At 43.8% G+C, this 72089-nt stretch overlaps 1 protein-coding gene and 1 pseudogene across 2 annotated transcripts; both read left to right on the forward strand.

Moving 5' to 3' along the window:
- The first annotated feature begins 16765 nt into the window (after positions 1-16765).
- Positions 16766-35233, forward strand: LOC148146006 (arylamine N-acetyltransferase, pineal gland isozyme NAT-10-like). Of its 2 annotated transcripts, none has more exons than XM_087999214.1 (3): positions 16766-17168; positions 19582-19634; positions 33308-35233. In XM_087999214.1, exons 2-3 carry the CDS (start codon positions 19610-19612, stop codon positions 34186-34188), a joined length of 906 nt encoding a protein of 301 aa, XP_087855340.1. In that variant the 5' UTR covers positions 16766-17168; positions 19582-19609; the 3' UTR covers positions 34189-35233. The 2 variants fall into 2 exon arrangements, with proteins under 2 accessions (XP_087855340.1, XP_087855341.1); XM_087999215.1 differs by lacking the exon at positions 16766-17168 and adding an exon at positions 18275-18359.
- LOC148146007 (uncharacterized) lies at positions 21460-30361 on the forward strand (annotated as a pseudogene).
- Positions 35234-72089: the final 36856 nt, after the last annotated feature.

Raw genomic sequence — 72089 nt, forward strand, 5'->3', positions numbered from 1 at the left:
CATGTACAGTAGGGTGTCTTCATATCCTATCCACAGATCCTCATGTATAGTGCCTATGTTTTCCTTTGAACATCCTTAGTCCCATTCTGTCATGCGTGGTTATTGGGAGCCCTAATACCATCCCCAATGCTTTCCCGGGAGTCCCTTTACAATCATCATTGACCCAGACCTTAGTCAGTCATCTCATTTGGCAATCTGATAATTTGGGGTGTTTCTTTGCCTTAAATAAATGTTCTATCTGTTCGTTGCTGATCCAGAATGGAACCTGTCCCTGTCTAACCTGATCCACATTTTCCCTCAACTATTCTATCATCCATTGTCCATATATTCCCAACAGGATTTGGTTCTGCTGTCTGCCGTCATTTTCCAATTTCCCTTTTATTAACTAACCACAATGTTAGCACCATGCTGGCTACCAAGTGTTTCCTTGCTGTATCCCTCAATCTCTCCCTGTGGATGGCTGTGTACGGTGGAGCTGAGTTTCTTTGCTAAGAGCTCCCCCTTTTTCCTTCATTCCTCCACACCGGGCCCTGGTTGGAGGTTCAGAAAGGAAGCATTTTCCCTCCTCTCTCTACCTTGCCTTCCTTCAATTGTTGGGCTTCTTTCTGTCACACCCGGGACATTCTCCTCAGAATCCATGCCTCATTGTGGCTTGGCTCTGCAGGATTGAAATTCACACAGGCCTTCCTGCTCTCCTCGGCGGCATGGAAAACTAGAGTCCTAGACCACTTAGCTGAGTCAGCTTCAGATAACTGACCCCAGTCTAAGTCTCTGTAGATTCCTATGAAGTGCACCCATAATGACTAGCAAAGATAGTCAAGTTCCCCCTTTTGCCTATACTTGTTTAACCCATCTACGCGGTCTCCCTTATTATAGCCAATTTCAGTCAGGATGGCTGTTTTCCTAACAGCGACAGTTCTGTCCCCTACATTTAGTGGTACTGCTATTGCGGCCTGTTGCATTTCAATGAATTCCATTTCCTCTCTCTCGTCCAGCCCATGTAAAACTTTCTGCTGCCTGACCCTCTCAAAAAATGTAAATGGATCAGCTGATGGTTCAAATTTGGGAATCTTTTTCACGATCTCTGCTAACTGTGTCATGGTAAATGGGCTGGTGTATGTGATTGCTGGGGCTTTGGTGTCCCCGACCCACCTTTCAGTTATTATCGGGTTCATTGCGACGGGGAGTGATCCTGGGCGCTGAAGGAGTTGACCCCAATCCTCCATGCTCCTGGCATATGCTGGACATCTTCCCTGACCTCAAAGCAGACTATCCCTTGTTCTGTTCCCTTTTTCTCGAACCTCTCCATATGTGCACATTATTCCATTTCGAACTGAGAGCTGAGCTTTTAATTTGTCAATCTACTGCAGGCACTTGGTGTGGTCTGCAGTGACCTGCTCCTTCTCCCTGTTTGTTTGGTGTCATACTTTGACTGCAACTTGCAAATTCGCACATTTGTTCTTCAATTGGCTTGCTTCCTTCTCAGCTGCCTCTTTCCCTAACACTGCGCGCTGACTATCCTGAGATGCTGATTCACAATAGGACTGGAATTGTCCCATGTGGAGCAGGTTAGTCTGATTGCTCTGGTCCTGAGCTGGGTTTGTTTCAATTTTAACTCTGCAATCTCCCTTTCTGCATCCTCTAATTCCTTACGGATGAATTTTAATTCCTGCCCTGTGTCTCGTAACTGCCCTAAACAGCACATTATCGTGGTAACGTTCTCAAGTTTGGAAACCTGCTTCCCTTGAATTCTCCAAAAATCCTCCCGTTACTTCTGCCCTAGGCATCCTGGTCCCATTTCACCATTGCAGCAAAGTCCTGCCCGGATGGTGCATTTTCCTTGTTGGTATTCTGCCTCAGTTTTGTTTCCCATACGGAACAATCCTCTACTCTGGCATCTTTCTCTGTCATATTCAACTAAACTACGGTGTATAGGGGTTGGATCAGTCTGAGGGTGCTCTATGTTCTGGTCCTAATACAACCGGGCGGTACCAACAGACACACACACATATACACACATACACACACGCACACAATTTGTTGGATAAGGAGTAAACGCCTGTTGGCTTTATCTTTTAAAGAACAGTTCAGTTTAGACCTTTCTATTTCAATCGATTTACTTGAATTCCTGGTCTTCGTGTAGGACAGCTGTCCTCTTAAAACCGGCTCAGGCAAAATCTCAAGGAATATTAGGTTCCACTGGATTCGAGCTCAGAGCAACAAAGTCACTTCTTATTGAGGTCCCATCTGGGTCGCTAATTTGTTGCATCTGGCCCTGGTGTGTTTGAACTCTTATCCGAGCAAAAGAACTGGAGTCGATTCTTAATAATAGCAAAACAATAATATTTGTTTATTTTACACATTAATATTAGAACAACAAATACACTATGAACTAACGGTAAGCACTACAAATCTATCTTATGCTTTAACTTAACTTTGGATGATCTTATACCACCACACTAGAACGTGGGTGGGCTCCACATGGTGATATCGTCTGGTCTTCTTCCGATTGTTTCAGAGGTGTCTTCTCTTCAGGTGGTTATTCGCAACTTACCGCCCTGAGTGTGGTTTTGCGGCGAATCTTATACTCCAAAGTCTTTGCGCCTTTTTTACGAAGGCCTTGGTAGTATCTTTCAATGGATTGATCAGGTTCGATTACCCTGATCGATCAGACCCAACAAAATGTTGGCAAGTTAAGGTGTTTGTTAGATGTCTATTACTGGAAGTGCTGGTGCACGTAGCCTCTTCCAGATAAGGGTGCAAGGCACCTCCATGTCAGGTGCACACCTTGATGTTTCCAAGTTTCCCAGGGACGATATTCCATTGTCCCATTCAAACCCAAATTTGGGTGTGTATTGTAGGGTCTGCAGCTACCTGGTTTGTTTGCAAATTACCTGCTGGTAGTTGCAGCCGTGTCTGTTGATTAGCACAGTTACTTTGGTCAAGGCTGGTTCCCATTTCTCAGCATGCTTTAATTATCATCCCTCTTTTGTAAGTCCATGATATGCTCATTATTTTCCATCATAAATTCATTATCTTGAGTGGCTCATCTGGCCACAGTAGGTCAGGTCAAGAGGGTGGTGGGGAGATATGGAAAGTTGTGAAGTCAGTGTTGGGATGGTGCCGGTGTAGCTGTGGAGGAGGGACTGTTCCACGTATCCAATGAAGAAGCAGGCATAGCTGGCTCCCACACACAAGTCTATAGCTACCTCTCTTGTCTGAAGGAAATGGGAGGATTTGAAGGAGCTGTTGTTGAGAGTGAGGACCAGTTCCGCCAATCAAATGAGAGTGTCAGTGGAGGGGGACTGGTTGGGTCAGCTGGAGAGGAAGAAATGGAGGGCTGTTAGGCCTTCCTCATGGTGGATGGAGGTATAATGGGACCGGATGTCCATGGTGAAGATGAGGTGTTGGGGCCGGAGAATCAAAACTCATGGAGGACTTGGAGGACATGGGTGGCATCTTGGATGTATGTGGGGAGTTCATGGACCAAGGGGGACGGAATGGAATCGAGATATGAGGAGATGAGTTCTGGGGGGCAGGAGCAGGCAGAGACAATCTGTCGATCGGGACAGTCAGGTTTGTGGATTTGGGGTAAGAGGTAAAACTGGGCTGCACAGGGTTGGGAAACTGTGAGGTTGGAGACTGTGGATGGGAGATCCTCTAAAGTGATGAGGTTGTGAATGGTTTGGGAGATGATGGCTTGGTATTGAGAGATGGTGTCATGGTTGAGAGTGCAGTAGGAGGAGACATTGGTGACTTGGTGTTTGGCTTCAGTGAGGTCGAGGCCAGTGCGCCAAATGACCACTGTACACCCCCTGTCAGCTGGTTTGGTGCTGAGGTTGGGGTTGGAGCGGAGGGAGTGGAGGGCTGCAAGTTGCGAGGGTGGGAGGTTGGAGGAGGTGAGAGGGGTAGACAGGTTGAGGCAGTCAATGTCACAATGGCAGCTGGAGATAAAGAGGTTGAAGGAGGATAAGAGGTGAACACGGTGTATCCAAGAGGATGGAGTAGATTGGAGGCAGGAGAATGGATCTGGATCTTTGGAGGATGGGTGGGAGTCGCAATCAAAAAGTAAGCATGAGGCGGAGGTGGCGGTAGAAAAGTTAAATATTGCAGTGCATACAGAATTCACTTACACGGGGGCATAGTGGGATAAAGGTAAGGCCTTTGCTGAGGACTGACTGTTCATCCTCAGTGAGGGGGAGGCCTTGGAGGGATACTGAATACCCAGTAGGGCTTGGGGCTGGGGCCTAGTGTGGAGCTGGAGTTGTGGAAGTGGAGACTGTCTCTGGAGAGGAGTCAGTCATGCGATCGTTGGTGACATTGTAAGTGACCTCATCGGAGGAAGTGATGGTGGTGGTCGTGGGAGTGGAAGTGGTGCATTCTGTAGCAACTGCGGGGACAGAAGTGACATTCTCGGTGGTGTATGTGGCAGTGGTGTTTTCACCGGCGGTGTATACGGAGGTGGCATCATCGGTAATATTCCAGTAAGCGACGTCAGCGGTGGCAGTCATAGGAGTGGAAGTGGTGTGTTTCTCAGCAACCGTGGGGGGCAGAAATGATGTGGCTGGCAGTGTTTGTGGAAGTGGTATATTCGGCAGCATTTGTGGAGGCGGTGGTTTCGGTGGTGTTAGCAGAGGGAGCATGGTTGGCGGTGGCCATGGAGGCAAAATGGATGGGGCTATCCCGGGAACTGACATCAGCGCGGTGGTCGCAGAGACAGAAGTAGCGTGTTCGGTGGCAACTGCGGGGGTGGAAGTGTCGACACAGCTGGTGGTGTTTGTGGAAGCGGTGGTTCCGGTGGTGTTCACAGAGGCCGCATGGTTGGTGGTGGCCGCGGTGTTCTCGGCAGCGGTTTCCGCGGTAGTTATGTCATTGTTTGCGGCAGTGGTGGCGATTGTAGTGACCGCATGGATAATGGCATCCAATCGGTTCCAGAGAGGGCCGGGGAAGGGGTTGGAGTGTTGAAGATTCCCAGGTTTGATTACACATCTTCCCACTCCCCTTCCTATAAAGATGTGGTCCCTTACTCCCAATTCTCTGCCTCCACCACATGTGCTCCCAGGAGAAGCAATTCCACTCCAGGATATCCCAGATTTCCTCCTATTGCAATTTCCTTTCCCACATGATCAATATTGCCCTCCATCGCATTTTCTCCACTTACTGCACCTCCGCCCTTGAACCCCACCCCCACCCAACTGCAACAAGGATAGAATCTCCCAGTCCTTACATTCCACCCCATGAATCTTCCAGCATTTTCTCCACCTACAAGTGAGACCCCATCAACAAGCATATGTTTTCCTCCTCTCCCTTGACTGCATTCCACAGTGACCATTCCCTCCACGACTCCCTCGTTGGGTCCACACTCCCCACCAACCCACCCTCTACACCTGGTACAATCCCTTGCTGCCGCACGAGGTGCAAAGCCTGTGCCCACACTTCCCCTCTCATCTCCGTGAGATCATTTCAAATCCGGCACAGATATTCCTGCACACCATCCCACCTCATTGCTCTTGGTCTACTCTACACTGGGGAGACTGAGCACCAACTCGCGGAGCGGTTCAGGGAACATCTCTGGTGTGCATGCACCAAACAATCCTATCGTCCCCAGCCAACCACTTCACCTCCACCCTCATACTCCTCAAAGGACATGCAAATCCTGGCACCCCCTCCACCACCAAATCAAAGCCACTCACCAACTGGAAGAAGAATGCCTCATCTTCTGCCCCGGGACCCTACAATCACATGGCATCAACATTGACTTCACGAGTGTCTGTATCATCCCACCCCTACATCATCCCAGATCCAACTCTCCAACTCAGCACCACCCTCTTGACCTGACCTACCTGTCCATCTTCCTTCCCACCTGTCCACTCCACCCTCCTCATCAATCTATTATAATCACTACCCACTTGCATCCACCTATCGCCATCCCACCTACCTTTCCCCCCAGCCCCACCCCCTCCTCATTATTTATCTCTCAGCCCCCTTCTCCCTCCACATTCCTGATGAAGGGCTTATGCCCAAAACGTCAACTCTCCTGCTTCTCGAATGCTGTGCTTTTCTCAGCGCCACAGTTTTCAACTTTTAAATTGATATTGTCTTAAAAGAAAGTCTTTTTAATCCTTTTCTAAGACCACCTTCAATAAAACAATGTGACGACATGGACAAACTATTTCTCATTCCAAATTCTGACTTCAAACGAGATGGCTCCCAAAACGTTTTATGTTTTGAGAAGCATTTCTTGCGAACCCACTTTTTTCCATAACATCATCTTTTATACAGCAGGTGAAAAATTGTTTTTAATCTTATCGATGTTCTTGTTCTGATTTCAGTTGAATGTAACTGTCAAGTGAGCTCTCTGTGAAGATAATCCCATTTTCACAGAATGCTTCTTTGACTTCTATGGGGGAAAAAGACTTGTTTAACTCTGCCTAATGGTCCTACTCTTTTGTCCACACTATCTGACTCCTGGGTGATAGTTTCACTGTATTCTAACAGATGAAAGGCTTAACAGACAATCAATTTTTCAATGTTTAATTTCAGTTATATCACACTGCAAATTTTTGCTATAAATTCTGTGTTAAGATCGAGCCCTCCACTATCACCTGGTGAAGGAGCGTCGCTCCGAAAGCTAGTGTGCTTCCAATTAAACCTGTTGAACTATAACCTGGTGTTGTGTGATTTGGGACTATAACCTGGTGGTGTGATTTTTAACCTTGTTCACCCCAGTCCAATAACACCAAATCAGGTTGTAGTTCAACAGATTTACTTGAAAGCTCGTGCTTCCAAATAAGCCTCCTTTGCATTGGTATAAAACAGTTGGGAAAACATTCTTACCGACATCCCAAGCTCATCTTTTCTTGTCTTGCAAGATAACAGTCCCAGCTGCTGTCTGTCCACAGATCTCTGTCTGGCACACTTGATATTTGCTAAACCTAGGGACAGGTTCATTTCATGATCAGTTTCAATGTCAATATCCAGTTAGTCCAGTCACAAGACTAGGTCAACCTGCAGCCTTTTCCTCAAATTACACATAATGGGTACATTGCTTACCTGTTAGAAATAATATTTACCCTGCAGTTCTTTTTACCAGTTTCCATGGATTTTTAAATCCATATCTAACTGTAAAGGACATAAATAGGTACCATAGGCTAACTTATTGCAGACTGTACCTAACTCAGTTGTTACTTTCATAACCTTTTTTAAAACCCTTGAAGGAAACACGCATAATTGCAATCACACATTTCCACAATTTCCTGTGGAGGTCCTGCTGCCAATGATGCTAATTGTTCCATTACACTATATTTAGCAATTTCATTTCAGAATATCCCAGTGACATGTTAATTTCAATGAAAGAATGCTGCTTCTCCCAGCCTCTCAAACGTAAAGCCAATTAAACCCTGACTCCTGTGATCCCATCATCCTTCCCAATTATCCATTTTAGGAGTTTGAGATCATGGTTACATTTGTAGTAATTTTCTGATAGCTTATTGAGTTTATTAGGGAGCAGTATCATAGAACCCCTACAGTATGGAAAGAGGCCATTCAGCCCATCGAGTTCACACAGACCCTCCCAAAAGCAAGCCAACTGCTCCCCCCTCCCCCCAACACCATCACCACCACCACCATCCCTGAAACCCGGCATTTCCATGGCTAATCCACCTAGTTTACACATCCCTGGTACTATGGGAAATTTAGCATGGCCAATCTACCCTAACATATACATCTTTAGGTTGTGGGAGGACATCCATGCAGACATGGGGAGAATGTGCAAACTCCACACAGTAGTTGAGTGGAGTCGAACCTGGGACCCTGGTGCTGTGAGGTAGCAGTGTTAACCACTGAGCCACTGTGCCACCTAGTAGCTTAGCTATGATACATTAGATAAAGAAGGTATACGGTGGAAAGAGGCCTTTTGGCCCATCGGGTCCACACAGACCCTCCCAAGAGCCTCTTATCTGTTCTCAAGAGGTTTTGGAGCCATGAGGTCACGCTGCAGCTGTACAAAACTCTGGTGCAGATGCACTTGGAGTATTGCGTAAGGTTCTGGTCGCCGCATTGTAGGAAGGATATGGAAACTTTGGAGATTTACTAGGATGTTGCCTAGGATGGAGGGAAGGTCTTATGAGGAAAGTCTGAGCGACTTGAAGCTGTTTTCATGAGAGAGAAGGTTGAGAGGTGACTTAATTGAGACATATAAGATAATCAGAGGGTTAGATAGGGTGGACATGGAGAGCCATTTTCCTCGAATGGTGATGGCTAGCACGAGGGGACATAGCTTTAAATTGAGGGGTGATAGATGTAGGACAGATGTCAGAAGTAATTTCTTTACGCAGAGATTAGTAGGGGCATGGAACGCACTGCTTGCAACAGTATTAGACTCGCCAACTTTCAGGGCACTTAAATGGTCATTGGATAAACATATGCATGATAATGGAATAGTGTAGGACAGATAGGTTTCACAGGTCAGTGCAACATAGAGGGTGAAAGACCTGTACTGCGCTATGTTCAATGTTCTCGCTACACACCGGTGACAATTGGGGATGGTTGACTGATACCAGAGGTCAGACAAGTTGTCAATATGGAACGTTTCGGTCTTATTAAAGTGGTTGGGAGAGCATCCTGCTCTCTACTGTGGGGGTGTTTGGGAACATTTCTCTCAGTCTTTCTCATCTACTTCTGATCTGTCTGCCACCTTCCTAGTGAAGACTGCTCAATGAAGATTGCTGGCGAAACTTACCTCTGTGCTGAAACTTGTCTATTCTTGGCCTCTGTGTGGATCCTCTGGTGCAGATTTGACCCAGCCCAAGGCAGTTACTCTCGCGTGGAATCTTGGCTTCTTAATTCCAAAGCGACTTCTTTGACCCCAGTGCGTAATGGTGGTATCTATGTCCACACTCTGACACGTCTTGCAGCGTCTACCGTGACAGGGTTGTATGGAGTTGTCCTGAGAGCCGAGCAGCTTGCTACGAACATCGATCTGTTTGAGGTTTGGCGGTTGTTTCAAGGCAAATAGCGGAGTTGTGGGGAAGATCTTGGTGAGGTGCTCATCCTCATTGATAATGTGTTGCAGGTCACGAAGAATATGGCGTAATTTTTCAGCTCCTGGGAAATACTGAACAATGAAGGGTACCCTGTCGGTTGCAGCACGTGTCTGTGTCCTGAGGAGGTCATTACGGTTCCTTGCTGTGGCACGTCGGAACTGGCGGTCGATGAGTTGGGCATCATATCTCGTTCTTGTCAGGGCATCCCTGAGTACTTCCAGGTGTCCGTCACATGCACACACATATTTTGTGGGGTGAATTTGTACTTGCAGGGTTACAGTGTACTTTGCTCAAAAACTGCATGGATTTATGTAAAACTCTGTTATCTCACTTTTTAGATTAGAATCAATTTAAACATCATGGCATAGACAGAGAACACAAGGGGCCAACACCTTCAACATATTGTCTAGCTATCACCATTGTTAACAGCTAACCTGAGAATGCAACTTTTTATATATAAAAAAGGTTTTGTGATTTACACATGAAAGAAGTGAAACTATCACTGTATTCTAACAGATGAAAGGCTTAACAGATGATCAATTTTTCAGTTACATCACACTGTAAATTTTTGCTATAAATTCTGTGTTAGGATTGAGCCCTCCACTACTACCTGATGAAGGAGTGTCGCTCCGAAAGCAAGTGTGCTTCCAATTGAACCTGTTGGACTATAACCTGGTGTTGTGTGATTTTTAACTTTGTACACCCCAGTCCAACACCGGCATCTCCGAATCCTGATAATAGAATACATCTGGTCCAGATGAATTTTTGATGTTATTTCAATGGGCATCGTGACCTCCGTTTTTTATAAATCCTCCTTTTGTCTTGTTTCAGGGAGGTGATGCCCGAGTAGTTTTATCATTGGAATGTTAATCCAGAAACCAGGGTAATGTTCTGGGATCCTGGGTTCAAATCCTGCACAGCAGGTGGTGGAATTTGATTTCAATAAAAATCTGGAATTAACAGGTAATTGTGACCATGTCAGTTGTTGGGGAAAAAAACCCATCTGGTTCACTAATGTCCTTTAGGGAAGGAAATTGTCATCCTAACTTGGTCTGGCCTATATGTGACTCCAGACCCCAATGTGGTCGACTCTGAATTGCCCTCTGGACAAGTAGAGATGGGCAACAAATGCTGGCCTAGCTGGCAAAACCCTCATCCTATGAATGAAAAAATGAAAATATTAGACTTTTGCAAAGTTAATTCATGCTGCAATAGCTGTTAAATAAAATCGCATGCTATATCGTAAACAGTAGGAAAATTCAGTTTTTAAGGGATCCCAACATGCAAACTTTACGACCCGTAGCCATATTTAAGATAGAGATGAGGAGGAATTTCTTCTGTTAGAGGTTAGTGAATTCAGTGGAATGTTTTGCAGCAGAGGTCTATTGAGGTTGGGTCATTAATTGTATTTCGGGCTGTGATATACAGATTTCGAGTCAGTGAGGGAATAACGCTTATGGGGAATAAGGCAGAAAAGCTGAGTTACCATCAGTTCTGATCTCACTGAAAAGAGAAGGAGACTATTTGGTCCAGATGGTCTACTAATAATTTTGTCTAATGGTCTTATACCCTGTGATGAAACGCATTTAAAATCGCCTAAAAATTTCACTTTCACCAGTTTGACCTGCCCCTGTTCTCGTCCCCACAGACTCACCTTAGAATAATTTCCAGAGTTGAAAGGTATGACGCTGGTAAAGCACAGTGGGTCAGGGAGCATCCGAGGAGTGGGAGAGTCAACGTTTCAGGCATAAACCCTTTATCCTAGTGCTGCCTGACCTGCTGTGCGTTTCCTGTGCCACACTCTTCCACTCTGATTCTGCAGCATCTGCAGTCAGAGTGTTAGAGATGCATAGTTAGGATATCTGGTTGGCATGGATGGCTTAGACCAAAGGGTCTGTTTCTGTGCTGTCACTTTCTCTGAGAATAGTATCCAGACAGGTTACCATTTGGAATTTAACAATCGCGATTGTGCTTGGTGATAACATCCAGGTCTCAGAATATGAGTTACTCTCCCAAGTGAATTGCTCTTCCAAATGAGTCCCCAGGGTGATGGTCCATCTGTATGAGTTATGTGAATTCTCAAAGGCCATTAAGCTTTCCTTCCTGAAGAACAGTGGGGGAGTTTGGAAATTGTCATATCAATCTTTCCCTCATCATTGTGTCTTGAAAACAGGAGAGTCTGATTTGTAAATCACCATCAAAATCAGTCACATTGATATTGGGATGATCACTGACGGAATGACTTTCCAGTTTTAAAACACAGCTACAGACCACTAGAACACTGTCTCGGTTCTTTTTATTTCCTGCCAAACAGCAGTAGTGCCTATTTCTCCTCAGCACTCATGTCGTGTGCGTGTAGGTGTAGGAGACAGTGAAGAAACATTGAGTGCAGAAAACTTTATTCGTATTCCACGACCAGGAAGAAAAACCATCAGAGTGGCCAGGGACAAGCAGTGCCCCATTCCTGATTGGCAAAGCCTGCATGAATGAAAGTGTGAAGGTGAGGATAGGGGTTAAATCAAAATGGACCTGTCTCAATTCTATGATGGTAAAACCCGATTAGGTTACAGATTGAACAATGAACTGAAAGATGCAGGAATGAGCACCAAGAGAAAGCTGATTTATTGACACAATGTAAGTATTAAAATGAATTTCCTGATTTTCAGCATGTCAGTAATCAGATGGTGATTTAATTTTTCTTGTTTCTTAAGAAGTGGTAATGTGTTTTCCTATTCCTTCCCTTTGTGAAATGACTGCAATGGCATTGTTGTAAAGTTAAACTAGAAGCAGGATTTATTTCACAACTCTGAACTGTCGGGTGGGTAGGGTGTGAAACAAGCATACATACAAGCAAATACTGAATTATTCAACTACCAGCAACTTGAGTACAAAATAATTGATTGATACCAGTTCATTAATGTTGTTGCTTTAAAAGTGCATTTCAAAAAGTCCATCGCTGGAGTCAGCAGCCTGGAATTCCCTCTTGCCATCTCCTGAGCTACATTTCATCTGCAATATAGTTACCTATTTGCACAATTTCCATATTATTTCCCTGTCAATGAGACACAGAGGGAGACAATGATACCAGCTTCTCTGACATTCCCCTAGCGATTGTCCATTGCAGCTCATTCCATTCAGATCCCTTGATTGGAGGTTGAAACGATAGGAGATTGGGACTGATTGGATTTGCTGAATTTTAGCATAAGGGAGGAGTTACTTTAACTGATCACTTGCAAGATACCTAGCAATCGTCATGTCAACTTGCATTTCAGTTCCCCAGTGTGGCCAATTGAGGAGGCTTGGCATCAGGGCCGAGGACCCTTGGTGAGTCCTCACTCTTGAAACACTGTACTTGGTAAAACAATGCTATTTCCTTTTGGCCTGATGCCTTTGTTGTGAAGTGTTTCAAGAAGCTGGTCTTTCAAAGTTATTTTACATTTATAGGTTACATGGTAAATTACAATAAAAGCAGGATATATTATAAGTACTCACCATTGATGTTGCCAGACCTGGTGAGTATTCCCAACATCATGTTTTTAGTTTCTGCAACATTTTGCTTTTGTAATGGCAATTTCTTTTTAAAAGAAAACAACTAATTTCAAATGAAATTAAAAAAACTGACAGTACAAACCAATTTTAATAGATGTTTCTGGGCTTGTTAGTGGGTAAACATTTTGGTGATGGTGACCACAATTCTGTGACTTTCACCTTGGTTATGGAGAGAGATAGGTGCATGCAACACGGTAGGTTTTACAATTGGGGGAAGGGTAAATATGATGCTGTAAGACAGGATCTGAGGAGCATAAGTTGGGAGCACAGGCTGTCAGGGAAGGATGTCATGGAAATATGGAACTTTTTCAAGGAACAGATACGACGTGTCCTTGATATGTATGTACCTGTCAGGCAGGAAAGAGATGGTCGTGTGAGGGAACCTTGGTTGACAAGGGAGGTTGAAAGTCTTGTTACTGGATAGCCAGAAGGGAGCTGAAGAAAGGGATTAGGGGAGCTAAGAGAGGGCATGAAAAATTTTTGGCGGATAGGATCAAGGATAACCCCAAAGCATTTTAGGCATATGTGAGAAACATGAGAATGACGAGAACGAGGGTAGGTCCGATCAAGGACAGTAGTGGGAGACTGTGTATTGAGTCGGAAGAGATAGGAGAGGTCTTGAATGAGTATTTTTCTTCAGTATTTACAAACGAGAGGGACCGTATTGTTGAAGAGGAGAGTGTGAAATTGACTGGTAAACTAGAAGAGATACTTGTTAGGAAGGAAGATGTGTTGGACGTTTTGAACAACTTGAGGATAGACAAGTCCCCCGGGCCTGACGGGATATATCCTAGGATTATGAGGGAAGCAAGAGAGGAAATTGCAGAGCGGTTGGCAATGATCTTTTCGTCTTCACTGTCAATGGGGGGTGGTACCAGGGGACTGGAGAATGGCGAATGTTGTGCCCCTGTTCAAAAAAGGGAATACGGATAAACTCGGGAATTACAGGCCAGTTAGTCTTACTTTGGTGGTAGGCAAAGTAATGGAAGGGGTACTGAGGGATAGGATTTATGAGTATCTGGAAAGACACTGCTTGATTAGGGACAGCCAGCACGGATTTGTGAAGGGTAGGTCTTGCCTTACAAGTCTTATTGAATTCTTTGAGGAGGTGACCAAGCATGTGGATGAGGGTAGAGCAGTGGACATGGATTTTAGTGAGGCATTTGATAAGGTTCCCCATGGTAGGCTTATGCGGAAAGTCAGGAGGCATGGGATAGAGGAAAATTTGGCCAGTTGGATAGAAAACTGGCTAACTGGTCGAAATCAGAGAGTGGTGGTAGATGGTAAATATTCAGCCTGGAGCCCAGTTACAAGTGGAGTTCCGCAGGGATCAGTTCTGGGTCCTCTGCTGTTTGTAATTTTTATTAATGACTTGGAAGAGGGAGTCGAAGGGTGGGTCAGTAAATTTGCAGATGATACGAAGATTGGTGGAGTTGTGGATAGTGAGGAGGGCTGTTGTCAGCTGCAAAGCGATTTACTTATGATGCAAAGCTGGGCTGAGGAGTGGCAGATGGAGTTCAACCCTGTCAAGTGTGAGGTTGTCCATTTTGGAAGGACAAATAAGAATGTGGAATACAGGGTTAACGGTAGGGTTCTCAGTATGGTGGAGGAGCAGAGGGATATTGGGGTCTATGTTCATAGATCTTTAAAAGTTGCCACTCAGGTGGATAGAGCATGTAAGAAGGCCTATGGTGTATTAGCATTCATTAGCAGATGGATTGAATTCAAGAGTCGTGAAGTGATGTTGCAGCTGTACAGGACCTTGGTTAGGCCACATTTGGAGTACTGTGTGCAGTTCTGGTCGCCTCACTTTAGGAAAGATGTGGAAGCTTTGGAGAGGGTACAAAGAAGATTTACCAGGATGTTGCCTGGAATAGAGAATAGGTCTTACGAGAGTGCTAGGCCTTTTCTCATTGGAACGGCGAAGGATGAGGGGTGACTTGATAGAGGTTTATAAGATGATCAGAGGAATAGATAGAGTAGACAGTCAGAAACTTTTTCCCCGGGTACAAGGGGACATAAATTTAAGGTGAAGGGTGGAAGGTATAGGGAGGATGTCAGGGGTAGGTTCTTTACCCAGAAAGTGGTGGGGGCATGGAATGCGCTGCCTGTGGGAGTGGCAGAGTCAGAGTCTTTGGTGACCTTTAAGCGGCAATTGGATAGGTACATGGATGGGTGCTTAAGCTCGGTCAAATGTTCGGCACAATATCGTGGGCTGAAGGGCCTGTTCTGTGCTGTATTGTTCTATGTTCTATGTTCTATGTTCTCTTTATACCAGTTATGTTGTAAATTGTCTCTTAAATACTTTGTCCTTTCAATGCAGCAATCATTGGTGTTGGTGTTGGTTTGAAATCAAAGTTTAGATATTTTTTTCAGATCAACCAGCTCAGACATGTTATTATACACCTCTGGAGTAGATGGGATTTGAATCCAGGCCTGCTGGCTCAGATGACTGCTATCCCCGCACCACAAGTGTCCTTAAAAACTGTATTTTATCTCTGGGTCCAGGATTCCAATCTAGTGCATGTTAATGAAGGGAGAGTGGCCTTGACACCTCTTAAAGATATTCAATGATAGAAACATAGAAACATAGAAAAAACACAGCGCAGTACAGGCCCTTTGGCCCTCGATGTTGCGCCGACCCAAGCCCACCTAACCTACACTAGCCCACTATCCTCCATATGCCTATCCAATGCCCGTTTAAATGCCCATAAAGAAGGAGAGTCCACCACTGCTACTGGCACAGCATTCCACGAACTCACGACTCGCTGAGTAAAGAATCTACCCCTAACATCTGTCCTATACCTACCACCCCTTAATTTAAAGCTATGCCCCCTCGTAATAGCTGACTCCATACGTGGATAAAGGTTCTCATGGTCAACCCTATCTAAACCCCTAATCATCTTGTACACCTCTATCAAGTCACCCCTAAACCTTCTTTTCTCCAATAAAACAGCCTTTCCTCATACGATCTTCCTACCATACCAGGCAACATCCTGGTAAACCTCCTCTGCACCTGTTCCAGTGCCTCCACATCCTTCCTAAAGTATGGCGACCAAAACTGCACACAATACTCCAGATGCGGTCGCACCAGAGTCTTATACAACTGCAACATGACCCCAGGGCTCCGGAACTCAATTCCTCTACCAATAAAAGCCACACTGTAAATTTTTGCTATAAATTCTGTGTTACGATCGAGCCCTCCACTATCACCTGATGAAGGAGCGTTGCTCCGAAAGATAGTGTGCTTCCAATTAAACCTGTTGGACGATAACCTGGTGTTGTGTGATTTTTAACTTTGTACACCCCAGTCCAACATCGGCATCTCCAAGTCATGACTACTGAAAGGAGACTTGGAAGAAACGTGGAAGGCTGTGATTGAGCAGTCAGATGGGAATAAACGAACGTGAGAGGAAAAGGAATCGGTGGTTTCAATTGTAGATTTAATTGAGAAAACATGGGAAGAAACTCCAGGGAATCATCAACACATTCATGGGAATGGTTGCCTCAAATGACCTCCTCTTGTGTTGTGGACCCGGTATATAGTCCGACATGGAGAAAGTGAGGACTGCAGATGCTGGAAATCAGAGCTGAAAAATGTGTTGCTGGCAGCATCCAAGGAGCAGGAGAATCGACGTTTCGGGCATAAGCCCTTCTTCAGGAATGAGAAGGATGTGCCAAGCAGGCTAAGATAAAAGGTAGGAGAAAGTGAGGTCTGCAGATGCTGGAGATCAGAGATGGAAATGTGTTGCTGGAAAAACGCAGCAGGTCAGGCAGCATCTAGGGAACAGGAGAATCGACGTTTCGGGCATTCCTGAAGAAGGGCTAATGCCCGAAACGTCGATTCTCCTGTTCCCTAGATGCTGCCTGACCTGCTGCGCTTTTCCAGCAACACATTTCCATCTAAGATAAAAGGTAGCCTGGAGGAAGAGCGCCTCATCTTCCCCCTAGGAACCCTCCAACCACAAGGGATGAATGCAGATTTCTCCAGCTTTCTCATTTCCCCATCCCCCACCTTTTCTCAGTCCCAACCCTCGGACTCAGCATCGCCTTCTTGACCTGCAATCTTCTTCCACCCCCACCCCCTCTAGGCCTATCACCCTCGCCTTAACCTCCTTCCACCTATCGCATTCCCAACGCCCCTCCCCCAAGGCCCCTCTCCCTACCTTTTATCTTAGCCTGCTGGGCACACCTCCCTCACTCCTGAAGAAGGGCTCATGCCCGAAACGTCGATTCTCCTGCTCCTTGGATGCTGCCTGACCTGCTGCGCTTTTCCAGCAACACATTTTTCAGATTTAGTCCGACATGTCATGTCTGGATCTTTGTGTAATTGCCTCGAGCCCCTTTAATTTGTTTCGTAATTTAGCCCGTGGACAGTTCGTCTCGTTTCTCTCCCTGTTTCCGATTCCTGAGTCAGTTTAGTCATTTGTTTGTGCAACTTATAGAGAGTTTGATTCCAGTTTGTGAGATATTCCTTCCGTGACAGTCGAATCAGGCAGAGCATACTCTGTTCAGATCGTTGGCTGGGTTGGAGCGAGGAGGGGATTGCTACACATTGGATTTGCTGACTTGGAGGTAAATATTTTCCAGTCCCATTTTATCAAAGTAAGTGATCCCGAATTCAGGTGTCGGATTTTGGGCTGGTTTAGTGTGCTGCTGTGTCCCTGTTCGCTCTCAGTCGGTGTCTCGAAAATGTTTAAGCTCTGGTCTCCAGCATCTGCAGTCCTCACTTTCTCCCTGTCTCAAAAATTCTGTTTGTGTCACTCGATGACACCGCGTATTGTATAGGACTTTATGTGAGATCAGCTTTAATATGTCGGTAAATCATCTGATGTCATCAAGTTGTCGGGCAGGTTTTGCTCCAACATTTTTTGTGCTTAGCAAACTTCCTTTTTAAATCGCAAAGCGAGTTAGTTGAAGGCCATTTAGCGAAACAGCACAGATCGATTAATTCAGGGAAGATCACATTGTTCTGGAGTTTGAAGGGTTCCTGTGTGCAATAAACTGGAGGTGCCTCTTATGAGAGTTCGATCAGATTCACATTATTAATGAAAATTAAACCAGAAGGTTCTGTTGACTATTAAAAGAAGTGGTGGAAAGATTGAATATTTTCGTGCGATGGGCTTTGCGGTTACTGTGAGCCTGCATCTTCTGCTTGTTTCTCACTTGGCCGAGAGTGTTCGACTTTAAGAGTCGTTAAATGTCTGGCTCATTTCTCATTCAGATTTCACAAACAAATGAAAACAGAATTCGGGTGCAGTATTTTAGCACTGTTTAATGCTCTATCTCTGGGTCCGTCTATTAATGCTTCAAAAGCTCTGTTTTCTATCTGGATAAGTTAAAGATCACACAATACCAGAGTCCAACACCTGATGAAGGAGCAACGCCCCGAAATCAACCACTTCCAACAAACCTGTTGGACAATAACTATAACCTGGTGTTGTGTAAATTCTAACTTGTCCAGCCCAGTGTCCAACAGCGACACCTCATTCTATCTGAATGAAAGTGAATTTCTGAATTGCAGATCTCACTGACGCTTTTACAGCGGCAACTGATGATCTCCCGGTGGTCTGTCCCAGAGACCAGGGGTGTGGCGGTAAGAGCAACCCCATTTCTGAGGACATCTCACTTTTTTATATTCAACGCGATTTGATAGCAAGGACTCAGTTTGAGAATATGGAATGAATCATTGAGATGAGATTTCTTCACTGATTTGTGAATCTTTGGAACCACAGTCTTAGAGAGCTATGGCTGTTCGACTATCAAGTAAATTCAGAGATTGCTCGCTTTTTGGGATTTGAGGGACATAGGGAGAGTGGAATTGGGGTGGTAGATTTTGAGTTATGATTTTGTTGAGTGGCAGAGCAGGATCAAAGAGCAGATCGTCAGACAGATGTACAGCAAGGAAACTAACTTCGGTCCAACTCGTCCTTATCGACCAGATATCTGACCCTAATCGAGTGCAATTTGTCAGCATTTGGCCCACATCCCCTTAAACCCTTCCTATTCATATTTAAAAGGCATCTGGATGTGTACGTTGTAATTGTATTAGCCTCCACCACTTCCTCCAGCAACTCATTCCATACGCGCACCACCCACTTTTTGTTTTAAAAAGTTACCCCTTAGGGCCCTTTTAAAATTTTCCCCTCTCACCCTAAAGCTATGTCCTCTAGTTCTGGACATCCCCCACCCCAGGGAAAAGACCTTGTCTCTTTATCCTGTCTATGCTATTCATGATTTTATAAACCTCTATAAGGTCACCCCTCTGATGTTCCAGGGAAAACAGCCCCAGCGTATTCAACCTCTCCCTGTAACTCAAATCCTCCAACCCTGGCAACATATTTGTAAATCTTTTCTGAACCCTTTCAAGTTTCAAAACATTCTTCCAATAGGAGGGAGACCAGAACTGCAGACATTATTCCAAAAGTGGCCTAACCAATGTCCTGGACAGCCGCAACATGATCTCCCAACTCCCATATGAGAAAGTGAGGGCTACAGATGCCACAGATCAGAATAGAGTGTGGTGCTGGAAAAGCACAGCAAATCTGGCAACATCCGAGGAGCAGGAAAATCCTCATTTCAGGCAAAGTCCTTCATCAGGAATGGGCCAGGGTACTGAGAGATAAATGGGAGGGGGGGTGGTGAGGCAGGGGAAGTGTAGCTGGGAATCTGATAGGCAGATGAAGGTGGGGATAGAAGGTGATATTTCAGCGATGAGGGTGGAGTGGATAGGAAGGAAGGAAGATGGACAGGCCTTCTTCCTGCACCTGCGTGCAGCTTTTTAGCTCCTGGTGCACAAGAACACCAAGGTCTCTGCATCTACCCCTTACCCACATTATACATCATCTGCTATGCATTTGTCTACTCAACGTATCCAAAGCACAGTGAAACTTGTGACGTTTGCTTCCATTTGCCCCATATCCCTTTCCTAAATTGATGGAATTGAATTTCTGAAATCCAGAACTCACTGGTGCTTTTACATCAACAGGTGAAGAAGTAACTGAAGTGCCGGAAGTATGTCGGAGACACCAGTGTGTGGTGGTAAGACCAATCCTGGTTCTGATGCTGTTTCTCTTTTGTGTCAAACTAGAATTGAGAGCATAGACTGTACATACCAAAGATACCATTTTCTAAGTTAAGATATACCAAAGAATGGGTGGTGTGTTCACCCTTTTTTTTCTTTAACAATGTTTTCTTTATTAATATTGCTATTCTATGGTGTGTTTACTCTTTTTCTGCTTGTGTTCATGGTGCAGCTCTAGCAAGAAAAAGAGAAAATGGGTGGGCTGGCTAGATGCCGACTTATGGGCAGGGGTGAATCCCCCTATTCTAAAGCACTATTGGTGCTTTATCTGTTGGTTTGGTTTTTGTTTTTAATAGTTTTGTAGGTTTGTTACATGTGGTTTTAGTTTGTGTAGTTTTTATGCTCGATGGATCATGCGACACTAAGGCTCAGTGACTTGCGGTTCAAGTTTCTCCTTTCTGGAATGTTACTGCAGAAGGTTATGCTAATGACTTGATTAAATGGTGTACCTGGAATATTGAGGGAAGTCACCCACCAATTAAGAGGAAGAAGGTACATTTGAACCTTAGAAAGAGAAGCTGGATATTGTTTTGTTACAGGAGACACACTTGGATGATAGGGAGCTTTTGAAATTACAGCAGAATGGTTTTGATTGAGTTTATCTTTCATCAATTAATACCAGAAGTAATGGAGTGGCTATATTGGTAAGGAAGAATCTCTCATTTAAGTTACTAGAGTGTGTTAAAGACACAGACGGGAGGTTTGTAATTCTTAAAGCTTTGATAAATGGGGAAGAATATGGTGTTTTAATGTTTATTGCCCCCAGCTCATTCCCTTAAATTTTTGGTAGAAGCTTTTTCTAAACTGATAAGTCTTGAGTCCCGGCACATCATTATAGGGGGAGATTTGAACTGTCTCGTGGATCCCACAGTAGGCAGGTTGCCCAAAGGTGTCTCTACTCTCTGTACAAACTAAACAATTAGTGGATGGTTATGTGGAGTTAGGGTGGAGATGCCTCCAGCCAACCCGACAGGCAAGGATTTTACATTTTTCTCCAATCCACACAGATGTTACACCAGGATTGTTTTTTTTTTCCTGACTTCTGTGGCAACACTGGACTTGGTGGCATCTTGTTTGATTATCATTGATCATTCTCCAATGTACCTGTTGGTTAGGATTAAGGATGTTACAGTGGGTTAGAGGCACTGGCAAATGGATCCCTTTATCCTCAAGGATAGTAAGTTTGTGGAGTATTTCTCTAGGGAATTTCAGGTGGGTTCCTAGACATTAACTCCGGCTCGGTTAAGATTAGATTAGATTAGATTACTTACGGTGTGGAAACAGGCCCTTCGGCCCAACAAGTCCACACCAACCTGCCGAAGCGTAACCCACCCATACCCCTATATTTACCCTTTACCTAACACTATGGGCAATTTAGCATGGCCAATTCACCTGACCTGCAGGTTTTGGACTGTGGGAGGAAACCAGAGCACCTGGAGGAAACCCACGCAGACACAGGGAGAATGTGCAAACTCCACACAGTCAGTCGCCTGAGGCGGGAACTGAACCCGGATCTGTGGCGCTGTGAGGCAGCAGTGCGAACCACTGTGCTACCGTGCTGCCCACTAATAGTCCATCCATCCTTTGGGAAACTGCCAAAGCCAATGCCGGGGGTTAGTTATTTCCTATTCCACCAGTAGAAAGGAGCAGAAGGTCGAGCAGCAACGTCTCCTTGAAGCACGGTTGAAGGCAGCCGAGAAAGCCTACTTTGACAGTCTCTTGTTGGTCAAACTGCAGAGGATTATGGCACTGTGGTCTGCATTGAATTCCATGCTCTCACAGATGGCAAAGAAGAAGCTTGCTTTTGCAAAGCAAAAGTTATATGAGCATAGTGACAGGCCAGGCAAATACTTAGCATATCTTGCTAGGAAAAGGAGTGCCCCACAAGCCATTATGGCGATTAGGGAAGGGTATGGGAAACTGACATATGACTCTAAATTAATGTGGTATTTTAGAGATTTTCTCTGTTATCACCATCTGAGGGTTGTGAGGAGAGGTGGGCCAAAATGGAATCTTTTTTTTAAGGATCTGAAGCTCCCGGGTGTGACCTCTGAACAAGAGTCCTTTCTCCATGCCCCCTTATCAAAGCAAGAGGTGGAGGAAGCTGTGAGGCAGCTTCAGAGTGGAAAGGCGCCTGGTCCTGATGGACCTCCCAGCAAATTCTCTAAGGATTTTATAAATATATTGTCAGGCCCGATGCTCAATATGTTTAATGATTCATACAGTCGTGATTGTCTTCCGTCATCTCTGAGAGAGGCCAATATTTCCCTTATTCTTACAAAAGGAAAGGTCCCAGAGGACTGTGCTTCATACAGGCCCATTTCACTCTGAGAGGATTTTAAAATCCATGTTTAAGAGTCTTGTGAAGGCTGGAGACTGTGTTACCTTCTATTGTTAGAGGATCAGACGGGCTTCATAAAGGGCTGCAGATCCTCCAATAATGATAGGAAGCTGCTTAATGTAATTCAAGCAGGTCAACAATAGTCAATACAGAGATTGGTGATTTCTCTAGATGTAGAGAAGGCATTTGACAGAGTTGAGTGGTTTGGTTTGGGTGAAATCTTTATAAAATGGGTAAAAGTTCTCTATAGTGGCCCTCTCACGGTGGTCGTCACCAACTGGGTACAAGCAAGCAATTTTGACATTTTCAGGGACAGCTGGCAGGGCTGTCCCCTTTTGCCATTGCTTTTTACATTGGTGATTGAACCATTGGCGGAGGCCTTTCATGGGGATCCCAGTATATTAGCTCCAGAAGTGGGGTCAAAGTTGCATAAGACTTCATTGTATGCAAATGATGTCCTAATTTTTTTTGTCAAGTCCCAGCAGTTTCAGTGCCTCGCCTGATACATTGCATCTGTGCATTTGGCACCTTTTAGGGGCATACCTACGTATAACTATGGGTGGTCTTACGAAGGAGCGAGCTCTTGAGGGCCAATATTGTTTCCCATTTAAGTAGTCTCTGGGGAGATTTTGTGTATTTGGGCATATTCATTACTCCAGTTCTGGACAGGTTGTTCTAAGTCAATTTTATTCAATTTGACAAAATCAAACAATCCCTTCAAAGATGGGAGGCACTTCTGATCTTGTAGTTGGCTCAGATAGTGCTTATTAAGGGGAATATTCTCCTCCATTTGCTATACCCTATACGGATGCTCCCCCTGACTTTGAATAAGCAAATATTCAGAAGACTGAATGGCTGGTTCAGCTCCTTTATTTGGCTTTGTAAGTGGCCCCTGATTACATTAGCTAAACTGCAACTGCCTCACAGGTGGGTGGGGGGGGGGGGGGGAGAACTTCCAGACATTAAAATTTACCAACTAATTCACTTTTGTCCTAAGCGAGTGATTGGGCCTGTGGGGATCCTCTTTCAATATGGTTAGATATCAAAGCCTCCCAGGCAAGGTGGCCCCTTACCAGTTTGCTGTTTTTGGACAAAATGAGGACAGTTAGGGAATATTGCCATAACCCAGTAGTCATCAATACTGTTAAAGCATGGAGGGCAATTTGACAGAGGGAAGGCAATATTGGCAAAACATCTTTTACACCTTTTAGTGAGTATGCTGGGTTTTCAACCAGGGTTGATAGATTCAGGATTTAAACGTTGGGCAGTGAGGGGTGTGTCTTGCATGGGGGATTTATTTGAGGGAGATGTAATGATGTCCTTCGAACAGTTAGTATGGAAATACAAGCTATCTAATAGGGACCTTTCGATTTTTTCCAAGTTAGGGATTTTTTTTTTTAAAACTACACTTTTGATTGATCTCTACAAATCCGACTTGGGGGGGATGTGCTCAGTGCTAAGACTATACTTTGTCAGTACTTTATATCATCAATTGGGGGGTGCCCCCTCAGATGAGTTCGATCCCCTCTGCAGGGTGTAGGAGAGAGAGCTAGGTGTGAAGTCTCCTCTAAGGCGTTGGAAGATATTTGGGAAAATGCAAGAAAGATATCAATTTGCAATAGGACCCATGCTTTACAGTTGACGATTCTCCACAGGGTCCACTTGGCTCCGGATTGTTTGTCAAAATTCAAACCAGGGCTATCTTCATATCCCAAATGCAAGGTCTGTATGGCACTCTTACCCATTGTCTCTGGCCTTGTGGTAGGCTTCAAACATATTGGAGTGCTGTGGCGGGTGCAATGGAGAGGAGTTTGGGTGTAAGGGTGGAAAAGGACCCTATCTCGCTCCTTCTGGATCTGTCCAGTGTGTTCTCTGCAGTCGTGCAGAAGAAACATCTTTTCAGTATCCTCACTTTCTGCGCAAAAAAAGAATATTTTGCTAGGTTGGCAGAAGATTGCTGTGGAGCATATTCCCCTGGATTTTCTCACAAATCTGGTACACCACAAAACTGAGAATTTTTATAAAGACATGGCAGTCCTTTTTGGAATACCTGGACGCAGACTTATAAGCCACACTAACAAGGGCTTTAATATAGCCGTAACAATTGTGTTTGTTGAGTCCAATATCCGGGGAGGAGGAACTGTGAACATAAGTGTCTTGTCTGGCTGAGTTGAGTTATTTTTATTTATTTATTTATTAGTTTGGCTATTATTTATTTAGCTAAATAGCTAGTTTGGTTTTTTTCTATAAATGTTTATATATTTGTACATGAGGGTGGGTTGGGTTTTTAAACTTTTTTTTGTACTGCTTTGAATTGTATTGTTTAGTATTTGTACTATTAAGAAGTCTGTTTCAGTAAAAATATATATTTTTTAAAAATATACTAATTGCCCCTACCTCCACTGTCTTCGGTAGGAGAGAAGCTCAAAGTTGCACAACCCTTAGACAGAAGACAAATTCTCTTTACCTCTATCCGAAAATGGCAACTCATACTTTTTAACAGTGGCCCCTTGACCTGGATTCACCTACAAGATGAAGTGTTCTTTCTATGACTACCTTATCAAAACTATTCACAATCTTGTACACTTTAAATAAGACATTGATTACTCATAGATTTATAGAGATGTACAGGATGGAAACAGACCCTTCAGTCCAACCCATCCATGCCTACCGGCTATCCCAACCCAATCTAATTCCACCTGCTAGCACCTGGCCCATATCCCTCCAAACCCTTCCTATTCATATACCCATCCAAATGCCTCTTAAATGTTGCAATTGCACCAGCCTCCACCACTTCCTCTGGCAGCTCATTCCATATACGTACCACCCTCTGTGTGAAAAAGTTGCCCCTTCGGTCTCTTTTATATCTTTCCCCTCTCACCCTAAACATGTGCCCTCTCGTTCTGGACTCCCCGACCCCAGGGAAAAGAATTTGTCTATTTATCCTATCCATGCCCCTCATGATTTTATAAACCTCTGTAAGGTCACCCTCAGCCTCCAATGCTCCAGGGAAAACAGCCCTACCCTGTTAAGCCTCTCCCTATAGATCAAATCCTCCAACCCTGACAACATCCCTGTAAATCTTTTCTGAACCCTTTCAAGTTTTACAACATCTTTCCAATAGGAAAGAGACCAGAATTGCACGCAATATTCAGTGGTTAGCACTGTTGCCTCAGTGCCAGGGCCCAGGTTCAATTACTGCCTCGGGCAACTGTCTGTGTGGAGTTTGCATATTCTCCCAGTGTCTGCGTGGGTTTCCTCCGGGTGCTCCGGTTTACTCCCATAGTCCAAAGATGTGCAGGTTAAGTAAGTTAGCCATGCCCATAGTGTTAGGTGTATTAGTCAGTCGTGAATGTAGGGGAATAGGTGTGGGTGGGTTGCTCTTCAGAGGGTCGGTGTGGACTTGTAGGCCGAAGGGCCTGTTTCCACATTGTAGGGAATCTACTTTAATATTCCAACAGTCGCAACATGACTTCCCCACTCCTGTACTCAATACTCTGGCAAATAAAGGAAAGCTTACCAAAAGCCGCCTTCACTAACCAATCTACCTTCAACTTCACTTTCAAGAAGCTATGAACCCGCACTCTAAGGTCTCTTTATTCAACAACACTCCCTAGGACCTTACCATTAAGTGGATAAGTCCTGCTAAGATTTGCTTTCCCAAAATGCAGCATCTCACATTTATTTAAATTAAACTCCATTTGCTATTTCTCAGCCCATTGGCCCATTTGGTTAAGATCCTATTGTAATCTGAGGTAACCCTATTTGCTGTCCACTACAGCTCAAATTTTGTTATCATCTGCAAACTTACTAACTGTACCTTTTTATGCTCGCATCCAAATCATTTATGTAAATGACAAAAAGTAGACGACCCAGCACTGATCCTTGTGGCACTCCACTGGTCACAGGCCTCCAGTCTGAAAACCAACCCTCCACCACCACCCTCTGTCTTCTACATTTGAGCCAGTTCTATATCCAAATGGCTAGTTCTCCTTGTATTCTGTGAGGTCTAACCTTGCTGATCAGTCTCCCATGGGGATCCTTGTCGAACACCTCACTGAAGTCCATATAGATCACATCTACTGCTCTGCCCTCATCAATCCTCTTTGTTACTTCCTCAAAAAACTCAATCAAGTTTGTGAGACATGGTTTTCCATGCACAAAGCCATGTTGACTATTCCTAATCAGTCCTTGCCTTTTCAAATAAATGTACATCCTGACCCTCAGGATTCCTTCCAACAACTTGCCCATCACCGAGGTCAGGCTCACTGGTCTATAGTTCCCTGGCTTGTCCTTACCATCCTTCTTAAACAATGGTACCACGTTAGCCAACCTCTAGTCTTCCGGCACCTCACCTGTGACAATCGGTGATACAAATATCTCAGCAAGAGGACCAGCAATCACTTCTCTAGCTTCCCACAGAGTTCTAGGGTACACCTGATCAGGTCCTGGGGATTTATCCACCTTTACCCGTTTCAAGACATCCAGCACTTCCTCCTCTGTAATATGGACATTTTGTAAGATGTCACCATCTATTTCCCTACATTCTCGACCTTCCATATTCTTTTCCACAGTAAATACTGATGCAAAATACTCATTTAGTATCTCCTCCATTTTCAGCGGCACCACACAAAAGCTGCCTTGCTGATCTTTAAGGGGCCCTATTCTCTCCCTAGTTACCCTTTTGTCCTTAATGTATTTGTAAAAACTCTTTGGATTCTCCTTAATTCTATTTGCCAAAGCTATCTCATGTCCCCTTTTTGCCCTCCTGATTTCCCTCTTAAGTATACTCCTACTTCCTTTAGACTCTTCTAAGGATTCACTCGATCTATCCTGTCTATACCTTACATATGCTTCCTTCTTTTTCTTCACCAAACCCTCAATTTCTTTAGTCATCCAGCATTTGCAATAGCTACCACCCTTTCCTTTCCTTTCACCCTGACAGGAATATACTTTCACTGGATTCTTGTTATCTCATTTCTGAAGGCTTCCCATTTTCCAGCCGTCCCTTTACCTGCAAACATCTGCCTCCCTTCAGCTTTCGAAAGTTCTTGCCTAATACCGTCAAAATTGGCCTTTCTCCAATTTAGAACTTCAACTTTTAGGTCTGGTCTATCCTTTTCCATCACAATTTTAAAACGAATAGAATTATGGTCACTGGCCCCAAAGTGCTCCCCCACTGACACTTCAGTCATCTGCCCTGCCTTATTTCCCAAGAATAGGTCAAGTTTTGCATCTTCTCTAGTCGGTACATCCACACACTGAATCAGAAAATTGTCTTGTACGCATGTAACACATTCTTCTCCATCTAAACCCTTAACACTATTGTGGGAGATTAGAAATGTAGTTTCTGCAGGTGGTGGTGGTTGAGATGTTGTTTTTGCAGATGGGTGAGGGGGTGTTGTGGGCGGAGGGGAAGGGGAACATTACACAAACGGTCGCGGGATTCTTGCAGCATACTTAAGGTTAAGATTTTAACGAATATAGAGGTTTTTGTTTAAGAAATAGTTTAAAAAGAAGAAACTTCGAGATGTTGTTCCTAAATCATGGCCGGACATACAAAAGAAATAACAGAAATTAGATGGATGGAGTGAAAGACGGATGCAAGAGCTGTTATGTGAGGCACAGAAAGTGTATGTGAAAAGGGAAGACGAGAAGCAGAAACAGAAAGCCAAAATGATGGTGGCGGCAGTAGAAGAAATAACAAAAAGGAGGCTGGGATCGGGGATAACAGGAAGGATAGGGGAGGACACGAAAGACAAAGGTCAGACATCCGGGGAAGGAGGCAACAGGCAGGATGTTACCATTGCGGAAAAGTGGGGCATTTTAAACGGGAATGCCTGGGATTAGCTCGAGAAAGGGAAACCGTTTCCCTAATGACCTTCGATGAGGAATAGGGGAGTCAGGGGTTCCTTCCTCCTGAAACCCACCAGGAACCCTTGATAAATCTGAAGGTGGGACCTGAAGGGGAGGAGGCAGTATTTTTGGTGGACAGGGGAGCGGCATGATCATCCCTAAGTTTTAGACCAACCGGTCTTAAATTGACTAACAAGAATCTGAGGGTTTCAGGAGTAAAATGCGAAGAATTCTTGGTTGAAAATGTATTGCTGGAAAAGCGCAGCAGGTCAGGCAGCATCCAAGGAACAGGAGAATCGACGTTTCGGGCATAAGCCCTTCTTCAGGAATGAGGAAAGTGTGTCCAGCAGGCTAAGATAAAAGGTAGGGAGAAGGGAGTTGGGGGAGGGGTTTTGGAAATGCGATAGGTGGAGGGAGGTCAAGGTGAGGGTGATAGGCCGGAGTGGGGTGGGGGCGGAGAGGTCAGGAAGAAGATTGCAGGTTAGGAAGGCGGTGCTGAGTTCGAGGGATTTGACTGAGACAAGGTGGGGGGAGGGGAAATGAGGAAACTGGAGAAATCTGAGTTCATTCCTTGTGGTTGGAGGGTTCCCAGGCAGAAGATGAGGTGCTCTTCCTCCAATCGTCGTGTTGCCATGGTCTGGCGATGGAGGAGTCCAAGGACCTTCATGTCCTTGGTGGAGTGGGAGGGGGAGTTGAAATGTTGAGCCATGGGGTGGTTGGGTTGGTTGGTCCAGTTGTCCCAGAGGTGTTCTCTGAAACATTCCGCAAGTAGGTGGCCTGTCTCTCTGAAACGTTCCTCATTCCTCATTCCTGAAGAAGGGCTTATGCCCGAAATGTCGATTCCCCTGTTCCTTGGATGCTGCCTGACCTGCTGTGCTTTTCCAGCAACACATTTTCAGCTCTGATCTCCAGCATCTGCAGCCCTCACTTTCTCCTGGAAGAATTCTTGGTGCCTATTTTTGAGCCAACCCTAATTAGAAGAAATGATGAGGAAGTGACAGGACAATTACCAACTGTAGAGTTTAATGATAAGTTTAAAAAAAACGATATTGTGGCGCTTGGTTCTTCTTTCTCTGTCCTTAGGAAGAAGGGTCTGTTGACCCAGACACTTCCACTTGAGTTTGCCGTACATTGGATACGACCGGGTGATTGGGTCCTGATCAAAACCTCGGAAGATACCAAACTGCACCCAAGCTGGGAGGGACCGTTCCTAACCCTACTGACTACTAAAACAGCCATCTGAACTGCTGAAAAAGGGTGGAGTCATCATACTCATGTTGAGGGCCTTGTGGACGCTCCTTCCCCTTTGGCAGAGTGGCAAGCTTATCCTACAGACAACCCTCTGAAAGTCAAGCTGAGCAAAAAGAATGGACTGAGATAAGAGACTATTAAGTATTGGTTAAAAAACTGTATCCCAAAACAATTGTAAGTGTTGCATGGACTCACTCCTCCCTGGCATACAGAGGGTTAGGGAATAGACAGATAGGGCTGTGTAATGAGTGGTCAGCTTTATATTGTCACGATAATATTGGCGTTAGCTGCCAAGGGGGGGTGGGAAAAATTGTTTTACCGCTTTGTCAGAATTATGCTAAACTAAAGGGGCATACCGACTGTTGGGAACGTGCGGAGATCCTACACCATGGGGAATCCGGAATTCCTCTCACGGTAATACCACTTACCAAAAGAGAAGTGTACGATGTACAACAATTTGACTCATGCTCAAACAATACAAAATGGAGATCTGACAGGGGTAATTATAACTTTGCGGGATGGTTCACTCGACCAGCCCCGAAAACTCTGGGTGCTATCCATGGCCTTAGAGTTTCCCCACCGAGAGGAGCAGTAATTACCACTTGTTTCTGTAATCAGAATGATACCGCACCCTTCCGATTAGGAAAATCATCTTGTGTCCACACCAGCCAAGCCACAGCCACGACCATTCCACGAATATTAAACGGAACATATTGGGAATGCGGCCTGAAGGCCTATCCATTTATTCCCGGGGAAAAATACATTCGCGTGACCGAATGTATAGGAATGCATGCATGTTATGATGTTGATCAAACACTGCCTCAAAACCAGAAAGTTTGGAGTGGCTGCTGCTATCTTGCCTACATAATTCCCCATATGAGGCTGTTAAAGAGAGCCCCAAAAATACCTCAAAATAAACAGGGAGGAAGGCGAGTAACCCGGAAAGTAACCGAAGGAGATCGCCTCCTCTGGACTTTGATACCTATGTATGGGACCGCTCGAGCAGGAGGAGAAATACAAATGTTGGCGACTTCCCTGGAAGAGCTGGCCAACAATACTGCTGCTGCATTGGCCAAAACCCAATCCCAAATAGCAGCCATAACGACCGAAATGATTGCCACGAGGCTAACGACTCTTCAGAACAGGATGGCTCTAGATTATATTCTGGCAGAGAAAGGGGAAGGTGCACTAATTGGGGAAGGTGGTTCGTCAATCTGGCTGTCTATGGATTATTGATATTGGTGGGTCTGGTGGTAGGGTTCAATGTCCTAAAATGGGTACTGAGCCGACTGATGACATCCCTTGGGGAAGGAACCCAAATACATCATCAGGTGCTTTTACAATCAACAGGTGATATGCAACAAAGGGAAAGTCAAAGAACGCTCCTAGAGTTCGAGAGACGAAAAACACAAATGTAAAATGATACTGTGTATAAGATTGTGAACCTCATCGCCAAAAGGTGTAAGAGGGCAGAACATAAGAAAATGAATTAAAGGAGACTCACGTGCAGAAACAACAGTTAGAGAAAAAGAAAAAGGGGGAATTGTGGGAGATTAGAAATGTAGTTTCTGCAGGTGGTGGTGGTTAGAGATGTTGTTTTTGCAGATAGGTGAGGGGGTGTTGTGGGGGGGGGAAGGGGAACATTACACAAACGGTCGCGGGATTCTTGCAGCATACTTAAAGTTAAGATTTTAACGAATACAGAGGTTTTTGTTTCAGAAATAGTTTTAAACTAAGAAATAACTTTAAAGTGTCGTAGCTGACACCAAAAGAAGCAGTAGGGACATTTCGCAATAAGCTATATTCGCATTTCGCAATATGAGAAGGGGAACAGGATAAAATAACAGGCAGGCTGTAACAAACAAGGACAAGGACTGCAGGGTAGTTAGATAAGGAAAATTAGAGAAAAACAAGTGAAGTAATCGGCTTATGATAGGATAAGACTAGACGAATGGGAAAAGGGAGGCATGATTCCGCAACTTGCAAACTGAATAAAGAATGCTTACATGCTTTGTAATTTGCGCTATTGCTAGCCTGATTGCTTGAACAAACGCCTGTTCTTGCATGGCCATAAGGAATAAAATCTTCTTGTTTCCAAGGCTGTCTCAGGCTGAATTGTGAGTGAGTTTTGTTCTCACACTATGGCAGTTCCGGTCTATCTTACAGATAGCTGAGATCTCCTTACAAGTTTGTTTCTCAATTTCCCTCTGACTATTAGGGAGTCTATAATACAATCCCAATAAGGTGATCATCCCTTTCTTATTTCTCAGTTCCACCCAAATAAATTCCCTGGATGTATTTCCGGGAATATCCTCCCTCAGCACAGCTGTAGTGCTATTCCTTATCAAACATTCCACTCCTCCTCCTCTCTTGCCTCCCTTTCTGTCCTACCTATAGCATTTGTATCCTGAAACATGAAGCTGCCAGTCCTGCTCATCCCGGAGCCATGTTTCTGTATTTGCTATGATATCCCAGTCCCATGTTCCTAACCATGCCCTGAATTCATCTGCCTTCCCTGTTAGGCCCCTTGCATTGAAATAAATGGAGTTTAATTTATTAGTCCTACATTGTTTTCTGCTTTGTCCCCACCTGCCCTGACTGTTTGACTCAACTTTGTTCTCAACTCTACCAGTGTTAGATTGAAAACTTTCCTCATTATCTCAAGATGTGGTGTCATCAGTGCCTGTAAAATTGCAGCTTAATATTTCTCATTTTTACATCCAATTCCTCTGATAATAAAAGATAGTATCTCACTAGATTTTGTGATTATATGCTGCACCTGCATTTTAACTTGTTGTGACTAATGCACCCAAGCACCTAGATCCTTTGAATTCTGCAGTCATTCTCAGTTTAAGTAATACCATGCTTTTTTCATCTGTGGTGTCAGATGTCACCAGACTGAAGGGGGGAATGGGAAGGAATATAACAGTGATAGGCAACAGTGTAGCCAGGGAGATAGATACTGTTCTCTGGGCTGAGACCAAGAGTTCTGAGTGTTGCCTATGTGATGCCAGATTTGAAGAGCATCCCCTTGTCTGGAGATGAACATTGGGGAAGAAGTTTCAGATTGGGTCATTGGGGTTCACATTTTTTTAAAAATTGTCATTAGAACTGAGAATTAGAACATTCACATGTTCTGCAATGTGAATTTGGGAAGTTGAAGATGAGATTTAAAAATCAGGACCTCAACATTGATAATGTATTGACTGCTTCCTGAGCCATGTGCCAATTAAGGTTTAAAAAAAGGCAATAGAGATTGCAATCAAATATATGGTTAACAGGTATGGGGGGTGGGCTCTGATTCATTGGCTACTGCAACCTGTATTCAGAAGGGAAGGAGCTGAACTGAAACTGGACTGGGATCAGCTTCGAGCAAAGTTGTGCTGTGGGATGTGCATCCAGCATCAAATGAAAAGCAGCACAATGGGAAGAAATGATCCAGATAAAGGGAGATTCAAAAACATTATATTAACTTTTTTCTTGATAAATTTCTGAAGAAAGATTCCTTTGCGTTGTCTTTTCTCCCAAAGTGAAATAAATATATGTTTAGAAGGAACCAATTTAAGTAGACTTTCTTGATTTAATGAGTGAGTTTATTAGTGAGTAAATGTGAGAAGTGAATACGCAACACGAATAGACAGATTAGAAAAGGGAAGCGAATTCAAATCAAGTTAAAAGATATACAGAAAGTCTCTGGGTTATTTATGAAGAATAGATTGCAAACTTTTGCTGGATGATACTGGTAGAATTGACACTGGTATTTAAGCAGCTGAGTTTGAGTTTTAGTTTTGCACAGTAGCTGAAACTCTTTTTATCCCACTTCATTTCAATAGTTACTGGTTTGTTGACTAGCTTCTAGCATTAAGCAACACATTTTCTTTTTTTTCTACCTACAGAGCAAGGATGTTTTCTTCAGTAATTGAAGAGTCAGCATTTCTGACATGTAATTTTGAAAAAGAACAGGTCTCTCTAGCATTATGGTTCAACAGAAGTTGTGTTAGTGATCCAGATCATGGCAGTAACAGGACCATGATTTGGATGGGCGGAAGACTCGCCATAAAGAAACTCGTAAAGAGTCAAAATATTGAAGAAGTAAATAAACCAAAAATTAGTAGCTAGCTTTTGACTGCATGCATATTGGACTTTACTACCCCTCTTTCTCACTTATTCTCTTTATCACAGAGAAGATGAAGCTTTCTGAGTATTTTGCACGAATCGGCTACACAGGATCTTCCGACAACACTGACCTGGAGACACTAAGCATAATACTTGAAAAACATGTCACATCTATTCCCTATGAAAATCTCAGTCCACACTGTGGAGAAACAATTGAGCTCAACATGGAAGCGATCTTTAATAAAATGGTGAGGAAGCATCGAGGTGGTTGCTGTGTGGAAAATAATGCATTATTCTGGTGGGTACTAAAGGAGATGGGGTACGAAGTGATGTTTATACCAGTAAGAATGTACAAACCAGCAAAGGATACTTATGAATCCTACCCATCTCATTGTGTCCTCATAATCACCATTGATTCCAAGCGTTACATGGCTGATGTGGGCTTTATTTCATCCAACCAAATGCGACAGCCCCTGGAGCTGGTATCAGGCAAAGAGCAGACTCAGTTTCCAGGTACATTCCGTCTGACTGAAGATAACAATATCTGGTATATGGATAAAACTGTCAGAAAAATTTACATTGAAGGTCAAAGCACTAACAGTGAGTCTCTGCAGAACCAACCTTCCTACCAAAAACTGTTTTGCTTTGACCTCAAACCTTGTAGAATTGAGGATTTTCAAGACAAATTAACCTACTTAATAACAACTCCTGGGGCCGTGTTTAAAGAATTATCCTTTGTTTGCTATCAAACCCCGAATGGCATAAAAACTCTGAAGGGTACAACCTACACTGAACAGATCTATAATGGGAAAGATGGAAAGGACCTGAGAACCTCCGTAACTCTGACTGAAGAGGAATTACAACATGCAATCAAGGAGACATTCAACTTGATTTTGGACAAGAAGATAACACCTGTGAATAATTTTACTTGTTTCCTGATTGAATAACATCAGATAATAATCTCCAGCATCATATTTCCTCTTCTGATAGTGAATGCATTATAGGAGTTCAGATCTGTCAGGTTTACCAATTTCATTGGGGAATAAATCAGTAATTTTATTAGGACATGTACAATAATATCACGCATGAAAAATCAATTTATAGATTTAAAGATTAATCATTTTATAGCTAAATGATGGCAATTTATAGATTTACCTTTTGTTTTATTGGGGTGAAGTGAAATCAGTTTACTGGTTTCAAAGGATGCTGCTCTCCATTGTATTGATGACATAAAATGCAAACTACTCATCTAAAACCTCATCAACTAATTAAAAGCCTTGGATTTTGTTTTCAGAGAAAAATAATTTAAAATAAGCTGGGACATTACAAAATGAAAATTTACTAAGGGATTTCTAAATAGCATTATCTAAAGCAGCTTGAAAAGGTTATCTCAGGGTAAATACCTGAACATGAATATTAATCCACTAGAAAGTATGGCCGACATTGAGATCTTCAAGTATCTCTGGTGATGAAGCTTTTCAAATACCTTTTGTTGCTGAAACAAAAGTTTAAATCTGTAATGTGTCCTCCAGGGGAGGATTTCTGTAGCAAAGAATAGCACGGGGATATCTGAGAATGAGCCATCAAAATTCTCTGGAAAAAATTGATTGTTGTTTTTGTGATCCAACAGCCAGGTACAAAAACCTCCTGTGAGAAGCTATCTTTATAAACCTGCTGGTATTGTTCCAGGGGGAAAAAGACAGCCAAAAGCTTGGAGTAGTATCCAGTAACATCAAGAAGAAGGAATTTCTGTGGTGACTGCATTCTGCAAAAAAAGTGATCATTCCTGAGAGAAAGTTGATGGCAAACCAAGAGATTTCCACATTTTTAAAAGCTGACATATAACTGTTTCCAAATGAACTACCAGTTCAGCATTTAATTCCTTCATTTAAAAAAAGTGCACTTTTTTCTCCGATTCAACCTTCACCCCACCTTGTGCAATTTGATACAGTTATACCTTTTGCTGAGGATCTTAACAAATAAATTAAATGTGACTAATTCAAGGAATTTTGTCTCGTTCTTTATAGCTTTGAGACATGTTTAAGTGCATGTTGAATTCAGAAGCATACCTGTTTGAAAATTCATCTGTTATAATCTGTTATTGACTGTTTGCCCCGGAACCGTGTGTTATGACCCATTTAGGAAAGTGTATTGAGTCTCAAATCCCATTACAAAAGTTAATCAAAGTGTAGAGTCCTACATTTAGCCATCTCTTGCACTCAAGTGAACCAATAATACTGATTGAGTTGCCATACTTTACAGGAATGGCTTTGTTACATATAACACACCAGATGGCCTCCTTCTTTAGAGACCTCAATTTCCCTTCCCACGTGGTTAAAGATGCCCTCCAACACATCTCGTCCACATCCCGCACCTCCACCCTCAGACCCCACCCCTCCAACCATAACAAGGACAGAACCACCTGGTGCTCACCTTCCACCCTACCAAACTTCGCATAAACCAAATCATCCGCCGACATTTCCACCACCTCCAAACAGACCCCACCACCAGGGATATATTTCCCTCCCGCCTTCCGCAATGACCGTTCCCTCTGTGACTACCTGGTCAGATCCACGCCCCCCCCCCCTACAACCCACCCTCCTGTCCTGGCACCTTCCCCTGCCACCACAGGAATTGCAAAACCTGTGCCCACACCTCCTCCCTCACCTCCATCTAAGGCACTCAAGGAGCCATCCACACCCATCAAAGTTTTACCTGCACATCCACCAATATAATTTATTGTATCCGTTGCTCCCGATGTGGTCTCCTCTACATTGGGGAGACTGGACGCCTCCTAGCAGAGCGCTTTAGAGAACATCTCCGGGACACCCGCACCAATCAACCACACCGCCCTGTGGCCCAACATTTCAACTCCCCCTCCCACTCTGCCGAGGACATGGAGGTCCTGGGCCTCCTTCACCGCCGCTCCCTCACCACCAGACGCCTGGAGGAAGAGCGCCTCATCTACCGCCTCAGAACACTTCAACCCCAGGGCATCAATGTGGACTTGACCAGTTTCCTCATTTCCCCTTCCCCCACCTCACTCCCCAGTTCCAAACTTCCAGCTCAGTCCGACATGTCCTATCTTCTTTTCCACCAATCCACTCCACCCTCCCCCCCCCCCCCCCCGACCTATCACCTTCATCCCTTCCCCCACTCACCTATTGTACTAATTATTCTACCATGTGGAACCCCTGCCATCACCAACCGTTTTGGTAACTTCCTCAAAAAGCTCAATTGAGTTTGTGATATTTCAGAACAGTTAATTAGTAATAGTTACTGTAACTATTTTTCTGGTAGGTTTTCCTGTCGAGTTACTTTATTCTAATATAGAGTCCCTAAAGTAAGGACCCAGGTTCAATTCCAGCCTTGGGCGTCTGGCTGTGTGGAGTTTGCATATTCTCTGGATGTTCCGGTTTCCTCCCACAATCCAAAAATGTGCAGATGAAGTGAATTGGCTATGCTAAGTTGCCCATAGTGTTCAGGGATGCGTTAGGTTAGGTGTATTAATCAGGGGTAAATATAGGATAATAGGGTAAGGGAATGGGTCTGGACGAGTTACTCTTTGGAGGGTCACTGTGGACTTGTTGGGCCAAAGGGTCTGTTTTCACACTATAGGGTGTCAATAATAATAATCAAAAATAGGATCCAGAATTGTTGGAAGCATTAGAATGGTGGCAGCAAACTTTAAATACCATGTTGAGGACTTATAGTCAAGACTATTCAGAGGTTTGGGATAAAGGAATTCTGTTTGTACTGTGTATCAAATTTGAGGGAAAGGTTAAATAGAATAGAAGAGTTGGCCAGACAGCATTTAGAAGTTGCACAGTATGTGATGCAATAGGAAACTGACAAGAAATCAAAAATTCACAATTTTGCTAGCAGAAGTAGTGTTAGGGTTACTTCCAGTGGAAGGTGAACCTTTAAAAACAAAGTTTTGTGTTGCAAATCCAAAGGAGTTAGAGTGAGTGAATTATTTGATAAGAACACCAGATAGAAAGAAATCTGTGTATGCCATGTGACTATGCTCAAAAGGTTTTTTTGATAGGGAAGGAAAGCAAAAGGTGAATGTGTTACTGGTTACAACACAGAGTGAAGTATAAAGTTCAGATGATTCAGAATTGGACATTCCTCAAATTAAATTTAATTAAATTAAATTAAGTTCTCAACTTAGGTTAAATTATTGTTACCTTCCAGATGAAAATCAAAATGACCTGAAAGAGTTATTACAATCAAATGGGAAGATATGTGGGGATAAGCTGGGAACTACTAATCTAATTATGCTTGATGTAGCTGTGGGAAATGCTGTTCCAATTAAGCAACATCCTTATAGACTTAAACTTTGAAAATTGGCACAGGTTCAAAAAGAGATTGAACGCATGCTCAAAGACAACAAAATCAAAGTGAATTGCAGTGACAGGAGCTCACCCATAGTAATGGTGTTAAAACTGGATGGTACCTGACAATTATGTGTGGGCTATCACAAAATCAATGCACTTACAAAATCTGATTTACATCCTATTCTGCGTTTGGAATGCTGTTGAGAAGATGAGACTAGCAACTTATATTTCTAAGTTGGACTTAACCAGGGGATACTGGTTTATCTGAAAGAGCGAAGACAATTTTGGCTTTTGTGACACTGAGTGAACTATACAATCTAAACTCATGTCATTCAATATGAAAAAATGTGCTTGCCACATTTCAAAGACTAATAAAGTCATTTTGGGATTTTCCAATTGTGTGGTGTATATCGACAACCTGGTGATTTTTAGTCACATGTGGAGGGAACATTTGCAGCATCTATTGGAATTGTTAGATCGACTTCCAAACATGGAAGCCATGGTATATTGGTGAGACCATGCAGATGCTATGAAAACGGATGAATGGACACTGCACAACAATTGCCAGATAGTAATGTTCCCTCCCAATCGGGGAATACTTCAGCAGTCAAGTACGTTCAGCTTCTGATCTTCAGGTAAGTACCCTCCAGGGCAGACTTCAAGATATATACTCACCGAACAGAAACTGAGCCAAGTTCCATACCCATGAAGTTAAAAATCACACAACACCAGGTTATAGTCCAACAAGTTTAATTGGAAGCACATTAGGTTTTGGAAGCTAGTGTACTTGCAATTAAACCTGTTGGACTATAACCTGGTGTGTGATTTTTTTTATATATAGATATTTTTATTAGAAATTTAACATTTTTACAAGTTTACAAAAATAAACAAAACTCTCAGATATAAACATTGATATACAATTAGCTCAAATATACAATAGCCAAAATTTAACAAAAAAAATGAAAAAAAGAAAAAAAAACAAACAAAACTCAACTATCTACTAATCTAACCTACAACTAACCAGAGTGTATATTTAAGTCTCTTACATGCTCGGAATGTGTTAGCATCAGATGTAATAAAACCCGTATTCGTGCGGGATTCCTCCACTGAGGGACCCCGGACCAGCCAGGTTTGTAATCTCAATTAAATAAAAGCCCTTGTTAGGATAGCCGAAATATCTGTATTTATGTAATTCAAGAAGGGCTGCCATATTTTATAAAATAATTCGGTCTTTCGGTGCACCATATTTGTAAGGAAGTCAAGGGGAATACATTCCATAATTAGTCTGTGCCAATTTGAAAGTCCAGGGGGGCCCTCAGCCGCCCAGTTCACCAAAATATTTTTCCTTGCACAGAAAGAAAGAATAGAAAATAGTCTCTTCCCGTACGTGTCCAGGGAGGGAAAGTTTGAAAAGCCCAAGAGGAGAGATACAGGGTCCACTTTAATTTCCGTTCCTAAAATTTCTGTCAGGGTACTTGCTACTTTAGTCCAATATCTACGGATCTTATGACAGGTCCATAAGCAATGTACAAGAGTGCCCACCTCTATTTTACATTTAGGACACATTGGAGATGCTCCTGCCTTAAATTTTGCCAATCGAACCGGCGCTATATGGGCCCTATGAACTATCTTCAGCTGGATAGCCTGGGTTCTGTTACAAATAGTAATTCTTCTAGCATTTTCCCAAATATCATTCCACGTTTCTGTAGAGATTTCTAGTCCTAAATCCTGATCCCATGTTTTAAGCAGATTATCCATATCTCCCGATACTTCATCATGTAGTAAATGATAAATAGTACTGACGGAAGATACCCCCACTGGTCGTAGGACACTACATTCTCTATCTTATTTATAAAGACTATCTATTAACGTAGTCTTCTTCTGTATATAATCTCTAATTTGGAAGTATCGAAAGAGGTCTCCATTGGGTAATCCGAATTTCTGATGCAGCTGTTCAAAAGACATCAGGACCCCGTCTTTAAATAGATCCCCTAGACATGAGATACCCCTGGATCTCCAGAGTTTAAAAGTGGCATCTGTTAACCCCGGTTGGAATCCCCATGCTCCCACTATCGGTGCATAGGGGGATGTTTTATGTGAATTGCCCTCATTTTGCCGCATTATATTCCAAGCCTTGATTGTATTTAGTATTATAGGGTTTTTACAGTGATCTGTAATGATTTTCCTCTTGTCTGAGAATAAAAGGTTAATAAGTGGGTATTTTACTTGAGAGGCCTCGATGTCCAACCAGATTGATTGTGGATCAGACAAGACCCAATCAGCTATGTAACTTAATAGGGAACTTAACTGATATTTCCTAAAGCCTGGGAAGTCCAATCCACCCCTTGCCTGTGGAAGCTGTAGCTTCTTCAGCTTAATGAGGGGCCGCCTATGATTCCAGATAAAGGAACCCAGCCAGCCATATAATTTACATAAAGTCATCCTCGGCAGCATCACCGGAAGCATTCTCATTGGAGAAAGGAGACGGGGCAGGACATTCATTTTGATTAGTGCTATTCTACCCAACCAGGAAATTGGAAGGTCTCCCCATCGCTAGAGGTCCTGCCTTATCCTTTCCAATAAATACACAAAATTAGCCTTATACAACTGACCAAATACTGGAGTAATAAAAATGCCTAAATATAAGAAGCCCTCCAGGGACCAGCGAAAGGGAAAAAGGGATCCATCCGCTAAGCGGGGTATCATAGCAAGGCCACCCATTGGCATAGCCTCCGATTTTGAAAAATTAATTTTATAGCCTGAGAATGCACTAAATTTATTGATAACTTGGATTAGGCGAGGTATGGACATCAGAGGGTTACTGAGGAATAGAAGAACATCATCTGCATAAAGGGTAATTTTATGTTTACCTGTACCAATCCTCAGGGCTGCTTTATTAGGATCAGCTCATATAGCTTCTGCAAGTGGTTCAATTATTAGCGTAAATAACAATGGCGAGAGGGGACATCCCTGACGGCAGCCCTTACCCACACTGAAGCTATCCAAACCTAATCCATTGGTAACCACAACTGCTTTGGGATCACTATACAATGTTGAGACCCATTTGGTAAACACCTGTCCAACGCCAAACCTCTCCAATGTGTAAAACAAATATGACCATTCGACCCTATCAAATGTCTTTTCCGCGTCTAATGAAACCACTACTCCTGGTATCTTTCCCTGATGACAGGTTTGAATCATATTCAGAGCCCTTCAAAATTATTGGATGATCTACGGCCCTTAATAAACCCCGTCTGATCCTCCTTTATAATATGTGGCAGTATCCTTTCTAGTCTCAGTGCTAACGTTTTAGAGAGGATTTTAAAATCTACATTTAGCAAGGATATTGGTCTGTATGATGTACAATCTTCTGGGTCCTTTTCTTTTTTAAGGATAAGAGAGATATTTGCCTCTTTCAGCGAAGGCGGGAGACAGCCCTGACTATATGCATAGTTATACATGTCCATAAGTGGACCAGATGTAATAGTCTGAGGGGCCTTTTTCTTCTTTGCAAGAAATGTTAAGTATCTACCCGGTTTGTCGCCATATTCATATAACCTTTGCTTTGCAAATAATATTTCCTTCTTAGCCGTTTGAGTAAGCGTAGTGTTTAGAGCTATCCTAAGAGCTGTAATCCTTTGCAAATTAATAATAGAAGGTCTAACAGTGTATGCTGTTTCAGCCGCTTTTAAGCGGGCTTCAAGCAGACGCTGTTGTTCTCCCTTTAATTTCTTCTGGGTCGCTGAGTAGGAGATGATCAAGCCTCGTGTGTAAGCTTTGATGGTCTCCCACATCATTGACGTGTTGCTAGCTGTACCTGAATTAATTTCTAAAAAAGTTTTAAATTCTTGAGAGAAGTACTTTACAAATTTATTATCTTTCATTAGGAAGGGGGTCCATACGCCAATGCCGAGGGGATGTCCCATTGTTCCTCGCCATAGTTTCCATATATACAGCAGCATGGTCAGAAATTGCTATACTACCTATTTTACAGGATGATATGGAATTTTAAAAAATCGAGGGGGCAAAAAACATATCAATTCTTGTATGACATTTATGTGGATTAGAATAGAAAGAAAAATCTCTGCCCTGTGGATGAAGACATCTCCATACATCTGCTAATTCTAATTCTTTGTTCAAATCCATCAATTGTCTAGATCTGGGAGATACTCCTGCAGTACTCTTGGGAATCCTATCTATTTCCGGATCCATAATACAAGTAAAGTCTCCCCTTTAAATTTATAACGGAAGCCATCAATTTTGAAAAGGCTTCCGTTATAAATTTAAAGGGGTGTGCCGGGGGGGCAGTACAAATTTAAAATCCCATATTCCTCTCCATTTATGAGAGCTTTAATCAAGATATATCGTCCAGATTCGTCTTTTATCTGCTTTAGGATTTTGAAAGGGAAATTCTTCCGAACAAGAATAACAACTCCCCTGCTTTTTGAACTAAAAGAAGAAAAAAAGGCCTGATCAAATCCGCCCTGTCGTAATTTCAAGTGTTCTTTATCTAACAGGTGTGTCTCCTGTAGGAGAGCTATATCAACTCTTTCCTTCTTAAGATTTGATAATATTTTCTTCCTTTTAACTGGCGAATTACTCCCCTTGACATTCCAGGTGCACCACTTAACCGACTGATCAACCATAATCCTCTGGGCCAATCCGAGACCCCTCGGAAGAGGGAACCCTATCCAGAACATCCCGAGCATAGAACACATAAAATTTACAAAAATAAAACCTCTTTAATATACCCACAACAATACAATAAAAAACTATTTCTAAATTAAAAAAATATAAAACGAATCTAAGTGGAGACTTTCCCCCTTGTTCCCAGGGGGTGTCACTTCCTCTCCAAAAGTCCATCATATCCTCTCCCAACCAATGCCCCACCCTTGACCCAGGCACTCCTCAATAAAATGAGGAGAATTCAAATATAATACAAAGCTAGAGTTAACAGTGAGCACCGTACCCCCACCCATACCAACACCTGGATATATTTGGTAATGTTAATACCATATATAAACATATAACTATAAAATTACCACCTCAACAAATAATAATTAAATATGATAATACAAAATAACAAGGGGAAAACAACCCCGCTCCTAGAGACAGAGGTAAGATTGAATAAGGTAACCACCTCCCCCCACCAACATTAACCAAACCCCCAGCTTTTATATATATACACACACACATATACATACATCCCTCATATATACATAAAATAATAACAGAAAACAACCCCAAGGTGGGTGGGGGGGGTGAAATTCAAATCCCTCTCCCCACCCCCCATGATAATATTAAACAGTAAGGTAAGAGAATAAAAACAAGGGGGGGATATAAACCAAAGCAAGGGGGAAAGGCAGACCAACATCCATTATGTCTTACAGTTTATCTATGAGAGTCCAAGAATTCCTTAGCCTTTTCTGGTGATCCAAAGTTATATACGGATCCTTCATGGTTAAAGCGTAACGTCGCTGGGTAGCGTAAGGAGTACTGAACATTTAAGTCCCTTAAACGCTTCTTCGCCTCGTCGAATGCCTTCCTCTTTCGAACCAGAGCCGGGGAAAAGTCCAGAAATAGCATGATCTTGGATCCTTTATAGATCATAGCTTGGGGGTCTTTTCCGAGATTTCTAGAGGCTTCTAGGAGTATCTGCCTCTCCTTGTAGCTCTGCACCCAGAACAGGACCGGGCGTGGGCGCTGGTTCGAGCCGGGCCCGCGTATTGCGACCCGGTAGGCCCATTCCACCCTTACCTGGCCTGATCCAGCTTGCAGATTTAATAGCTGTGGCAGCCACTGCTCCAGGAATGCTGTAAGCCGGCCTTCCTCTTCCCGTTCGGGAAGGCCCAGCAAACGAATATTTTTTCGATGACCTCGATTATCGAGGTCGTCAATATGATTTTCCAAGATCCGTACTCGCTGTTCGAGAGTCCGGACCTGATCCACGGCCGATTGCGCGGTATTTTCGGAGGTCGCGGCCTTTAACTCCGCCCCTCCGACTCGGCGTTCAATTTCTTGGATTTCTCAGTCGTGCTTCTGCAGCGCGGCCGAGAGCGCGTCCCAACGATTTCTGGATTCTGCAATAAAGGCATCGATCTTCGCATCCAGCTTGGAGATCATTTCTGCAAGGCTTGTTACTGTAGGTAAGTCCCCCGGGGCGGCTGTGGAATCCTCTGCTGCAGCTGGAGAGGGTGGGAGAGGGGTTCCTGCTTGCTGAGAGCTGCGGGCTCCCTTCCCTTTAGTCATTTTTACTTAGGATTAAATTGTTTAAATGTAATATTACACAACTAATTAAATTACACAACAATTATAAATGATTTGGTGAGCGTGGTAGGGGTTGGGTGACCCACTGTACCCAAGTCTTGGGAGGAGTACTATAGACTCAGTCTTGCTGGGTCGCCGCCATCTTGGATCCCCGGTGTGTGATTTTTAATGTGTACGCCCCAGTCCAACACGGGCAAGTCCAAATCATACCCATGAAGACAGCCTCACCCGTAATCTTGGGTTCATGTTGCATACATGTAACAGCACCACACTGTTCTGTATTTACAGAATCTTACTTACGTCTTGTTTTGATAGCTTGTTATAGAAATAACTCTGTTATTTCACTTGTTAGATTGGAATCAATCTAAACATCAGGTCATAGACAGAGAACACAGGTGGCTAACACCTTCAACATATTGTCTCGCTATCACCATTGTTAACAGCTAACCCGAGAATGCAACTTTAAAAAAAAGGCTTTTGTGATTTACACATGAAAGAAGTGAAACTATCACTGTATTCTAACAGATGAAAGGCTTAACAGACAATCAATTCTTCAATGTATAATTTCAGTTACATCACACTGCAAATTTTTGCTATAAATTCTGTGTTACGATCGAGCCCTCCACAATCACCTGATGAAGGAGCGTCGCTCCGAAAGCTAGTGTGCTTCCAATTAAACCTGTAGGACTATAACCTGGTGTTGTGTGATTTTTAACTTTGTACACCCCAGTCCAACACCGGCATCTCCGAATCATATATATTCTGTGCCTGTCTGCATCTCTTTACTTCACTTGATGAAGGAGCAATGCTCCAAAAGCTTGTGCTTTCAAATAAACCTGTTGGATTATAACCAGGTGTCATGTGACCTCTGACCATTACCAGGAATCGAGTCTGAGGATAGCTCATTGCTCATCAATTGCCCTGCAATCACTGGACCTGTGGAGTTCACAGTATAAAATACCTGGTGTCACAAGGGCAAATAAAGTCGAGGAATTAAATGCATGGCTCAAAGATTGGAGTGGTCGAATGTGTACCATTGACACCTGTACGTGCTTAAAGCAAGCTGTTCTGATAGGACAGGCTTCACTTGAACTGTGCTGGGACTAGTGTCCTTGCGAATTGAATAACTAGGACTGTAGAGACAGTTTCAAAACTAAGTAAAAATGGAGTGGATTTTCACAAAGGGTTACATCAGCCTACAAAATAAAAGAATGTGGCAGCATTGAATGGCAGTTATTTATGTAATAATATCCAAAGTGAGAAAGGTAGGGATGGAGGGTAGGGCTGCCGCCTGTTTTCTAAGGATCTATATCCTTTTGCTCCCTGCCCATTCATGTGTCGGTCTAGATATATCTTAAATGACGCTATCATTCCCGCCTCTACCATCTTCACTGTCAATATATTCCAGGCACTCACCACCTTCTGTGTGAAGAACTTTCCCCATCTCTCTCTCTCTCCCCTAAACTTTTCCCCTCTAACTTTGACCTTGTGATTCCTTGTAATCGAGTCCTCCACTCTGGGAAAAAGCTTCTTGCTATCCACCCTGTCTACACCTCTCATGATTTTGTGGGTCCCAAACAGGTCCCCCCCTCACCCTCCTTCTTTTCACTTAAAGTAATCCTAATCTACTTAATCTCTTCTCATTGCTAGCACCCTCCATGCCAGGCAACATCCTGGTGAGCCTCCTCTGCACCCTCTCCAAAGCATCCACATCCTTTTGGTAATGTGACAACCAGATCTGTATGCAGTATTTCAAATGTGGCCAAACCAAAGTTTTATACAACTGTAACATGACCAGCCAACTCTTGTACTCAATACCCCGAATAATGAAGGAAAGCATGCTGTATGCCTTCTTAAACACTCTACTGACATGCATTGCCACCTTCAGGGAACAATGGACTTGAACAGCCAGATCTCTCTGTACATCAATTTTCCCCAAGACTTTTCAATTTCCTGTCTAATTTCCATTTGCTGTCTTGAATTGCATCTTTCAAAATGCATCACCTTGCATTTGTCCGAATTGAACTCCATCTGCCATTTTTCTGCCCAACTCTCTAATTCTGCTGTATTCTCTGACAGTCCTCTTCACTATCTGCTACTACACCAATCTTAGTGTCATTTGCAAACTTGCTAATCAGGCCACCTATACCTTCCTCCAGATCATTTATGTATATCACAAACAACAGTGGTCCCAGCACGGATCCCTATGGAACACCACTGGTCATAGTTCTCCATTTTGAGAAGCTCTGTTCCACTACTACTCTCTGTCTCCTTTGCCCAACCAGTTCTCTATCCATCTAGCTAGAACACCCTGGACCCCATGTGACTTCACCTTCTTCATCAGCCTATCATGGGAAACCTTATCAAACACCTTACTGAAGTGCATGTATATGTCATCTACATCCCTTTCCTCATCAATCAAATTTGTCACCTCTTCAAAGAATTCTATTAGGTTTGTAAGACATGACCTTCCCTGCACAAAACCATGCTGCCTATCACTGATAAGCCCAGTCTCTTCCAAAATAGGCATATATTTTATCTGTTAGTATCTTCTCCAGTAGCTTCCCTACCACTGACATCAGGCTCACCAGTCTGTAATTACCCGGATTAGCCCTGCTGCCCTTCTTAAACAAGGGGACAACATTAGCAATTCTCCAGTCCTCTGGGACATTTCCCATGTTCAAGGTTGTTGCAAAGATATCTGTTAAAGCCCAGCTATTTCCTCTCTTGCTTCCCTCAGTAACCTGGGATAGATTCCAGCTAGACCTGGGGACTTGTCCACCTTAATGCCTTTTAGAATACACAACATTTCCTCCCTCATTATGCTGACTTGACCTAGAATAATTAAAGATCTATCCCAATCCTCAACATTTGCCATGTCCCTCTCCTCGGTGATTACTAATGCAAAATGCTCATTAAGAATCTCACTCATTTTCTCTGATTCCATGTATATCTTTCCCCCTTTGTCCTTGAGTGGGCCAACCCTTTCCCTAGTTACCTTCTTAGAGTCATAGCATCATAGAGATGTACAGCATGGAAACAGACCCTTTGATCCAACCCGTCCATGCCGACCAGGTATCCCAACCTGCCAACACCTGGCCCATATCCCTCCAAACCCTTCCTGTTCATATACCCATCCAAATGCCTTTTAAATGTTGCAATTGTACCAGCCTCCACCACCTTCTCTGGTAGCTCATTCCATTCAGGTACCACCCTCTGGGTGAAAACGTTGCCCCTTAGGTCTCTTTTATATCTTTCCCCTCTCACCCTAAACCTAAGTCCTCTAGTTCACCTGCACTCTAATCAACCTCTCTTTAAAAGCCTCCCACATATCGAATGTGGATTTCCCTTCAAACAGCTGCTCCCAATCTACATTCCCCAGCTCCTGGTATAGTTGGCCTTCTCCTAATTTAGCACTCTTCCTTTAGGACCACTCTTGTGTTTGTCCATGGGTAGTCTAAAATACTCATTTTGTGATGTGAATTGTGATCACTAATCCCAAAGTAATCCCCTGGCTGGCTCATTCCCCAACACCAGGTCCATTATGGCCACTTCCCAAGTTGGACTATTTACATATTGCTCTAGAAAACCCTCCTGGATGCCCTTACAAATTCTGCTCCATCTGAACCTCTGACACTAAGTGAATCCCAATCAATGTTGGGAAAATGTAAATCTCCTATCACCACCACCCTGTTGCTCCTACATTTTTCTATGATCTCTCTATATATTTGTACTTCTATTTCATGTTCGCTGTTGGGAGGCCTGTAGTACAATCCCAACATTGTTACCAAACCCTTCCTATTTCTGAGCTCTGACCATGTTGTCTCACTGCTCGAGTCTTCCATAGTGCCCTCCTTCAGCACAGCTGTGATATCTTTGCCCAGTTATGCAGTGAATTGGCCATGCTAAATTGCCCGTAGTGTTAGGTGAAGGGGTAAATGTAGGGGTCTGGGTGGGTTGCGCTTCGGCGGGTCGGTGTGGACTTGTTGGGCCGAAGGGCCTGTTTCCACACTGTAAGCAATCTAATCTAATCAAATAGGACTAAATAGAACATAGAACATTACAGCGTGGTACAGGCCCTCGATGTTGCATCGACCTGTCATACCAATCTGAAGCCCATCTAGGGTGTTGAAACTTTATTGCTGGAACAGCACAGCAGGTCAGGCAGCATCCAGGGAACAGGAGATTCGACGTTTCGGGCACAGGCCCTTCTTCAGGAATCGGGCACGTTTTGGCACAGGCCCTTCTTCCTGAAGAAGGGCCTGTGCCCGAAACGTCGAATCTCCTGTTCCCTGGATGCTGCCTGACCTGCTGTGCTGTTCCAGCAATAAAGTTTCAACTTTGATCTCCAGCATCTGCAGACCTCACTTTCTCCTCGAAGATTTCAACCTACTGCGAATCCTCTTACAAGGATGCCTTCCTTGAAGAAGCTCTCTGCCTCTCTCTACAAAGATTTCAGTGAGTCCCTCTCTCACTGCACACCCCAGGTCATCTCCTCTGCACAGAAGCTCTTCAGCCACATTCTGAAGCAGACTCGTTACCACAGCCATATCTCCTTTCTCAGCACCCGCCTACGGAACCGACTGATCCCCCATGGACTCCAGATCACCTTCCGACCAACACAATTTGGACCCAACCAGGACTACCAGTACCTGCAACAAATCCGCAGCCTCCAGCAACGGACCTCCCTCCGGATCCTCCACTCCACGCTTGCAGCCATGCGCCGGTATCTACATTCCCTGCAACTCGACCTACCCCAGCTCAGGACAACTCTCTCACAGACCTGTAAAGGACCTCTACTGTTCTTCATTTACAGAAGAATCCATAGACTGAACAAACAGTTCTTTCTAGCCATATCGGAAATCAAAGGCAGTAAGTACCAAAAACTTTCATGATTCCTGAAGAAGGGCCTGTGCCCGAAACGTCGAATCTCCTGTTCCCTGGATGCTGCCTGACCTGCTGTGCTGTTCCAGCAATAAAGTTTCAACTTTGATCTCCAGCATCTGCAGACCTCACTTTCTCCTTGAAGCCCATCTAACCTACACTATTCCATGTACATCCATATGCTTGTCCAATGACGACTTACAGTTGGCGAATCTACTACCATTGCAGGCAAAGCATTCCATATCCTTACTACTCTCTGAGTAAAGAAACTACCTCTGACATCTGTCCTATATCTATCACCCCTCAATTTAAAGCTCTGCCTCCTCGTGTTCGCCGTCACCATACTTGGAAAAAAGCTCTCCCTGTCCACCCTATCTAACCCTCTGATTATCTTATATGTCTCTATTAAGTCACTTCTCAACCTTCTTCTCTCTAATGAAAACAGCCTCAAATCCCTCAGCCTTTCCTCGTAAGACCTTCCCTCCATACCAGGCAACATCCTAGTAAATCTCCTCTGCACCCTTTCTAAAGCTTCCACATCCTTCTTATAATGCGGTGACCAGAACTGTACACAATACTCCAAGTGCGGCTGCACCAGAGTTTTGTACAGCTGCAGCATAACCTCATGGTGCTGGAACTCGATCCCTCTGTTAATAAAAGCTAAAACATTGTATGCCTTCTTAACAACCCCGTCAACCTGGGTGGCAACTCTCAAGGATCTGTGTACCTGGACACCGAGATCTCTCTGCTCATCTACACTACCAAGATTCTTACCATCAGCCCAGTACTTTGCATTCTGGTTACTCCGACCTAAGTGAATCACCTCACACTTGTCCACATTAAACTCCATTTGCCACCTCTCAGCCCAGCTCTTCAGCTTATCTATGTGTCTCTGTAACCAACAACATCCTTCATCACTATCCACAACTCCACCAACCTTAGTGTCACCTGCAAATTTACTAACCCACCCTTCTACGCCCTCAGCCAGGTCGTTTATAAAAATGATGAACAGCAGTGGATCCAACACCGACCCTTGCGGTACACCACTAGTAACTGGACTCCAGGATGAACATTTCCCATCAACCACCACCCTCTGTCTTCTTTCAGCAAGCCAATTACTGATCCAAACTGCTATATCTCCCACAATCCCATTCCTCTGCATTTTGTACAATAGGCTATTGTGGGGAAACTTATCGAACACCTTGCTGAAATCCATATACACCACATCAACCAGTTTACTCTCATCTACCTGTTTGGTCACCTCAAAGAACTCAATAAGGTTTGTGAGGCACGACCTACCCTTCACAAAACCGTGCTGACTATCCCCAATCAAATTATTCTTTTCCAACACTTTACCCACAACTGAAGTAAGGCTCACTGGTCTATAATTACCAGGGTTGTCTCTACTCCCCTTCTTGAACAGGGGAATCACATTTGCTATCCTCCAGTCTTCTGGCACTATTCCTGTAGACAATGACCATTTAAAGATCAATGCCAAAGGCTCGGCAATCTCCTCCCTGGCTTCCCAGAGGATCCTAGGATAAATCCCATCTGGCCCAGGGGACTTATCGATTTTCATACTCTGCAGGATTTCAAACACCTCTTCCTTGTGAACCTCAATCCCACCTAGTCTAGTTCCACTCCAACTTCCAACTCCAACTTCCTGCTCATTCAACGTGCTGACAACAAACTCTCTTTTCCTTTCAGACATCAAGATGCAACACCTCAGAGATACCCACAGCTCTCTGGAAGATTCCTCCCCACCCCTTGCCTTTTCTCTGACTCCATCCCCTCTTCCTGATCTTCCATTCTGATCCTGAATGTTCTGTACTCAGCAAAAGTCTTAGTTTTATTACTCTATGCACTCACCTCAATGAATTTCAGGCATGACGTGATGTTGAATGCTTCTTCTGTGCCATTTGCCTCTGTGATCATTTCTTTGGACAAGAGTCCTCTCCCCATCTTACTGACCACGTCACCTGCTTCAAATACTCTTCCCCTCCACCTGGATACTCTTCTCTGGCCTCTGCTATCGACCCTTTCATTAAGAACTGTCAATGTGATATCGGTTGCCATAATTTCCCAGTCGTCTTACCCATTCAAACCTACCTATCTCCCTCTGAACTAACTGCACTCCATGCTCTCATATCTAATCCTGACTTCGTCATCAAGCCTGCTGACAAGGGTGGTGCTACCGTTACCTGGTGTACTGACCTCTAAATTGTGGAGGCTGAGCACCAGCTCTCGGACACCTCCTCTTACCTCCCCCTGAACTGTGACCCCATCACTGAACACCAAGTTGTTGTTTCCACACTGGTCACTAACCTTATTTCATCTGGTGATCTACAGCCCACACCCTGACTTCTCCACTGTCTGCAAGCTCATAGTTCCCCAACCTCTCACACCCTGTTTCTTCCTCCTTCCCAAAACCCACACAAAGGACTGCCCAGCACACCCATTGTTTTTGCCTGCTCCTGCCCCACAGAAAATGCAAACCAAACCACCTCAACTCAATTTCTTTTCTCCCCCTGTCCAATTCCCACTTATATTAGTGATTCTTCTCAAGCTATGCGTCACTTTCAGAATTTCCAGACTCCAGCCACCGACTCTTCATAGATATGCAAATCCCTTTACACATCCATCCCCCATCAGGATGGTCTCGGGGCTGCTTTTTTCTGGAAAAAGGGCTTGAACTGTCCCCATCCAGTACCCTCCTCCTCCTCCTTCAGAGAAATCATCATGGAATCCCTACAGTGTGGAAACAGGCCCTTCAGCCCAGGAAGTCCACACCGATCCTCCGAAGAGTATCTTGGGTCGGCAAGGACAAGTTAGACTGAAGGGTCTGTTTCCATGCTGTACATCTCTATGACTAAGAACTTCTTTAAATATATAAGGAAGGATGAGTCCAAAGTGAACACAGGCCCCTTAGCGAATGAGACTGGAGAAATAATAATAGGGAATCAGGAAATGGCAGAGGAATTGAATAAATACATTACAAAATTAATAAATAATCAAGTGACAAAAGATGGGGAGGGAATAAAGACAATAACTATAACTATAGAAACTAATGGGATTAGTACCTGTCATTGGTAAATAGAAAGTCTGTTTTAAAAGATAAAAGAGTAGAGCATTTAGAAATGGATAATTTAATGATTTGGAGATGCCGATGTTGGACTGGTGTGTACAAAGTTAAAAATCACACAACACCAGGTTATAGTCCACCAGGTTTAATTGGAAGCACACTAGCTTTCGGAGCGACGCTCCTTCATCAGGTGATTAACAATAACCTGTAGAAGGAGCGTTGCTGCGAAAGCTAGTGTGCTTCCAATTAAACCTGGTGGACTATAACCTGGTCCGTGATTTTTAATTTAATAATTTAATGAGGCAGAGAGAGTATGACTTCATGAAAGTCAAATCATGCCTGACAATTTTAAAATTCTTTAACATAGTAATAATCAGGATAGATAAAAGTGAAATAGTAGGTGTAATATACTTTGATATACAAAGGTCTTTTGGTAAGATACAACACTTAAAAGTCCACGGTAGTATTTTAGCTTGAGGATTAACTAACTAAAAGAAGATGGAGTGGTGGGGGGTGGGGTGCGGGTGCACGGAGGGAAGCATTTTCAGGATGGCAAGCTGTAACTAGTGGAGTGCCACAAGAATCAGTGCTGGGGCTACAATTATTTACAATAAATATTAATGACTTAGTTGAGAAAAGCAAATGTCCTGTTGCCAGGTTTTCAGATGACAAAAACATGCAGGAAAGGCAAATGATGAGAAGGACAGAGTGAGGAGAGGGATACAAACCAGTTAAGTGAGTGGACAAACCCATGACAGATGCAGTATAAATTGGGGAAATGGGAGATTGAGCACTTTGGCAGGAAGAATAGAGGAGCTGAATAATTGGGGAATGACTGCGGAAATCTGAAACACAGAGGGATTTGGAGAAGTACATAGATAGATAGATGGATAGATAGATAGATAGATAGATAGATAGATAGATAGATAGATAGATAGATAGATAGATAGATAGATAGATAGATAGATAGATAGATAGATAGATAGATAGATAGATAGATAGATAGATGGATAGATAGATACTTGTATCTGTGAAATGCAGTAAAATGTGTATAAGACATGACAAGAGCAATGACATTTAATAACATAAATTTTATATTTTAAGAAAAGACAAGGTTAAGAGAGATGTTTTTTTGTTCATTCCATGGCCTCTTGGTTAATTTAAGACAGAGATGAGGAGGAATTTCTTCTCAGAGGGTTGTGAATTCATGGAATACTTTACCAGAGAGGACTGTTAAGTTTGGGTCATTGAGTCATAGAGTCATAGAGACATATAGCACGCAAATAGACCCTTCAGTCCAACTCGTCCACGCCGACCAGATATCCTAAATTAATCTAGTCCCATCTGCCAGCATTTGGCCCATATCCCTCCAAATCCTTCCTATATATGTACCCTATTGTGACGCGTTTTACATGTTTTAATTGTACCAGCCTCCACCACTTCCTCTGACAGCTCATTCCGTACATGCACCACTCTCTCTGGGTGAAAAAGTTGCCCCTTAGATCCCTTTTAAATCTTTCCCCTCTCACCTAAAACTATGTCCTCCAGTTCTGGACTCCCGTTCCCAAGGGAAAAGACCTTGTCTATTTATCCTATCCGTACCCCTAATGATTTTATAAACCTCTACAAGGTCACGCCTCAGCCTCTGACGCTCCAGGGAAAACAGCACGAGCCTATTCAGCCTCTCCCTGTAGCTCAAATCCTTCAACCCTGGCAACATCCTTGTAAATCTTTTCTGAACCCTTTCAAGTTTCACAACATCCTTCCTATAGCAGAATTGCACACAATATTCCAAAAGTGGCCTAACCGATGACCTGTTTAGCCGTGACATGACTTCCCAACTCCCATACTCAATGCTCTGTGCAATAAAGGAAGACATACCAAATACCTTCTTCACTTCATATCTACAAATTTTGAGCGTGTCTGCTTCTACCACCCTTTCAGGCCTTGAAACTATATCTTGTCTTAAATAGCCTTGCATGTCTCCCTTTTGAAGTTGCTATTTGAAGTTTCCACAGAAGTTTCCTACTGGGTGTGACATTCCAAGAGTTCATAGACAGAATCTTTCAGCAATCCATGAATTCCAAATAGATCCTATCCATTGGCTCTCCTTTATCTAACTTGCTCATTACCTCCTCCAAGAATTCTAACAGATTTGCCAGGTATGAACTCCCCTTGATTCATCCATGCAGACCCTGCACTATTTCACCATGCATTTCAAGGTATACTGCAAACCCATCCTTAATAATAGACTCTAAAATCTTACCAATGACTAAGTCAGGTAATTGGCCTATAATTTGCTCACTTCTGTCTCCCTCCCTTCTTAAACAGGGGTGTTATATTTGCCATTTTCCAGTCCTCTGATACCCTCCCTGACTCCAGTGATTCCTGAAAGATCACCACAAATTCTTGTACAATCTCCTCAGTAATGGTCCCTCTGATCCAAGTCATTTACCCATCTTAACGCTTTTCAGCTTCCCCAGCACCTTCTCCTTAGTGATAGCCACTACACTCATCTCTGCTCCCACTCTGTGAAGTTCTGGTATGCTGCTGGTCTCCTTCACACTGAAAATTGATGCAAAATACTAATTTAGTTCCTGTTTTAAAATTCTTCCTTGGGATATGGGCATTCCTGTCTGGCCAGCATTTATTATCTGTCCCCAGTTGCCCTTCAGAAGATGGTGGTGAGCTGCCTTCTTGAACACTGCAGTCCATATGCTGTGGGTTGACCCATATGCTGTTAGGAAGAAAATTTCAGGAAATTTATTCAGTGACTAAATTGCCATGTTAAATTACCCACTGTGTTCAGAGATGTGTAAGTTAGATGCATTAATGAGGGGAAATGTAAAGTTAATAGGATAGGGGAATGGGTCTGTGTGGGATACTCTTTGGAGAATCAGTGTGGACTTGTTGGGCCAAATTGTCTGTTTCCACACTGTCGGAATTCTATGATGAATGATGAGCTCGGAAAGAGTTGACGCTGACTGGGTGTTATAGACTAGCACATACAAGTCCAGGACTATGTGCTGAGGGGCTCTCTAAAGCTGCCGCTGAGACACAGTGGAGAAAGACCACCGTCTAAGGTCCTTCTGATAAAGCATAGTGGCGGTCCATCCAGTATTCGAACCCTCCCTGATACCTCAGCGAAATGGCAAGAGTTTAATTGAAATATAAAGAAAGCAGAACCCCAATGTTTGTCTTCTGTAGTCTGTACGTAAAGTCAGTATAGGTCTGGACAGCTTCATTAACTATGTATATACGTAAAGATTTCCTTCTATGAATAATGATAATTTTGCAATAAAGTAATTCTGGGAGAAGTCGGCTCAGTCACCACGACTGATCAGTGGAATGAGGAAGAACCCAGTGCCAAGGAATGGTAAGCTCAAAACATTACATGACTGTAGTGTTTCCATCCTACCCCTCACCCCCTTCTCTAACCAAAAGAAAAGAAGCGAGACATTGAGACAAGCTGTTCGGAAGTTTATTGTAGCCTAGAGGGCATTTGATCTGCTTGTAAACATTGCATTGTAATTTAAGTAACCAGTCTGTGCTGCTAGTTGGTATAATTGCGGGCTTAGGTGAATACTGGGCTTCAGTGAGTAAGGTGAGCAAGGTAAGATTCTTTCATCTTTCAGAGTGTAAAGGGACAGAGATGGTAGCTGGGGCAGTGGTGTGCTCCTCCTGCCAGATGTGGAAGATTGGGGAACAGTCTAGTGTCCCTGACAACTATGTCCTCAGCAAGTATGACTGCATTGTTTGGTTGGAGAAGCAGTTGGACTCAGAGGGGAATTCAGGGGGGCAGAGCATGTGATAGACACTAGTTACAGGGAGGTGATCACACCACAGGTTCAGTAAGGTAGGTGGGTGACCACCAGGAGAAGCAGGCAGATAGTGCAGGAGTCTGCTGTGGCTTATACCCCTCTCTAACAGGTGTACTGTTTTGGATACTGTTGGGAGCATCACCTCTGAGGGAGGTATAACAACAACAGCCAGGTCTATGCCACCACAACTGGCTCTGCTATTAAGCAGGGTCCAGCAAGATCCAAGTAAGTAATAGTGGTAGAAGTCTCGCTAGTTAGGGACACAGGCCAGTGTTTCTGTGGCCGTGCTCGAAACTCAAGGATTGTGTGATGCCTCCCTGGTGCCAGGGTCAAGGATGCCACTGAGCGATTCACGAAATTCATAAGGGAGAGGGTGAACAGCCAAAAGTTATTGTGTATATTGGTACCAACGATATAGGTAGAAAGAGGGATGAGCTCCTGCAGAGTTAGCATAGGGAGTTAGGAAAGAGGCTGAAAAAAACAGGACCTCAGGGGTAATAATCTTACCCCTGTCAGGTGATAGTGAGAAAAGGAATAGAAAGGCAAGGCAGATGACTGTGTGGCTAAGGAGCTGGTGTAGGGGGCAGGGTTTCAGGTTCTTGGATCATAGGGATCTCTTCTGGGGCAGGGGTGACATGTACAAGACAGTCAATTTGCAGCTAAACTGGAGGGGAGCCAATATCCCCCTTGCTCAGGGAACTTGTGGTTGGAGGCAGAGGATGTGAGTAAGATCCTAAATGAGTACTTTGTGACAGTATTCACCCCGGAGCAGGATATGGAAGACTTATCCACTTTAAGGCTCTTCTAGATACCCAACACCACTTCTTTCTTGATCTCAAAATGTCCTAGCATATTAGCATGCTCTACACATTAGCATATTAGCAATCTCACCATCTTCCATATTCTGCTCTTCACATCCTCTGCCTCCAACCACAAGTTCCCTCTTTTATTCTTGAGTGGTCCTACCTTCTTTCTAGTTATCCTTTATTTTTAATGTATGTATAGAATGCCTTGGGATTCTCTTTAACACTACTTACCTCGGTCATTTCATTGCTCCTTTCTGCTCTCCTAATTCCCTGCTTGATTTCATTCCTGCTTTCTTTATATTCCTCATGGGCCCTGTCTGATTTTAGCTTCTAAACCTCACATATGCTTCTTTTTTCCCTTTTAAGTAAATTCCTAATCTCCCTTGTTATACAAGGGTCCCTTACCTCACCATCCTTGGCCATCCTTGTCCACCACAGGGGCTCAGTGATTAGTGCTGATGCCTCACAGCTCCAGGGACCCGGGTTTGATTCCATTCTCGGGTGACTGTCTATGTGAAGTTTGCATGTTCCCCCGGGTCCGTGTGGGTATCCTCTGGGTGCTCCAGTTTCCTTCCACAGTCCAAAGATATGCAGGTTAGGTGGATTGGCTATGTTAAATTGCCATAGTATTCAGGGATATGTAGTTTAGGCGCATTAGCCATGGGAAATGTAGGGTTACAGGGAAAGGGTAGGGATGTGGTTTTAGGTGGGATGCTCTTCAGAGATCGGTGTGCATTTGTTGGACTGAATGGCCTGTCTCCACACTGTATGGATTCAATGGAAGTAATTCCTCCTTATTGGAACATATTGGTCTTGAACTCTCATCAGCAGGTCTTTAAATAATTCCCGTGTGTCAAATATGGACTTGCCTGATCACAGCTCCCCGAACTAACACTCCCTCGCTCCTGCCTAATATTGACATAATTTGGCCTCCCCCAATGTAATACCTCACCATAAGGTCCTGACTTATCTTTATTCATAGCTATCTTAAAACTTAAGGAGTCGTGATCTCTGTTTCCAAAATGCACTCCCACTGAAAGGTCAGTCATGTGGCCAGGCTCATTAGCCAGTACAAGGTCCCCCTCTCTAGTTGGACTATCCACATACTGTTTCAAGAAACCCTCTTGAATCCACTTTACAAATTCTGCCCTATCTAAGCCTCTTTCTGTAAGGGAGTCCCAGATAATATTGGGGAAGTTAAAGTCACCCACTATGACAACTCTGTTTTTATTGCATCTTTCTATAGTCTACCTACATATTTGTTCCTCATTATCTTGGTGTGTGTTGGTTGGGGGGTGTATAGTGTATTCCTATCAGAGTGATTGCACCCATCTTATTTTTGAGTTCCATCCATATTGCTTCAGTGAATGAGCCCTCCAGTATGTCCTCTCTAAGTGCAGATGTGACATACTCCTTGACTCGTCATGCAACAAATCCACCTCTTTTACCTCCTCTATCTCATCTAAAACAATGAAATCCTGGAATATTGAGCAGCCAGTCCTGTCCCTCTTTCAACCAATTCTCTGTAATGGCCACATTTCATAGCCCCATGTTACTGATCCAGGCTCTAAGCTCATCTGCCTTGTTATAATACTCTTTGCATTGAAATAAACACACTTCAGTCCAATAGTACCATTGTGTTCATTTATGTGCCCAATACTAAATGCTTTCTTTACCATCCAAATGCTTTCTACCTGCAACCCCACTTTCAAGGAGCTTTAAATCTGACTCCTAGGTCTCTTTGTTCAGCAACATTCCCCAGGACCTTACCATTAAGTGTATAAGGCCCAGCCTGATTTACCTTTCCAAAAAGCAGCACCTCGTACTTATCTAAATTAAACTCCATCTGCCACTCCTCCTTGGTCCATCTGATCAAGATCCCATTGTGTTCTGAGGTAACCTTCTTCTCTGTTCATTATACCTCCAATTTTGGTGTCACCTGCAAATTTACTAAGTATACCTCTTATGTTTATATCCAAATCATTTATACAAATGATGAAATGCAATGGACCCAGTGGCACACTGCTGATCACAGGCCTCTAGTCTGAAAAGCAACCTCCACCACCACCGTCAGTGTTCTGCCTTCGAGCCCTGTCTGTATCCAAATAGTTACTTCTCCCTCTATTCCATGTGACCTAGCCTTGCTAAACAGTCTAGCATGAGGAACCTTGTCGAACGCCTTACTGAAGTTCGTACAGATCACATTCACCACTCAGCCTTCATCAGTCTTCTTCATCACTTCTTCAAAACACTCAATTAAGTTTGTGAGACACCATTTCCCATGCACAAAGCCATGTTGACTATCCCTAATCAGTCCTTGCCTTTCAAAATCCATGTAAATCCTGTCCTTCAGGATCCCCTACAACTACTTGCCCATCACCAATGTCAGGCTCACCGGTCTACAGTCCCCTGGTTTTTCCTGACCAACTTTCTTAAATAGTGGCACCACATTAGTCAGCCTCCAGTCTTCTGGCACCTCACTTGTGGCTATCGATGATACAAATATCTCAGCAAGGAGCCCAGCAATCACTTCCCGAGATTCCCACAGAGTTCAAAGATAATCCTGATCAGCTCCTGAGGAATTATCCCTCTTAATGCATTTTAAGCCATCCAGCACCTCCTCCTCTGTTAAATGGACTTTGTTTTAAGATGTTGCTACTTATTTCCCCACATTCTCTATCTTCCATATCCTTCTTCACAATAAACACTGATGAAAAATACTTGTGTAGTATCTCCCCCATGTCAATGTACCTACTAGAGGAGGAGCAAATCCTGACCTACTCTTGGAAAATAAGATAGGGCAGTTAACTGAGGTGTTAATGGGTGAGCACTTTGGGACCAGTGACTGTAATCCTATTAGTTTTAAACACCTATACCAGGCTGTCCATCCTGTCCATCCTTGAGCCAAGTCTATGATATCCCAATCCCATGTTCTCAACTGTGTCCTGAGTTCATCTGCCTTCCCTGTTAGACCTCTTGCATTGAAATAAATGCAGTTTGATTTATCAGTTCTACCTCGCTCTTTGCTTTGTTTGACTTACTCCTTTTCCCAACTGTGCCAGTCTCAGACTGATCTCTTTCCTCACTCACCCCTTACTAGTTTAAATCCTCCCCAGCAGTCCTAGCAAATCTCCCCTCCAGCATATTTGTCCCCTTTCAATTCAGGTTCAACCTATCCATCTTATAAGGTCACTTCCACCCCAGAAAAGATTCCAATTATCCAAAAATGTGAATCCTTCTCCCCTGCACCAGCTCCTCAGCCACACATTCATCAGCAGTATCCCTATCCCTGTCCCAAACGTCCTTGGCTCATGGCACTGGGATTAATCCAAATACTGCTATCTTGAAAGACCTACTTTTTAAATTCCTGCCTAAGTTCCTATGCTCTCTACTCATAGGAAAAGAAATCTTGTCCTTTTCTCTTTCTTTGTCATTAGTTCCAATGTATACAACAACCTCCTGCTGGTTCCTGTCCCCTTTGAGAATATTCTGCATCCTCTCTGAGATACTTTTGAACTGGACATCAGGGAGGTAACACACAATTCTGACGGCTCGCTGTCGGCCGTGGATTCATCTGTCTGTGCCTCTGACTAGACAGTTCCTTATCACAATCGATCGCTTGGAACCTAACATATCCCTCATTACATGTGAGCCAGTCTCAGTACTAGAAACCTGAATTAGTGCTGCGTTCCCCTAAGAGTTCAGCACCCCCAACATTTTCCGAAACAGCATACATGTTTGAGGTGGGAATAGCCACAGGAGACTCCTACGCGATCTGCTTCCCTCTTTTATTTTTCCTGGAGGTCACCCATCTATCTGATTGTATGTTCAGTTTATCTTCCTCCCTGCAACTACCATCCATCACACTCCCTAGCTCCTATAAATTCCTCATTGCCTCTAACTGCCGCTCCAACCGATCCATGCAATTCGATGGGATTTGCAACCAAACACACTTCCTGCAGACGTAATCATCAGTAACATGGAAATTCTCTATAACCTCTATAACCTCCCACATAAACAGGAAGAGCACATAATTCTACTAAAGGCCATCTTTGCACCTTAACAATCTCCAGACCCAGAAAATAGCACAGTCTTACTGCTCTAACAACAACAGGCTGACTTCACACCTGGGCAGTCAGCACAGCTTCTTCAAGGGAAGGTCATGCCTGACAAATCTGTTAGAATTCTTTGAGGAAGTGACAAGCAAATGAGACAGCCAATGGATATCATCTATTTGGATTTCCAGAAAGTCTTTGACAAGGTGTTGCACAGGAAGCTGTTAAACAAGATAAGAAACCATGGTGTGCAGGGAAAGGTTCTGGATGGATAGAAGTTTGGCTGACTGGCAGAAGGCAGAGGGTATGGATAAAAGTGACTGTTTTAGGATGGCAGCTAGTGACTAGTGGAGTTCTGCAGTGGTCTGTGGTGGGACTAAACTATTCATATTATACATGAACAATCTGGACAACGGAACTGAGGGCATTGGTGCTGCGATTGCAGATGACATAAAGATAGGTGGAGGAACAGGTAGTGTTGACAAAGCGGGGGCACTGCAGAGGAAGTTGGACAGGCTAGGAGAATGTGCAAAGAAGTGGCAGATGGAATGCACTGTGAAAAGTGTGAGGTTATGCACTTTGGTTGTAGGCTATTTTCTAAATGCGGAAAGGCTTCAGAATCTGAAGCACAAAGAAATTTGGGAGTCCTAGTTCAGGATTCCCTCAAGATTAACTTGCAGGTTCAGCTCATGGATGGAAGGCAAATGGAATGTTAACATTCACTTCAATAGGGAAAGAATACAAGAATAGAGATGTATTACTGAGGCTGTGTAAGGCTCTGGTCAGACCACATTTGGAATATTGTGAGCAGTTTTGGGGTCCGTATCTAAGGAAGGATGAGAATGAGCAGTACGGTTGCTCAGTGGTTAGCACTGCTGCCTCACAGCACCAGGGACTTGGGTTTGATTCCAACCTCAGGCGAGTGTCTGTGTGGAGTTTACATGTTCTCCCTGTGCCTGTGTGGGTTTCCTCCGGGTGCTCTGGTTTCCTCCCACAATCCAAAGATGTGCAGGTTAGGTGAATTGGCCATGCTAAATTGCCCGTAGTGTTCAGGGATGTATGCATTAGGTGCATTAGTCAGAGGTAAATGAAGGGGGATGAGTCTAGGTGGTTACTGTTGGGAGGGCCAGTGTGGGCTTGTTGGGCCAAAGGACCTGTTTTCACACTGTAGGGATTCTGTGAATGTAAGAAATAGGAGCGGGGGTAGGCCATCTGGCCCATCGATCCTACTCTGCCATTCAATAAGATCATGGCTGATCTCTTTATGAACTCAGCTCCACTTACCCACCCACTCATCATAACCCTTCATTCCTTTACTGTTCAAAAATCTATCTTTGCCCTAAAAACATTCACCGAGGAAGCTTCAACTGCTTCACTGGGCAGGGAATTCTACAGATTCACAACCCTTTGGGTGAAGATATTCCTCCTCAACTCAGTCCTAAATCTGCTTCCCCTTATTCTGAGGGTCTGCCCTTAATTCTGCTTTCATCTGCCAGTGAAAACCACCTCCATGCTTCTATCTTAGCTGTTCTATTCATCATTTTATATGTTTCTATAAGATTCCCCCCCTCATTCTTCTAAATTCCAATGAGTAGAGTCCCAGTCTACATAATCTCTCTGCATAAACTAATCCTCTCAACTCCAGAATCAACCCTAGTGAACGTCCTCTGCTCCCCTTCCAGTGCCAGTACATCCTTGCTCAACGGATGTGCTGGTATTGGAGGAGATGCAGAGAAGCTTTAACAGAATAATGCTTGGAATGAAGGGTTTGTCATATGAGGAGTGGTTGAGAATTGTGGATCTGTACTGGATGGAGTTCATCTGAATCCTGAAGAAGGGCTTATGCCCGAAACGTCAATTCTCCTGCTCCTTTGATGCTGCCTGACCAGCTGTGCTTTTCCAGCAACACATTTTTAAGCTCTGATCTCCAGCATCTGCAGTCCTCACTTTCTCCTTCTTACTGCAAGGAACAGAATACTCAGAGGTCTGGAGACAGTGTATGTAGGAAAGATGTTTCCACAAGGTGGAGAGGCTAGCACCCAAGGGCACAGTCTCAGAATGAGGGAGCAATTGTTTAAAACTGAGATAAAGAGGAATTTCTTCAGCCAGAGGGTAGGTGAATCTGTAGAACTCATTACCACAGAAGGCTACGGAGGCCAAGTCACAGACTTACACAGCACGGAAACTGACCCTTTGATCCAACTCATCCGTGCCAACCAGATATCCTAAACTGATTTAATCCTGTTTGCCGGAATTTGGCATTCTAAACCCCTCCTGCTCATGTACTCATCCAGATGCCTTTTAAATTTTATAATTAGGTTGAAAATTTGCTTGCTCAACTGGTAGATGTGCTCTCAAATGTTTCATCACCACGCTAGGTAACATCATCAGTGAGCCTCCAGTGAAGTGCTGGTGTTCTGTCCCTCTTGCTATTTATCTGTCTCGGTTTGTTGTGGTGGATGATATCATTTCCAATTCTATTTCTGAGAGGTTGTTAAATGGGGTCCAAATCTTTGTATTTGTTAATGGAGTTCCAGTTTGAATGGAACCAGGCCTCTAGGAATTCCCGTGCATGTATTTGTTTAGCCTGTCCCAGGATGGATGTATTGTCCCAGTCAAACTTGTGTCCCTCTTTGTTTGTGTGTATGGATACCAGTGATAGTGGGTCATGTCTTTTGGTGGCTAGTTGGTGCTCATGTATCCTGGTGGCTAGTTTCCTGCCCATTTGTCCAATGTAATGTTTGTTACAATCCTTGCAGAGTATTTTGTATCTGACGAGATGGAAATGTGTTGCTGGAAAAGCGCAGCAGGTCAGGCAGCATCTAGGGAACAGGAGAATCGGCATTTCGGGCATTAGCCCTTCGTCATTTTGTATATGACGTTCATTCTGCTAGCTGTTGGTATGGAGTCCTTTAAATTCATCAGCAGCTGTTTCAGTCTGGTGGTAGGTTTGCGGCCTACCATGATGCCTAGGGGCCAGAGTAGTCTGGTCATCATCTCCGAGATGTCTTTGATGTGTGGCAGAGCGACGAGAGTCTCTGGGCGTGTTGTGTCTTCCTGTTTAGGTCTGTTGTATAGGAATCGATGAACTGCATTTATCGGATACTCATTGTTCCTGACTACGGTGTATGGGTGTTTTTGCTTCGCGTCTCATAGTTCCTGGGTTCTGCAGTGCATTGTGGATCATTTTAATAATGTCCTGATGCAGCTCTGTCTGTCAGTGTTGAGATGGTTGCTCCTATAGTTGAGTATCTGGTCAATGTTCTACAACCTAAACTACAAACCTTCTCCAAAATCTCAAATGTTGTAATTGTACCAGCCTTCACCACTCTGTCTGGAAACTTATTCCATATATGCACCACCTTCTGCGTGAAAAGGTTGCTCTTCAGGTCCCTTTTAAATGTTTCCCTTCTCACCTTAAACATATGCCGTCTCATTTTGGACAGTGCATTTAAGACAGAGATAGATAGCTTCGTGATTAGTTGAGGAGAAGGCAGGAGAATGGGGTTAAGATATATATCAGTTATGATTGAATGGTGGAACAGAATTGATGTCCTAATTCTGCTCCTATATCTGATGGTCTTAAAACACAAAATCAGTTAAGATTTGCTTCAAAATCAAAGCGAAACAGAAATTAGATACACAAGAAAATATTCCAACAATGAGTGATTTCCTGAAATCAGCCGACAGCCACTCCCCTTTAAACTGCAGATTCCAGTGACATTTTTTTACCTTAAATTACTGCTTATTTGTTTTACAATTCATCCAAAGTAATCTCTTTGTGTACACCACTAGAGTTTCAGAACATTAAATGTTGTAATTTGAATTCAGTTACACATGGGGGCAACTGCTGATACAAATGTGAAAAGCCAAGATTAGGCACATGGAATTTAAGCAGCTTTATGTAACATAATCATGAAGCAATCCAATAGGAAATTCAGAGGGTAACTTGCAACCTCATAGAGTGGATGAGACATAGTGAAGATGTACTGAAGGGGAGATTCAGCGAGCATGTGAGGGAGAAGGGACAAATATGAACCAGAGTGACCAAACAAAGTAAGGTACACTTCAGTAGTTCAGAGATTAGGGATAAAAGGTTGGTCGTCATTAACTTAACAGAAGAAAAATCATGGACAGGAGTAATTTAAGAAGACATCTCGCCGCCACATTCTTCAAGGTAATTAGGGATGGGCAATAAATGCTGGCCAATAACTTCCCACTCACCCGGTGAATTAATCAAAATTCTACAAAACCATGGTCCTTGCAATAAATCACATAAAAGATACATTACTTCCAATCTACCTTCTCCAACCTCATTTCCACTCTGTAACACACACACATACCTCTGCCCAAATCCTGTGCACTGATAAAAATAACTCAGAAGTCCCTCTACTCCTTTCTTCCTGGGTCTACTCAACACCCTCACCATATCCTGCCCAGCTCCCAAACCTGCCAATAATGCTACTGTGGCTTTACTCACAGACTGCTGCGGCCACCAGATTCAAGGCCATCTGGTCCACAGAAGTACAAAATAACCACTGGTTAAATGTTGGTTTCTCATTGAGGATGTTCTGATCCTGGTGGAGTCCAATCGGAACTATCTTACTGAAAACATACAAGGAAGTCAAGAAACTGGATTGTTTTTAGCTTTTACTTTAACATTTAATCCAAAATCAATATAAATTGATGGGCAAATTGCAATGGATATAAATAATAAATAGCACAATAAATAGAATTTCAATAACTGCAAGGTGCTGGGTTTTGGAAAAGCACATCAGAGCAGGACTTATACACTTAATGGGAGAAAGTGAGAACCGCAGATGCTGGAGATCAGAACCCTGATGAACAGTTTCTGCTTGAAACGTCGACTCTCCTGCTCCTCGGATGCTGCTTGACTGACTGTGCTTTTCCAGCACCATACTTCAACTCTTATACACTTAATGGTAAGGTTCTGGGGAGAGTTGCTGAACAAAGAGACGTTTGAGTGCAGGTTCATAGTTTCTTGAATGTGGTATTGCAGGTAGATAGAATAGTGCAGAAGGCATTTGGTATTCTTGTCTTTATTGGTCAGTGCATTGAGTATAGGAGTTGGGTGGTCATGTTGCAGCTGTACAGGACATTGGTTCAGCCACTTTTGGATGATTGCATGCAATTCTGGTCTCCCTCCTATAGGAAGGATGTTGTGAACCTTTAAAGGGTCCAGAAATGATTTACAAGGATGTTGCCAGAATTGGAGGGTTTGAGCTACAGGGAGAGACAGAATAGGCTGGGGCTATTTTCACTGGAGTGTTGGAGGCGAAGGGCTTATAGAAGCTTATAAAATCATGAAGGGCATGGATAGCATAAATAGGCAAGGTCTTTTCCCCAGGGTGGGGGTGTCCAAAACTAGAGGGCATTGGTTTAAGATGAGAAGGGAGAGATATAAAAGGGACCTAAGGGGCAACTTTTTCATGCAGATAGTGATGCATGTATGGAATGAGCTGACAGATGAAGTGGTGGAGGATGGTACAATTACAATATTTGAAAGGCAACTGGATGGGTAGATGAATAAGAAGGGTTTAGATTCGATTCCCTACAGTGTGGAATCAGGCCCTTTGGCCCATCAAGTCCACACCGACACTCTAAAGAGTAACCCACCCAGACTCATTTCCTTCTGATTTATACACCTATCACTACGGGCAATTCAGCATGGCCAATTCACCTAGCCTGCACATCTTTGGATTGTGCGAGGAAACCGGGGCACCCACAGGAAACCCACGCAGACCCAGGGAGAATGTGCAAACTCCATACAGACAGTCGCCCGAGGCTGGAATCAAACCTGGGTCCCTGGTGCTGTGAGGCAGCAGTGCTAACCACTGTGTCACCGTCCCAAGGAATATGGGTCAAATGCTGGCAAACTGGACTAGATTTATATAGGATATCTGGTCTGTATGGATGAGTTGGACTGAAGTGTGTGTTTCCATGCTGTGTATCTCTATGACTCTGTAAGGAGCCATGTAGAGACGTAACAGAAAATAACGGGCAGCCTCTGAATGTAGAGTGTAGAAACAGGGTCTGAAAGTGAGGACTGCAGATGCTGGAGATTAGAGTTGAGTGTGTGGTGCTGGAAAAGCACAGCAGGTCAGGCAGCATCCGAGGAGCAGGAGAGTTGTGAGCCGAGGGGGTGGTGAGATAAGTAGGTGGGGCTCGGGGGGGAGGTAGCTGATAGATGGAATGAGGTGGGGGCAATGATGATAAGTCGGAGAGGAGGGTGGAGCAGATAGGTGGGAAGGAAGGTGAACCAGTAGGACAGGTCATGAGGGTGGTGCCGAGTTGGAAGATTGGATCTGAGATGAGGTGGGAGGAGGAGAAATGAGAAAACTGGTGAAATCCGCATTGATGCCATGGGGTTGAAGGTCCCAAGGCAGAAGGTGAGGCATTCTTCCTCCAGCGTCAGGTGGTTAGGGAGTGGCGATGGAGAAGGCCCAGGACCTGCATGTCCTTGATGGAGTAGGAGGGGGATTTGAAGTGTTTGGCCACAGGGCAGTGGGTTGGTGCAGGTGTCCCCGAGCTGTTCTCGGAAGTGCTCTGTGAGTAGGCATCCTGTCTCTCCAATGTAGAGGAGACTGCATGGGGAGCAACGGATACAGTAAATGACATGTGTGGAAGTGCAGGTGAAACATTGATGGATGTGGAAGGATACTTTGCGGCCTTGGACGGAGGTGAGGGGGGTGATGTGGGCGCAGGTTTTGCAATTTCTGCGGTGGGAGGGGAAGTGCTGGGAGGGGAGGGTGGGATGGTGGGGGGGGGCGTGGACATGAGGAATAGTCCTTATGGAAAGCAGATATGAGTGGGGAGGGAAATATATCTCTGGTGGTGGGATCCATTTGTAGGTGGTGGAAATAGTGGAGGATGATGCAATTTTGTTGGGGTGGAAAGTAAGGACCGAGGGGTTCTGTCCTTGTTGCGGTTAGAGGGGTGGGGTTTGAAGGTGGAGATGTGGGAAGTGGATGAGATTCCCTGGAGAGGCATCATCAACCACATGGGAGGGAAATTGCAGTCTTTAAAGAAAGAGGCAATCTGCTATGTTCTATGGTGGAACTGGTCCTCCTTGGAACAGATGCAGCGGAGGCGGAGGAATTGGGAATAAGGGATAGCACTTTTGCAGGAAGCAGGGTGGGAGGAGGTGTAGTCCAGCTAGCTGTGGGAGTTGATGGGTTTGTAGAAGATGTCAGTGTTGAGTGGGTCACTGTTGATGGAGATGGAGCAGTCCAGGAAGGGGAGGGGGGTGTCTGAGATGGTACAGGTGAATTTTAGGTTGAGATGGAATGTGTTGGTGCAGTTGATGAACTGTTCAAATTGCTCATGGGAGCATGAGGTGGTGCCGATGCAGTCATCAATGTAGCGGAGGAAGAGGTGAGGAATGGTGCCAGTGTAACTGTGGAAGATGGACTGTTCCATGTAATCGACAAAGAGACAGACATAGCTGGGGGCCATGCAGGTGCTTTTGGCTACCCCTTTTGTCTGGAGGAAGTAGGAGGATTCAAAGGAGAGATTATTGAGGATGAGGACCACTTCAACCAAATGAATGAGAGTGTCAATGGAAGGTACTGGTGAGGACATTGGGAAAGGAAGAAATGGAGGTCTTGGAGGCCCTGGTCATGCCGGATGGGGGTGTATAAGGACTGGATGTCCATGGTGAAGATGAGGCATTGGGGGCCAGGGAAACAAAAGTCTTGGAGGAGGAGGAGGGGTGGATGGTGTGGGGAGATCCTGCATTAAGGAGGACAGGACAGGAGAGTATCAGGTGGAGTAGCCCCAGCCCCCTCCCATTTATCTCAACAGCCTCTTGGCTCACAGCCTCATTCCTGATGAAGGGCTTTTGCCTGAAAAGTTGACTCTCCTGCTCCTTGTATGGTGCCTGCACACTCTCGACTGTAGGAAGAGGGGGACCTGGGACTGAATGTGCACAAATTATTGAAGGTGTCAAGGTAGGTTGAGGAAGGTGTACAGATCTTAGCCGCTACTAATAGGAACATATAAGTTTGACATAACTTCTGGCAGTACTGTCAGTTGCTGGTTCATTTTTAACTGGGGTATTTGTCCAGTAGTATTTTTTTGGAAGGATTTGAACGCATTAGATAGATGGAACAGGAAAGATTTGCGAGAATTATGCCATGAAGGAGTAATTTCAGTTATGTAGATAGATTGGAGAGTTCCTTAGAGAAATCTGAGAGAGGTTTTGACAGATGTGTCAATATCGTGCAGGGCCTGGACAGAGTAAACCTGGACAGAGGACTATGCAATGTATATGGAGGTTGGTGGGGTGGAAAGTGAGGACCAGGGGGGTTCTGTCCTTGTTGCGGTTGGAGGGGTGGGGTTTGAAGGCTGAGATGTGGGAAGTGGATGAGATGCCCAGGAGAGCATCATTAACCACATGGGAGGGTACATTGATGACTACATCGGCACCACCTCGTGCTCCCATGAGGAGTTTGAACAGTTCATCAACTGCACCAACACATTCCACCCCAACCTTAAATTCACCTCGACCATCTCAGACTCCCCGCTCCCCTTCCTGGACTGTGTAGAGTTTGCACATTCTTCCCGTGTTTGCATGGGTTTCCTCTGGGTGCTCCGGTTGGGTGAATTGGCCATGCTAAATTGCCCGCAGTGTTAAGTGAAGGGGTAAATGTAGGGGAATGGATCTGGGTGGGTTGCGCTTCGGCGGGTCGGTGTGGACTTGTTGGGCTGAAGGGCCTGTTTTCACACCGTAAGTAATCTAATCCAATCTAATCTAATATGCCATTACAAATGGGAATTGGATAAAGTCCAAAGTGATTGGTAAAGCTACAATGAAGGGATTGGCTAAGTTATCTTGTATGGAGCTAGAATAGGCTGAATTGCCACCTTTACACCATGATTTGAACATTTAATTTGAAAATACACAAAACATCCTAGATTTTCAAACACCTTTTAAAAGTGACCTTTATCTACACCATCTGTTATCCCTATGTTTGGTACTTAAAAGAAATGCCTTTTAACATTAGCTACAAACCCAAGAATGTATATTCTCTGTCTCATTGCAGTCATTATCTATCTTATTGTGTAGATCCCTTATATCTGTACTGAATGACAATGCGAGAGTAATGTGTATATTGGTATTATCTAGGGGTGGTATGGTGGTTCAGTGGTTAGCCCTGCTGCTTCACAGCACTGGAGACCCAGCTTTGATACCACCCTCGGGTGACTAGCTGTGTGGAGTTTGCACATTCTCCTGTGTCTGCGTGGATTTCCTCCAGGTGGTCTGGTTTCCTCCTGTCCAAGAATGTGCAGGTTAGGTGGATTGACCATGCTAAATTGCCCACAGTGTTCAGGGATGTGCTGGCTAGATGGATTAGCCATGGGAAATGCAGGGTTACTGATAGGGGTTGGGTCTGGATGGGATGTTCTCTGAAGAGTTGGTGTGGACTCATTCAGCCAAATGGCCTGCTTCTATACTGTAGGGATTCTATAAAGATTAATCATCTCGACTTTGTATCAGTCCCCTCAGGGACTGATTAGTTTAGCCACAAACTCCTTAAAACCTCTGGACTTTCTGAAGTGGAATTGCAGCTCCATTTCTTTGAGGATGTACCCAGCGATTGCCATCCAACAGCAGTTCTCAATTTAACCAGTTAACCAGGTCTAATTTTCACCAAAGTAGTGCACCTTTGTGAAGCCTCCTCTGCTTGCTACTGACGGTCTGAATGGTGTGGACCCAGCATAATCATATTGATCCGAACCCTCAGTAACTCTCCTAGGCATGGTATGGCCAGTGCTGGGTCAATCAGTTACTGCAAAATAACTGAGGCACCAGCAGTAACCAGATGTTCCATGCCCCTGTCAGATGTACTTCCAGTGATTTGATTTGATTTCATTTCATTTCAATTATTATCATGACAATTTATTACAAATACTGTGAAAATTATTGCTTTTTAAAATAGATCAAGTGGCATATCTCCCTCTTGCCAAGCACCGGAGCTGCACAGGCACTGAAATGAGCAGTCTGCTCATCATTTGTAAGAACTTAGGAGGAGATGGGTGAGGTCCTCAATGAATATTTCTGATCTGTGTTTACCGTGGAGAAAGACATGAAGACTTCGGAACTTGGGGATGTCAGTAGTGATGTCTTGGGGACAGTCCATATCACAGTAGAGGAGGTTTTGGACATATTAGAATGTATGATGGTGGATAAATTAGATTAGATTACTTACTGTGTGGAAACAGGCCCTTCGGCCCAACAAGTCCACACCGCCCCGCCGAAGCGCAACCCACCCATACCCCTACATTTACCCTTTACCTAACACTACGGGCAATTTAGCATGGCCAATTCACCTGACCTGCACATCTTTGGACTGTGGGAGGAAACCGGAGCACCCGGAGGAAACCCACGCAGACACGGGGAGAACGTGCAAACTCCACACAGTCAGTCGCCTGAGGCGGGAATCTCCTGGTCCTGACCAGATATATCCAAGAACCCTGCAAGAGGCTAGAGAAGAAATTGCAGGAGCCCTGGCTGATATTTTTGCATCATCATTAGCCACGGGTCCCGGAAGACTGAAGGATAGCGAATGTTATTTAAGAAAACTTGGGAACTATAGACCAGTAAACTTAACATCTATGAGAGGTAAGTTACTTGAGAAGATTCTGAGGGATAAAATATACATGCATTTGGAAAGCCAGGGTTTGATTAGAAGTGGTCAGCATGGGAGATCATGCCCCACAGATTTGTTAGAGTTCTTTGATGAGGTGACCAGGAAGGTTGACAAGGGCAGGGTGGTAGATGTAGTCTATATAGAATTTAGTAAGACCTTTGATAAGGTTTCACATGGTAGGCTACTCTGGAGGGTTAGGTCGCATGGAATCCAGCAGATTGAATACACAATTAGCTTGATGGTAGGAAGCAGACAGTACTCGTGGAAGGATGCTTGTCAGACTGGAGGCCTCTGAATAGTGGTATACCTCAGGGGTCGGTACTGGGCCCATTGCTGTTTGTTATCTATATCAATGATTTGGATAAGAATATACAAAGCATGGTCAATAAGTTTGCTGATGACACTAAAATAGGCGGTATTGTGTACAATAAGGAAGATTATTAAAAATTTCAGCAGGACGTTGATAAGCTGGGGAAGTGGGCCGAGAAATGGCAAATGGCAAATGGGAAAACATTTAAAAGGCATTTGGACAAATACATGGACAGGAAAGCTTTAGAAGAATACAGGCCAATGGAAAAAAAGAAACAAAGATTCTAAAACTGCAAAACAAAAAAAATACAAAAAGAAAATCATATCAAAACAAACGTTATCAAAACACAAGAAAAGTTTATATTATAAAAACAGAGAATATTTTGTACAAACAAATAACGAAAATGAAAAGAATCAAACAAATATTATAAAATCATAAAATTTGTAATAAGAATTTTGAACAAACATTACAGAGCATTTTATATATGATGATAACCAAGATTCACTTGGACCAATTGAATATTTACAATGAGGAGAAAGTGAGGTCTGCAGATGCTGGAGATCAAAGTTGAAACTTTATTGCTGGAACAGCACAGCAGGTCAGGCAGCAT

This window comes from Chiloscyllium plagiosum, unplaced genomic scaffold, assembly GCF_037043375.1.
Source record: "Chiloscyllium plagiosum isolate Xiang-an unplaced genomic scaffold, Cpla_swu_hap1 HiC_scaffold_22, whole genome shotgun sequence".
NCBI classification, from domain to species: Eukaryota; Metazoa; Chordata; class Chondrichthyes; order Orectolobiformes; family Hemiscylliidae; genus Chiloscyllium; species Chiloscyllium plagiosum.

Coding starts and splice junctions, on each gene's coding strand:
- LOC148146006 (XM_087999214.1), top strand. CDS start 19,610: ATGTCGGAGACACCAGTGTGTGGTG. Junction 19,635..33,307: donor GGAGACACCAGTGTGTGGTG/GTAAGACCAATC, acceptor TCTTTATCACAG/AGAAGATGAAGCTTTCTGAG.